The 60948-nt window shown below is 40.4% G+C and overlaps 3 protein-coding genes across 5 annotated transcripts in view; 1 reads left to right on the plus strand and 2 right to left on the minus strand.

Annotated features, from left to right (window-relative positions):
* Positions 1-3403, minus strand: part of gdap1l1 (ganglioside induced differentiation associated protein 1-like 1) — a 19396-nt gene extending 15993 nt beyond the window's left edge. The window contains exon 1 of the mRNA XM_017707956.2: positions 2896-3403. Within this exon, the coding sequence (XP_017563445.1) occupies positions 2896-3078 (183 nt within the window). The 5' untranslated portion in view covers positions 3079-3403. The remainder of the gene's footprint in view (positions 1-2895) is intronic.
* A 4641-nt stretch (positions 3404-8044) lies between these two features.
* Positions 8045-46814, plus strand: jph2 (junctophilin 2). The gene is made up of 6 exons (XM_017707957.2): positions 8045-9025; positions 14548-15361; positions 33849-33967; positions 37988-39114; positions 43868-43963; positions 44977-46814. Exons 1-5 carry the CDS (start codon positions 8647-8649, stop codon positions 43946-43948), a joined length of 2520 nt encoding a protein of 839 aa, XP_017563446.1. The 5' UTR covers positions 8045-8646; the 3' UTR covers positions 43949-43963; positions 44977-46814.
* Positions 46815-48124: 1310 nt separating this feature from the next.
* Positions 48125-57525, minus strand: LOC108433416 (tubulin alpha-1A chain). Of its 3 annotated transcripts, XM_037540891.1 has the most exons (5): positions 57379-57525; positions 55604-55826; positions 55116-55264; positions 54095-55021; positions 48125-48263 (listed from the first exon to the last, which is right to left on the minus strand). In XM_037540891.1, exons 1-5 carry the CDS (start codon positions 57379-57381, stop codon positions 48216-48218), a joined length of 1350 nt encoding a protein of 449 aa, XP_037396788.1. In that variant the 5' UTR covers positions 57382-57525; the 3' UTR covers positions 48125-48215. The 3 variants fall into 3 exon arrangements, with proteins under 3 accessions (XP_037396788.1, XP_017563447.2, XP_037396787.1); XM_017707958.2 differs by lacking the exons at positions 54095-55021; positions 55116-55264; positions 55604-55826; positions 57379-57525 and adding exons at positions 49268-49416; positions 49497-49719; positions 51958-52083 and having other exon boundaries at positions 48125-49190; XM_037540890.1 differs by lacking the exon at positions 48125-48263 and having other exon boundaries at positions 53934-55021.
* Between the last annotated feature and the right edge of the window lie 3423 nt (positions 57526-60948).

Raw genomic sequence — 60948 nt, forward strand, 5'->3', positions numbered from 1 at the left:
GCTGTAAAAGAGCTCTGATTAGCTGTGCTGCATTGTGCATAAACACTTTTTATAAGCATAGACACTTTTTATAACTTCAACGTGAACGGGCGGGCAAACCTGCTGCAGCTTGAATAGGCGGATCCATGGTGGATATTCAGGCCACCATTAAAAAAAACTTGATTTAAAATGCAGCTTACGCTTCTATATATGCACTGGAGAGTGAACAGTATGGTTTGAAACGTTTAACAATGTTTACATACTCTTTTATTTAGAAGAGTAAGGGGAAATTATTTAAGTGCCCCCTTTCTCATCTTTGAGCCCCTGTATGACCCTGACTGGCCATTCACTTTATGTTCATGTGTGGATTCTGAGAGGCACGCCAAGTCCAATCAAATACATATGTACAGTATAAGCATTACTAACAGCCGACATGAATTCAAAATCAATAAAACAAATGTCAATTTAAATGAATTGCATTGCATATACAGTACTGCATGCTGCTGTTTTAAAGAGGACAGACAGGTGTTCTGAATTAACTACATCAACAAAGTGCACTGGTAAGTAAATCAGGAGCAGCAGAATGTGAGCTGACAGTCTGCCTGGATCTAGTCATCACACTATTGAATGTACTTCCTACAGAAAATCAGACATGTCATTAAATGTGGGCTGAGGAAGCCAAGTCTCAGTTCAGTTTCTTTCATCTACTAAACATATAAGCTGGCAGATCCTGTAATACAGAGAACTGTGTCTCTGAGTTCCACTAAAGTAGGGGTCTTCAACCCCGGCCCTAGAAGGTCGGTGTCCAGCAGAGGTTGAGAAGGGCAGTTACCAAGCTGTGCTGCACACCAGGTGGGCCCCCAAAACCCGAGTCGAACACCACTGTAAACTGCCTACCAACTCTAAACCATCTGAAGGCCATTTACTGTAGATAAACTTCATTTACTTACACTCCAATCAAGAGAAAGATTAATGTTTCCACACACACAGTTCATACAGTACTGTTCAAAGGTGCGGAAACACTTGTTACTTGTTGTATTGTTATTTTCATGATAATATATGTAAAAAAAAGATTTAAATATTATAAAATAGACACCAAACGGTATTTTAAGATGTCTTACTCAATATTTCAAAAAATTTGAGACAATATACTGTAATTATGTATTTGCAGTTGATCCTACGCAGCCTTTTCTGTTCTATCTGCAGCCCTGTTCATCGTTTTGGACCCATCTACAGTTTTTACTGCTTTAGGTTCCTATTCATTATTTGAAACCTGTAAAATTGCACAGGACTTGCAAATTCAATCCATTGTATGCATTCATATGAACACAAATTGTTTTTTACGTTGTTAAAAACAATGTTTCATTTCAATTACACCCACGATAAATTATTCTCCTCTATAATTACAGCCTTCTCTGCATCAATTTCAACAAGTTGCTTGAGGAGACTAAAGAAAAGACTTACAGACTCTATAACCTAAAGCATAGTACAGCTTATCAGCTACTGCCTGACAACATTTTGTTGTCTTTGCAAGGAAATCTCTTCCTGCTTTAAGTATAGTAAGGTAACAATCCTGCTCACTTCCACAGAAACAGATTCACTGAGCTGCAATTAAGATAACAAGTGAACAAGCGCTCACCATAGAATAATAAACAATAATCAGCAGACTTTCTTGTCCTTGTCAGGCTGTGCTTAACAATTTAGCACCGTGATCCCTGCCATTGTATATATTGTATTAAAGTACTTCATATTGTTTACAAGACAGTTTTGCTTAGATTAATGCCCGAGGCACAGAGAACGAGGCTAAAATGTTCATGAAATTCCGCAGAGACTAGAAAACAGTGCCTGCTTGAACGCATTTTTGCGTACAAAGTTTAATCTGTTTTAACCACCATTAATGCAATCAAATTTCTGTTTGTCCATTTTAAGAGCAGAGCACCGAGTCGGCACCAGATGGTCCTGTACAGAACACTGATTATTTGATTGCAGAGATGGCTTGATGGGTCGACACGGCTGCTGATACTCACACTGATGCGACGAAGAACTACGAAGCATTGACATGAGCCATTTTCAAGATCTAAAATTTGGCTATCAAGCTCAAACTGCTCAGGGAGAAATACACAGCTTCTCCTTTCTCCTCCACTGTCTGCTGATATCGGCCCGGTGCCGAGAGCCGGTATCTCTGATGGTTATCCCTAGCAACAGTTCATTTCGCATGTCTACACATCCTTCATTTGTCTAAACAGGGTTCAGTGCTGACATATCACACTACAGCCAGAACCCACTGGTGACTTGCTCACTGACTTGCTCTCTGCAAAGGACAAAGATGGCATGACACCAACTGAAAGTTGAGCCTCACTAATGCACAGTGCAGCCCCCTGTTTTGGTGGCTGAGCTATGTCGTGACACCCTTTAAAACGGCTGCCTTTTGCAGGCCACTGTCCAAAAAGAGGATGCCCTTTCAAGACAGGCAGAGAGCAGTAGGCTTCACTGAGCTGCAATGCCACTGACTGACGGTCCGTTTGTTTTCCCAGCGCTGGGCTGCCTCGTTTTAATGAATTATTCAGAGTGTCGTCCTCAAGCCCAGAACGAGGTGGAAGTCGCGAGGCCTGAGCTCAAATCTGACCATGTATTTTCCAGAATAAACCCCAATAACGAACCCCATACACACATCCCTGAGCTGCGGTATCGAGCCACGGCTTGTTTTCAGCCACTCGGGATCATTCTCCTCCCATCATCTGCAGCTCTTTTGTCATCGTTTCCCACAATAAACCACGCAGCTAAGCAGTCACTGCCTCAACGCGAGCACCAGGAGCAGGTGAACCAAACGTCTGCAGTGTTTACGAGAGGCTCTGACTGCAGAGCATGCAGCTACGAGCTCCTCCATCCCCTCCATTTTCCAGCTATGTTTGGTACCTTCTGAGAGCTGAAGGACTGCGTCCAGTGGTACAGCACCAGCCTGTCTTTGGAGAACGGCTTGTGCTCTACGGCCGCCGGCTCGTGGCCGTCCTCCCCGTCCGGGGTCCTGCCGTCTTCCTCCATGGCTGAGATGGGCCACCAGCTACAGTTGGTGGGGGTAACATTGTTGGAAGACGCCATGACAGAGGATGGTGTGCGTGTGAGAGAGAGAGAGAGAGAGAGAGAGAGAGAGGGGGACCGGTGGAGGGAGAGTGAGGGGGGGAGGGAGGAGGGAAGAAGAGGAGGGATGGAGAGAAAAGAGAGGAGATGCGCGAGAAGGAGATTTCAGCACCACGTGCGGGGCATCGTCGGCTTAGCGTGCTCGGTCCGGCTCGGTCCGGCGGCGCTCAGCGTGAAAGGCGAAGGAAATGGAAACTGAGGAAACTGACGCACTACATCCATGCGGCGCGCGCACCGAAGCACGAGCGAGATTTAGCGCGTGTCGCGCGTTACATCACGGCGCGCGAACATGCGCAGTGAGGTGTCTCGCGGTGATGCTGGACTGCGCTGTGGCCCGTGGAGTGAAGGTCAGAGGAGACCTCTCTGGTCTCTGGACAGCAGCGGTTTGCTTCTCTCGGCTAAGGACCTACGGTGACATGGCGATGATTTAACCAGGCGTGACTGATTTCGTGGCCTTAATATCCCAGATAGCGAAACGATAGTGGTCCACCACTGGCCGCTGTCCCACCAGTAGTTGAGCACAGTATTAGAGAAAATGACACGTTTTCCCTCGTTTCTTTCTTTCTTTCTTTCTCGTGTGTAAATTATTTTTAGTAAAAATAGTAAACAGTTATTTCATAAATAAAGCCACGATATTTTCATAAATATTTATCAAAAACAACCAATCCAGGACAGCAGCGTCAGCAAATCTTTTTATATTAGGTCCTAATTTTTTTTAATTTTATATATAAAATATTTAAGGTTTACTTTCCAAAATAAAGGTCTGTGTGACTTTAAAATCCGTTTCATCTAGAGATTAAAAACTAGTGAGGGTATGTATGCAGAGCCGTAGTCTGGGAGAGGATGGACCAGCAGGGGGTCAGACATATCAAGCCAGCAGACCGATATATGCTTGCTAGCTGGGTGTGGTAATTCGTGGCCACGCCTTGTTAAAAATAATCACCATGTCACCTGAGGGCCTCTGTACTTTTAAAGGCTTACCAGAAACAAGTAAAATGAAGGTTTTTATTCATTTTGTATCCAAACAAAACTTCTCACCCACTTTTCATTCTCGTCCATAGCTGTTCTTCGTCGATATATTGAGGCCACGAATTAACGAGAAACTAAAAGCTGTCACTGTCACTTCAAGGCCTCCGTGTAAAGGAAACCAAAAGAATGTTGTGTTTCTTCAGAGCCGGTTTGCCCACTGTTGCTATACTTAACCTCAGCCAGCAGAGGGCGGAGACCTCTCCTCTCACATCTCTCCATGGTGCTGAAAGGGTGTAGTCGGAGGAGATGTTGACAGTGATTCTATTTTGAGGGGAAGATCTGAGGAAGAAATGTCTGCCAGATCCTACAAACCATCCTACAAACCACTTTCTGCCCCCCACTAGAAGCAGACATAAAACACACTGCAAAACCATCACAACTGGAGCCTTTTTGTGTTGCAGCCTTTATTTTAAGCTCTATGACTCACTGAACCTCCATTCAAGGTGGCGCCTTATTAGCATCCTTTCTAAACCCATTTAGGAAAAGCAGAAGGTCCTGAACCAAAGATCATTTACTCCTCTCTCTGTAACACTAATGAAGTTACAGTCTAGCGCTGCTAAACAGTCAGTGACCACAAGAGGTCGCGCTGGGCTCCTCATTAATCAACGGTGGATGGCACTTACTGTAAATGTCCCACTTTAAAGTTGAGGTCAAAGATGTCTACAGCACTACGTTCAACACTTTTACTCTGTTTACAAAGTTTGTGAGGAGTCTTTTGTTCGCTAAAACATGATACCGTGGAAGAGAAAAGGCCTAGTCAGAAAGAAACATTTGCTGAGTGTCATTTAGTCCACAGTTCTGAAGTTTGATTGATCTGATTGATCTTACTTTCGTCGTCATGAAAATGTTTCACGTATACACCATTAGCAAAAAAACATACCTTACAGGCACTTATTTCATTCATCAAAGTATAGACAATGTAATTGTCCTATTAAATGTATAACAGTGGTTTTAAGGCCTAACTGTGTACTTCAAATACGGTTTTCCCAGGAAAGTGATATGTAGTTGTACCTTCTCCTAACCTAATAATAAAATAAAATGCCTGGAGATGAGACGGGGTGTGTGAAGTCAATAATACTCAAAGAAATAACTGCAACATATTGTGGTACAACTATGTTCCCTAACTACAGGTATTGAAGACGTACCCTTGAGAGGACCAGCCAGGTGACAAGAGGGCTACTACCAGTGACAGTTCATTTTTTCTGAGAGTGTGAGATGCTGAACTCCGGAAATTATGATCGACTAAATATTGTCATTAGTCTAAGGTGGAATAATCCTCTACAAAACACTGCAGTTTTTAACCCTCTATTGCACAATGTTGCCTCAAGGCAACAAACAAATTTTCCTCACTTTACAATAATGTTATGCATATTTAAAGACAATAAATAGGGTTAACAATAAAGGTAGAGTTTGAGTAAGTCAATGAAAAGCATGTGCTTGGTCATACTGTCTCTTAATGGGCACTTTTAAACCTCTTTTTTAACATTCAGTATACATTTTTTTGCTATGAGAATTTGCAGAAATAGGTTTGTTGCCTAGAAGCAACACTTTGTGACAATGGACTGGATTTAGCCAGTCACAAGTCAGGTCTCTATATCATTTCTTCCCATTGTCACACAAAGTTGGCTCAAGGCAACATACTCTAAAAAGACCCCTGCCCACATTACTATTTTTTATGTTTTTGAATGTAATAATCAGGACAGTTTATAATCATAATATATCATGAAATCAAATATAATTTAATAATCAAGGACCATTTTATGCAAGAAAGTGGAGTTTTTAAATGGCCCTAATAATGCATGCAGAGAGAAATCAAAGAATCTTTTATAAAGTGATGTTTGGGGAAATGTCCAGACTAGAACAACAGTAGTAAGCAAAAGCAAAAAGAGTAAATAGTAGAATTTGAAACAGACATAAATGTTAAATAGACACAAAGTACAATGCCAACTCTAATAGCCTGTCTCAACTAAAGCCAGTCTGTTCACTACTTGGCAGGCCTGAACCATAAACTATATCTGAAACTATTATGAGTGTCCCTGTTTCGTCATTAAGGGGCTATTCTTTTACACTGTACACAGGGCATGAGGATAATGAGACATTAATGAAATATGTGATTTTGTTTCCCCATGCTGTAAAAAGATCTGTTGTTTTAGCCAAACGAGGAAGCCTAATATGTTGAATAGTAATATGTTAATAAAAATAAGTCTTATATTCAGTTAACGTATTATTTAAAGCTCAATACAATCATATATTTAAGTCAGCAAGGACATTTTGGGGTGAGCTTTAAGTTATCCCCTTAAATGGCTAGGGCCCAATGGAGGGCCAAAGTGTTATTACACACTTCTATAATCTACAAGAATAGCTCCACCAATTTGCATTGAGTGGGTAACACCTCTGCCTTCTATGCTGGAGACTGGAGTTCAATCCCACCTGGGTAAGCACACTATACCAATAAGAGTCCTTGGGCAAGACTCCTAACACTGCCTTTGCTTACCAATATATATAGAACAAAAAGAGAGGGGGGGTCAGACATAACAGAAACCAATACAAACAACAATACAAGCACCAAAGACCAGCCAACAAGGGGCAAACACCAGACTGAAATACAACAGGGCTGATGAGGGACAGGTGGAATCAATCAGGGGCGGAGTCACTAAACAAGGTCGCTGAACTATAAAACCAAAACACCAACACATGGGCAGGACAGGGAGGGGCCAATCATGACAATCATGATCTCATCACTGAGCACAAGCTGACCTACGCCACTATAGTAAAAGCAGCCCCAGACCTGGACGTTTCCACTTCTGTGCTTTACAGCAGTCCAAGTGGAGTCGGGTTGGTGTTCTCCACACAAAAATAAACAAAAGTGTTTTCTCTGAAACTTCCCTGCCGAACATTAGGATCACAACCTGATTGCCTTTCTAATGGGGATTGGCTTAATGGTTGCCATTAGAGACCACCAGTTTCCTGTAGGACAGCTTTAGATCCCATTAAGAAACCATCAAATGAGTCTGGACTGTCCCAGAGCACCTGATAAGCCAGTCAAGTCCTTTACCCTGCGATATGAACCCATCAGGAAAACACGGAATACCATTACTGACTATTGGAGACCACCAGGAACAGAAACATTTAATGGTTTCTTTGATTTTTCTACGATCAGCAGGATTTAAAACGTAGTTTACGGAGCCCTGCTGGTGACATCCTGTGTTCAAAAAAATGCAAGGCGACGACTTAGTAAGGTGTGGGAACAAGATAATAAATGTGCGACCATGGCTTAGTAAGGCATGATCTCGTTCCCACGCCTTACTAAGTCGTAGCCACAACTTAATTATCTCAATCACGCGCCTCGCTAAGTCGTGGCCACGCTTTAGGATCTCGTTCCCACGCGTTATATGAGATGTCACCAGCAGGGCTCCGTAGTGAAAAAAGAACTTATTTGAAGTTTACTAATGGGTAAATGATTAAAGTGTCCAAATACTTTCTGCGGTCTTTGTGTCTCGAACTGTGTCAGTAAATCTGAATATAAAGTAAGGGGAACCTGCAGCCTGTAAAACCGAGAACCTGTTGCAGACTGCAGAGCGCACGCGCGCTCCTGAACGCGCACTGGTCCCTTCTCTTTCTCACTGTCCTCGTCTAGGTTTTGTAATTCCCTAATCCGGGAATATCCATCAAAACAGGAGTGTCGCACTGTTCACTCTCGTGATCTCACTCCAATGTTCATGTCACTAACCTAAAACCCAGCTTTGTGTGGGTCCTGGCTCAGTCAAACTTGGCTCCGCTGAAGCTGAACCTGATACGGACACATGCTCGCCCACCCCCTCAGCCGCCAGTCATCTGGCACGGCTTTCCGAGCGGGCCGTGTGGCAGGATAAGGATTGGGCCGTATTTTTGGAACAGTGTCGGGATCTGGTAGCCTTGTTGGGACTCTGCTGAAACGCGCCCCCCCACTCCCTTCCTCCTCCCCCTCCTCCCCCAGGCGGAGCCGCGGAGACAGCAGCGCTCTCAGAGAGGGGGAGGCAGGGGAGAGCGGAGAGAGAGAGACAGGGCTGTTCGTCCAGCCACCTTAAAAAGCCATGAAAGATCACCCGGCTCGACAATTCGATTAAAAACAGTTCTCATCTGAAAAAAGCATGTAACTGAAGAAAAACACCCTCCCTCTCCCTCATGTCCCTTCATCCACTCTGACGAAGAGGGGAAAAGCTTCTGAAGGAAGTTCTCAAACCTGAACCTCTCAGATCTTGACGGATTATAAAGCAGACGAACAAGGAGAAGAAGAAAAAGTTGGGACTTGGAGTCCGAGGATATTAAAGCTAGTCGACAAATGATGCTGGAGCTCAGCCATGACAGAAGTTCAGGAGAGGGTTTTTTCCCACACTGAGGATTTTCTCACACGTGTTTTAGCCGTTTAACCGAAGCAGGTTTCAGTTCACCCGGTTAGCTTTCCCAGTCAGCCCAGTCAGTGTAGCGGTCTCCGGTGACTCTGCTCGGGTCTCAGGCAGCATGAGCGGAGGGCGCTTCGAGTTCGACGATGGAGGGGCGTACTGCGGCGGCTGGGAGGGCGGGAAAGCCCACGGCCACGGCATCTGCACTGGACCTAAAGGCCAGGGGGAGTTCTCCGGCTCCTGGAATTACGGCTTCGAGGTGGTGGGGGTCTACACCTGGCCGAGCGGAAACACCTACGAAGGCTACTGGTCCCAAGGAAAGCGCCACGGTCTGGGCGTGGAGACCAAGGGCCACTGGGTCTACAAGGGCGAGTGGACTCACGGCTTCAAGGGGAGATACGGCACTCGCGTTAGCTTAGCGAGTGGAGCCAAATATGAGGGGACCTGGAACAACGGCCTACAAGACGGGTACGGAACAGAGACCTACGCTGACGGGGGTGAGTAGGTAAAGTTGGCTGGTAAACCTGAGAAGAGCCGCTCCCTGTAGCTTCTTCATTAAGGGATAGCGTAGCCCACACTCCCTCACTCTCACCTGACATTTAAAGACACGGCGGCCCCAGACTGGCTAAGATGCAGCTCACATTATGCTGAGCACTAGGCTTTTTAAAGGTGACTGCTAGCCGGAAAGTGGACTCGAAAGGGACAGTGTGAAAGAATACTTATTCTGACAGAAACCCTGGTTGTGTCTCGAATCTAACCCTAGTTCCCCTAATCACCTAGTGGCCTGTCCCAGGGCTTGGTCCTAAACCCTAATGAGGGAGTGGAGATGGCACTTTTCTGTCCTGATTGAAACCCTCAGTATGAGTCGAGCTGATCTTTAAAACATGCTTTTTCATTGAAGCACTTCACCTCCATTGGCTCTCTTCCAGCTTTTTTTCTAAATTCCTTCCTAATTAAACAGTTAATATGTCAACAAAGTCATTCAGAGGGGTTTGGTGTTGTCCAGACTGCTTCAGAGTGGTGGTGATAGGAACCAGACGTCTGAGGAGTTTAATGGTCCTAAAAGCTTCCTCACAGAACGTTACTACATGAAATGCTTAGGGATGATCTCTGAGACGTTGTTTTGCAGTAGCTTTGTGATAAAGTTTTAAAATCCTTTTATTGTTATCCACTCACAATGGAGGGATATATGAAGGATGTTCTAAGGCAAATTAGTCCCAAAAGAAACCGTTGTTTTTTTTTTCCAAATTGTTCTCTACTTTACTGTCAACATTACATATAAAAACGTCTAGGTTCACTGGTGTTCACCCTGCTTCCCATCACCGCCACTGTAAAGAAATCTGAGTGTGATTCTTTACACTGAAAAATTGCACATTAAACTCTGAATTACTCTGAATGGCTTTGTTTACATCTGAACCACTGAATTATGCAGAGATGTAAAAAGAATTGGTGGAATTCCCCTGCAAGAGCATTTAAAGTACACATTGCACAAAGTAAGTCTGTGCTATTCACACTAGATTTGTTACAGTTTTGGATCAGATGCGTTCATTTTTCACCCCTCCGATATCCAGTCTTGCATTTTGTGCTGATATCAGCTCAGTACCCTACCAGTACTCCATTTCTAAGGGCACAGTGTAGACTAGGTGAGCTCCAGATGATTTGAGGATGTCGGTGCTTTTCTTGCTATGACACTGTTGCCCACACTTTGCCCATCTGATAAAACTGAATGTTATTTCAGCCTCCACTAACGTTACACTGAAAGAATGACTGTGGATTAGCTGAATGCTAATCTGAATGCATGCAATGCAAAAAGCCTAATATGAAGTTGTCAGCTACGCTTTCTGTTTGCTGCTAATTGTAGTAAAGTATTACTTCCCTCAGTGACGACGGGCAAAACTAGCCAGTGAATTAAAATCGTTGACAGCTAAATGTCCATTAGCTAGAGCTAGCACACTAGTTTTCAAGAAAAGCTCCAGATTTGTGGACTGTTGTATTACAAACACCTTTACAGTTACAAAATCGCAAAACTTCAGGGTGTATAAAAAAAAAAAAAAAAAAAAAAAAAAAACCTGCCAATGACCTCTATCTAGTGAAGTTACGGTGGTCTGACTGGGGCACCCTCAGCCCTCAGCACACCCTGGCAAAAACCTGCCCATCAAGGTTATAAGACAGCATGGGAGATAATTGGGACAGGGCCAGTGATGTACTGTCTGTGAATCAACGTGACAGACTTGGGCAGCTCATAAAGGGGACTAGATTTGTTAAACGCTGGGACAGTACGCCATTAGGGAAAATGGGTGACATTACACAGAAACAAATTTGCTCAACTGCTACACATTTCAATTTTAAAATCAGCAAATTGTGTAGACAGATAGATAGATAGATAGATAGATAGATAGATAGATAGATAGATAGATAGATAGATAGAAACATACATAGATATGTGTGGTTAAATTATATATATTAAACTTCCCTACTTCCCTTTCATTTATCCCCTCACATTTTAAGGTGCACTGGGTCGTTCATTAAGAGACAGCTTTGTAGTGCACTAGGAATACTTCTTCATTTGGGCACTGCTAAAATGCCTATATCCCTTGTTTAGTTTACGACATACAGAACAAGAGGTTGATTTGAGACACAGCCCCAGTTGCTTAAATGCACAGCTTACAACCGGGGAACCCCAGTGTTGCTACAGATGGCCTGTTGGTAAAAAGCCCATTGCTAAGGAACATTTGCCAGAGGAAAGGGGCAGAGGCTTACAAATTAAAGGTGTCACATCTTCTGTTCTCTGTACGTTCAGGAGGGACTGGTGTGAATATAAAATCTCAGCTTTCTCTTTTAGTGTAAGTTTAGGGTAAGTTAAAAAGACATCCCCATGAAAATCAGATAGGCAAAGAGAAAATGAATATGTCTGTATATTACACATTAAAGATGCTGTAAAATCCTAATAGGAGATTTTTATGCAGCATGAAGACTTGTGGTTGGCCAGCTATGTGGATCTCAGTGAGTCAGTGATGTGGCATGTGGTACAAGATGTGTAAAGCTTTGGCACATTTCAGGTAAACAGTAGTGCTGAATCACACTGTTATGCTAGTAGAGACATATGTGAATCGGTGTTTTTCTCAGTGGTCTGTCTAACTTTTGCTTGCTATGCCAGGCCGATAATCCATGTAAACATCTATATTACACTGAATACAGTGATTATTATTCAGACAATCAACCAGTTAATTAATCAGTTAATCAGCCTTTATTTTCACTTTATTGAAGGGACTGAAAAATCAGGTTGATCTAAAATGAACAAAACTACATAAACAAATGGGAGAAAAAACAGACAAGAGAAATGCAAAAGAAGGAGAAATATAAAAATATAAATATAAAAGAATATATAGAGAATTATAGAAGTCATTATAATAAACCAAATAAAAAGGTTTCAACATAAGAGGGTAAATAGGCAAAGTAAAATTTGGAAAAGTCAAATAAAAGGGTTATAAAAGGTTATAATAAAGGTTATAAAACACATCGCTGCTGTCGGATGAAAAGCTCGTTTTTCAGGTTTTGACATAATTCGAAAGTCCTTATTACCCTTTACATTGAATTTTGTGATGAATGAACCAAAAGAAACGGCCCATTGACTTACATTAAAAGTAATGTATGTTTTTTACATTCTATAAAGTTTTTTTTTTTTTCTTTACATAATTTGAAAATGCCTGTGGCCTTTTACATTGTGTGTACACTGTGGACCAAAAGAAATAGCCCAAAGTTACTCGGAAATAAGTCTGGTTCCACTGATATACAAGCTTAGAATTCCATATCCTAGCAGGGGATTTTTACTTAGAAAGTCAACAAAACATGTAAAATAGTGTTTGACTGTATATAAGAAACTGATCAACAGGATATTTTAAACTGGAAGTCGCGTTATGCCAGAACATGATATATAATCAATTTATATTTAGTTAAGAATATAAATGAAATACCTCTGACTGTACATGTCTGCATCTAACTTTTATTAATATACCTCTTTTATTGTTGTATAACCTCTGAATATACTGTGTGTACATCTATAGTTCCTGGCAGCTGAGTCATCACATTCAGCAGTGTCTAATCCAGCACGGTGTATGTGGACACACTAATAGCCCAGGCTTTGCCCTTCTGGACTGTCCATACGACTGATGAACCCAGACATGTGTTGCTTGGCCATGAGGCTTGGGGACATAAATAACTGCACATGGTTTATTACTCTTGAGGTGGACATGAAAGCATGGCTGGCTATCGTGGTTGTGGCTGAGGGCAGGAAACGGTGGGTATGGATCAACAGCTCATCTCATGCCAGCTGATAGCATGTTCCTCTCTAGTCGTTTTTATCTGAGGTTATAATGGACATAATTTTAAAATCATTTGACGGCATTACATGGGAAAATAGTTGGAGAGGTTTTGTCTTTGGGCCAACAGTAGAGAAATACATCCCAAGGGTGGCTCAACGGTTTAGAGAGGAGACAGTCTGCATTATTTTGAGGGGGAAAGCTTTTAAACTCTGTTAATGAACTTTCTATAAGCAGCCGCAAAGATAACGAGTCTAATTGCTTAAGATTATTAATAGCTAGCGCTTATGGATGCGCAGACCACAAACCTGCTTATTGGCAACAGCAGTTGGCCAAAGTGATGAGTTCTAATTGAGTTATATTATATAAGTTTTCTAAAAAGTGATTATCTAATAGCATCATTGTGAGATCTAAGATTTAACTTGGACTTAAATATAAATTTAACTGAAGGAACTGTATGTACATATATACTATATATTGTTGTTGTTATCGTCAGAACAAAACCTTGTATCTCCACAATGGTGACTTTACAGGAGAAGGAAAAAAACTGCTTTACTTTTAATGTAAATCAATGGAGCCAGACTTTTTTCCACATCATTTTGAGCTGTTTCTTTTGTTCCGTTCATCATGAAATTTACACACAACGTAAAGGACAACACGCATTTTCCAATTATGTCAAAAACTGTAAAACGACAAAAATGGAGATATGATATCTCTGCATACTCTATTAGCCCTGCTGTTCCCTGTTCTTCAATGATCAGGACCTCCACAGGACCACCATAGCGCAGGTATTTTTTTGATGGTGGGTTATTTTCAGCACAGCACTGGTGTGTTGCACTGGTATGAGTGGATCAGACACAGCAGTGCTGCTGGAGTTTTTAAACACTGTATCCACTCACTGGCCACTCTATTAGACCCTCCTACCTCGTTGGTCCACCTTGAAGATATAAAGTCAGAGACGATAGCTCATCTGTTGCTGCACAGTTTGTGTTGGTCTTCCTTCATCAGTGGTCACGGGACACTGTTGCCTGGATACTTTTGGTTGGTGGACTCTTCTCAGTCCAGTAGTGAACCTGCACTGCTGTACTTGCTCCACAGCACAAAACACACCACCACCATGTTATTTTTTTATTATTTCTTTTTAATTTAGCATTTATTTTACTTTATGATACAACAGCACATTTTTCTTTTGTGTGAAATATTTTTAAAGACATTTTAAAGTTTTTAAGAATTGCTTACTGAATTTGAACAATAGCCAGTTGAACAATAGCCAGTTGCCATACCATTTTAATATACTTATTAGATCATAAATGTGTGTTTAAAATAAATACATATAAATACATATATTTATTTTAATACACCTGCACTAAACATTCTACTCTTCTGGAGTACAAAAGAAATGTCATCAAAAATTGGTTTAAAATATCGGTCAAATCTAAAAAAAACGATGCTGATCTTTTTTTTCCTGCTGATTCCAGCATGTTTATTTTTTTAAGAGGTGCTATATTTCTGTAATCTGTAGAATTAAAATGAATTTAGTGGATTTTTATGTTTGAAAATAGCCCAGAAATTTAGAGTTTTGGCTAATTGACAACAGTCTTGAATAATATTATAATTGATTTTAATTGCTTCTAGCAATCAGTGTAGTTGAATCATCATCTAATCACAATGCATGTATTTTATTGCTGTCCACTCACTAGGCACCTTCCAGGGCCAGTTCACTGGCGGGATGCGGCATGGCTATGGCGTGCGCCAGAGTGTCCCGTATGGCATGGCGGCTGTGGTGCGCTCGCCCCTGCGCAACTCCCTCACCTCCCTGCGCAGCGAGCACAGCAACGGAACGCTGCTGCAGCAGGACGTCCCAGTCATCACAACCACCAATGCCACAGGACAGGAGACGCCCTCCCCCACACCCATAGGGCCAGCCCGGGGTGGCTTTGCCCTCACCTTGAACGTGGACCCAGACCTGGTCAAGCCAAAGAAGAAGGGCCTCTTCCGGCGTGGCTCGCTGTTGGGCAAGTTGACCAAGTCAGAGTCACGAACATCCCTGTCCAGTCAGAAGAGTAAGATCAGCTTCCTGCGCAGCGATTCGGCCCTCAGCTCGGCGGCCAGCGATGCCAACTCCACGGTCAGCCTGGGCGAGAGCGAGGGCGAAGCAGAGGGCGGCGAGTTCCCACCAGTGGAGTCCGACATTGATGCAACCACCACCGAGGTGTACATGGGTGAGTGGAAGAACGACAAGCGCTCAGGTTACGGCATCAGCGAGCGCTCCAGCGGCCTGAAGTACGAGGGCGAGTGGCTGGACAACCAACGCCATGGCTACGGCTGCACCACCTTTGCTGAGGGCGGCAAGGAGGAAGGCAAGTACATGCATAACATGCTAGTGAAGGCCGTGAAGAAGAAGGTGATCCAGCTAAAAGGCACCAAGATCAAGCAGAAGGTGGAGAGGAGTGTGGAGGGAGCACAGAGGGCCGCCGCAATCGCCAAGCAGAAAGCAGAAATAGCCAACTCGAGGTCAGTAGAGTCTTTAGTTGAATTACATGGGCAATGTTGGTAGAAATTAGGCCTGCTTCTTGAGGCATGATAAGGGAGTTTTCAGTGAACTGTGAAGGCAGGTTATAAGCTAAAATGCTGCTCCATTACTTCAAAGGTAGTCAATCCATTGAAGCTTTAAAGCCAATGTAGCGGAAGTATACACCACACCAATTAGCATCCTGCAAACTGAATCCCTTAGTCATTACACACTTGTCAGATCCATAATTTTTGGTAAATATAGGTAGAAAAGGCCATGAAAAAATGCCTTTATGGTTAATTACCTCTAAAGTCTAATCTTTAATAGAGGTATAATTAGTCTAAGAAAACAAAAACCATAATCAAACATACATGTCAGCCTGTCATGATCATGAAATTTTAGTTTAAGTTTATTACAAAGTAGCAAAAAGGTACGTCTTTCACTCCTTATAAGAACACTTTACTGATGTTTAGCATTAAAACTGTCACGATATTTCGGCCTCAGAACTTGTGTCTGATGAAGGCTGCGCAGGCCAGAACGCCATGATGGGTTTAATATTAAAAATCAATAGAGGCTTTTTTTAAGAAGCGAAAGTTGTGTCTTTTTGCTACTTTGCAGTCCACTTTGAGCTATTTGAGCCCAAACAGAGTGTTTTCTGTAACTAAAGATTAATTGTCACTTAAATTATTGTGAATTTAATTGTCATTTTTGTTCATTGTATGCAATTATTACAGTACAAGTCTAAAGTGGCCAAACTGGCCAGTTAGCCTCTTTTAACTTTAACTGTCCATAGAGTTAAAGTTAACTCTTTGAGCTTAATTAAACAAATCTTGACCGACTAAGCTATAAAGGTGTTACTAACAAAAATGAGATAAACAAACATTACTCAGTACTGCCCTCTACAGGTGTTCTGCAACAGTCAGAGTTTAGACCCTTTTAGTTTAGACCACCTACTTGTTGATGTGGTTTCTGACACCGAATGACATACTGTTATCTATAAAAGTAGACAAAGGTTGGCTAAAAACAGTAGTAGCAGCCCTCTTGAGGCCTGAATTTTGTCCATTTATAGATCACAGTATGTCCAAAAAATAGTTTGCGCAATGCTAATGAGTAGCTATAAGCTTCCATTACATGTGAGCTACAATTGTATTTTGGTTACAGAGAAAATGAGATTGTCCTGAGAAGTGTAGTAGTATATAGTCTCGTCATTTCACTCATTCAACTTGTCAGCTAATTATCGAGCCCTGAATGAGGTGAATCGGATGTGTTATGAAGTGTTTCCAGTCGCTCTGCAGGGTGGCTTTGAAAATCCCAGGAATCTGTTGAACTGCTGTCCACTTTAAAGAGGTGCCCAGCTGTGTGTATGTTTGATCGTTTTAAGACATCAAAGTTACTGTAATTCACACATTCAATGAAAGACCGGGTTCATAAAGACAGCCTTGTATTAAGCCCTGTCTAGCAGATGCATGTGTGGAGCTGCTGTCACAGTAGGAGCTGTGTGCCCAGCGAAAGGTCACTACTTGAAGTTATAGCAGCGCTGTGTAGATAGAGTTACTGTGCTCTCAGCGAGTGTCTCTGTTCCGTAGCGGCCTGTTAAGTAACCCTACATTCTTGGTGGACAACACCTTTACAACACGTCTCACATGATATCACTGAAAACAGGCACATTCTAGCATGAACACACTGCCCGAATCCTGTCTAGGAGCATAGACTGACCATTCATGCACTCATTAGCATTAAGAGAGAGAAAGAACTGAACTTTCCCATCACAATCTGCTCAAGCATGGGCTCTTCTGGTGAATATCACTGTTGTATGAGTATCGCTCTCTCCTTTGACCTGATCAATGAGCTTCAAGTCAAAAGGTTGAGTGTAGTCAGTTATGCTACAGAGTCAGAGGAAATTTCTCACAATACAAAATGTCAGAGTCAGAGAAAATTTCTCACAATAGAAAATGTGTCACGCTCATGACAGAGTATTAAGTTAACACACACACAAAGTTTGGACCAAAACACAGGTTCCTGACCGCCACTCCCCAGTACTGAACTCTGACATTCTCAGGGACTGTTACGCACCCATCACTTTCTGCTACGCACTCATCACTTTAACTGCTCATTCTAATTGCACTACTGTTTACATTTGCACTATTTATACCCGCAGACCTGCTCTGTATGTGCCTTATGTCACTTTAGTGTTCATTTTAGGACGTCTTATATTTATGTTAAATGTTTTATTATTCTGTTCTTCTACAATTAATGTTTATTGTTACGATCAGTGTTTAGTGTTTTTTTTTGTGTCTATTTAAATTCACACTTTTCCTGTTTACCGTCTATCTGATGTTATTGCTACACCATGTAGCAATAACAGTACATTTCAAAGTCAAAGTAAAAGTGATTTCAGAGCCACTCGGTTCTCCCTGATGGAAACTGTTTGCCTTCAGTGTTTTGTGCTTATGATAATTTTAATAGATGTCAGCATCACTAATTAATGCCGTTCTATTAGAAGACTGGTTTACCAAGAGAGACGCTGGAGGATTTTCACCTAAAATGAGTTCATGAAGCGAGTCTTGTTATAAAAATTATAACAGGACATCAGAGCCATAATTAATCTTTTAGTACTTTTACTTTCAATACTTAAGTACATTTGAAGCCAAATACTTTTGTACTTTTACTCAAGTTGAGGTCTAGAGTAAGCACTTCTACTTTTACTGGAGTAATATTTTACCTTGGGTATCTCTACTTCAACTCAAGTACATGAATTGTGTACTTTGTCCATCTCTGCATAATGCACCAGTAATCCATTCAGTCACTGCCTATTTTAGTGATTGTTGTTGTTTAGTGTTCTTGAAGTGCTGGTGTTACCAATGATATACTCAGTAAAAGTATTTTGTGTTGGAATTTATCACAATAATGATAACATATCTTATTACCCAACCCTAGCTTCAGTTTACAGTGTACTCTCTGACCTTGATCTGATAGAATGAACAGCCTGTTTATCCTCCAAGTACTTATTATTTATTATTATTTATTGTAAGCCAAGGGGGTAAGGGGTATTCAGCTCTGGACCTGGAGCGCTGGTGTCCAGCACAATTTGGCCATTCCTCTCTTATATTGGCTGATACCGATACTATTTAAACATATTGGCACAATTACTTCATTAATTCCATAGTTAATTAATAGTTAGTTAGTTAGTTGTGTAATAAATTACCAGGGCCCATTTCCCAAAAGCATCTTGATGTATATACAGCACCAAAAAAGGGTTCTTCTGAGGTTACAAGGTTGACTTTAAAACAATAGAAGAACCCTTTTTGGTTCACTATAGAACTGTTTTCAAAAAGGTTCTATATAGAACCAAATATAACATGTTCTCCATCATTCTGAAGAACATTTCATCATGCATAGAACCATTTAAGCATAACATGGTTCTATATAGAGCTTATGGTTCTGAGTAGAACCATTGCATTTAGTAAAGAACACTTGAAGAACCATCTTTTGTATGTGTGATGTCAGAAGCGTGGCAAAATGTAAAAAATGCTTTTTGTCTTTATATTTTTATACAACTTTTCTTTAAATTCAAGGCACAACAAGTGACGTCGTATCACAAGCGTGATGCCAGTGTAAAACTTGGAATTCACACTTTCAGAAGAATTTGATGAACTTGGCTGAATCTGCTACAAGTGAGCAATAATTTATATAAAATTACAACGTGTTTGTTATCGTCTTGGACAGCAGAGAATACCAAGAGTTAACACATGTAAATTCATTCATTTTGCTATGAAGTGGAGCCTGACTCCTATGGAATTCCCTGCGAAAGATGAAAGTTGAATAGTGTTTGGAAAGTGATCTTCAGAGCATCTTTTGGAGCAGTTTCCTTCACAGTCTGTTATTTCATCGGTTGCCAGCAGTTTCTCTAATAAACAACGTACATATTCCCTTCTTGTGTACGTGCACCACATAGTTTCTTGGCAGTGCAAGAGTAGTGTAGGTTGAGCCTCAGCGAGCGCACAGCTGTTTTGCTTTGGTTTCAGCATCTCCTTACAAGGAAGGAAGATTTTATCAAAGCCACAGCAGCACCTGAAATTAGCCCACTGTTTACAACAGTTCACATCTCATTGATGAACTGCAGAGCCTGTCGGTGGCGCAGCGAAATCTAAATATTTTACCTGGGAGACAAGCAGATTTATGAACGTCGGTGGCATTATGCTCTTGCTCTCGTTGCGGTAAGGCCCAGCCATTGAGGCTCCACTGTGATCCTGCAGGAGCCTGTTTATGCGGAGATGTGGAGAGCCAGTCAGGAGTCGGGTGTTTCGCGCTGTGGTGGTCTAAGATTCACCTGAGGAGTTTTTTTTCTCACGTGTCTGATCGCGCTGTGCGAATATACACTATCGTATGTCAGCACATGCCACAGTATAACACTGCGGTGTCAGCTGCTAATGTGATACTGTATGTTTAAGTCTGTTTGCTTTGTTTACTTTCATTTTACTCCAGCTACAATGCTAGCATTGTGACTGCATTGCTACTAAAGCTGCACCTTTTGAACGTTTGAGTTTTTGAGTTTTCTGTATGATGTCATTTTGAATATTCTAGAAAAATAAAAGCTCAATGCATATTTCACTTTAACAACTTTATTTCCTTTTGTTCTTTTTTATTGCTACTATTATTGTTATTAGTATTATAAAAATTATTGCTGTGATTATTTACACTATTGCATAAATTCTATTTGTTTACTTTAATTAAACTTTATTTATTTATTTTTTAAATATAATTAAAATGTAATGTTTACACTACTAAGTCATTAAAAAAACATAATTTTCATAGTAAGTTGCATAAAAATTCTAAACTGGGGACCCTGTCCAATCTGGCAACCCTTGCCTGGCTCTGCTGCCTCTGTTTTAAGTAATGCAGACAAAAACAGCATCTTAAAAATGACAATGTTTTGTCAGCTCTTAATGGTAAAGAAGGTGCTGCTGCTAAAAATGCAGCCATGTCAATTTGATTGCCTGCTGCAGTTTGAATAAGTTTGATTCTCAGCAATATATGCAACTGGGAGTGTGCTAGCTAGTACTAGCTGGTAATCTGGCACAGTGGAAAACCTGTTTGGACTGTATCTGGTCTCCTCAGTTTGGGAGAGTCTCACAAGCTGTGCCAAATCGCGATGTCCAGTGAGTCCAGTGTGCAGTGTTACTAGCATTTGGCTTGATAAACATGTTTGTTTCCTGTTAATGAAACTTTTTCCATGTCACAGGAGAGAGTGAGCAGACAGAATGCAGAGATGAGGTTTTTATTGGAGGGTGGCCTGTCCGTCAGTCGGCCCACAGTAGCCCACTCTGACAGCGGTTCTAGCATACAGACTGTTATACTGTGTATTTCACCAGCAGCTGTTGGTACATGTGCTAAGCTTTATGTCAGGTCAATAGACGTCCTGTTATAAACAAATACAAGTTTGGGTGTTCATAAAACTAGTAAACATACTGTATCATATGGCGTTACCATTTTAAAATATTTCGATTAGTTTTTTTTTAATATTAGTGAATAGTTATTGCAATAGTTATTGCCCTTATTGCAACATATTGGTTGCATACAGACAAATCTGATCATAAAATGAGTGCTTTGCAAATTTCACCCTCAGTTTTGTTGTTCAGCAGCTTCGTCTCTGGTGGATCTTTACGATCGAACTCACATCTGGTCAGAACATGTACGTTTGAGCATAGTAGGACCTGATTTGCAGTTAACTAATCAAATCAATATTGTCTATAAAACTAGTAATAAGAATAAAAGCAGAAAATAAAAGCAATGTTAATCATTTGTGCACATGCCGATCCAGCATAGAAGTGGATGTACTTATTTTACATGCACATTGATATAAACAAATGCTGCCACTATTGCTTGTTCCACTTAAAGACATATTACACCATCCCAGAAATAAAACATATGAAACACAGCTAGTGCAGAAAGCATCTCAATATATGTGTGAAAATAATCACACTACACCATCACATCATTGTACTGATGTTTTATTTATTTCATATTTTAATCTTTCTAGCCATTGTCATTTTAACATTATAAAGTTTGATCATGACTGGGAGCAGTCCACTCTTGCTTGATCACAGACTTTGCTTACAAGCACAGCCATTGGCTTGCAAGCTGCTATTATTGGTTCCCTGCTGAGACATCTGCATAACATAGGGCGTGCTACATGTAAATGAGATACAGGTGGGCCTTAAACTCGCTGTTGAATCAGTAATGTGACACTTGTTGGATTACATGAAAATCTTCATGAAACAAAACACCCGCAGAAACTGACATTTGCATTGTTATTTGCATATTGCAGCCTACGGCAACATCAGTACCGCAATGGCCAGTGTTGTGATAACATGTGACAAACAATATATTGTACAACCTGAAAAAAGTGCTCTCTCTCTCTCTCTTTCTCTCTCTCTCTCTCTCTCTCATTTCTAATCTTCTGAATGTCAAACAAGAGCAGTACAAACATTCGACCCAGGGTTTTCTTGTGAAGGCATCTGTTTCCTTGACACCTTTAACAAAGACACCAGCCTGAAATGGCCCAAAGTATTAGTCTTGAGCCAAAAGTGGCCTATGAGGATGTTTGACTTGGCCCACCAGAAAGTTAACCCCATCCCCTCACTCAACAAACATATTTGATACTATAGGTAACGTACAAAATGTTTATTTTCATTTTAAAATTGTGTTTTAGTTCTATATAAAATAGCATGAAGTTATAAAATACATTTGGGAAAGCTGGATTTGAAACCTGTCTGCCTTCTTTGTTTGCATGCTGTTTTGTCTTTTTGGCCCTCGCACTTTGTCAAAAGGCTTGAGGACCTCTGGTTTAGACTGAGGCTCTGAGAAACATGCAAAACAACGTGTTAGTAATTGGAAATAGGAAGTTTCTCTTGGTATGTAGTGGCATCAGACTTTTGCCACTTTCATCATTTTTAATAATAAAAAACGAATTGTAGTTTAATGCTTAGAAATCAGTGATAATGTTATTGGTCCAGTGTAAATGGTAATTGATTAATTCACCATGTAAATAAGTTTGTAACAATAATCTTACATTAAAATGTCTATAACAAAGGTACTACTACAAAAGTAATATGTTAGTTTTTTAGTTATGAGAGGAACGGAAGTATGGGCCCTGTACTGGACATTTACAGGTTAAGGGGTTATTAATAAAGGTTCCTCAGTCTCATTAGGCCAGATTCATACTACGTGTCCTACTCTTACTGTACACGTCAGTCATGTTTTTTTGTCTCTGGGGTGTGTTTAATGTATGACATCAACAAGAGCAGCTCTTATCTGTACCTTAGGACGCTTACTTCCTAACCACCGTTGTGGTGAGGTCACAGATAAAGTATCCAGCTTGGCTGATAGAGTTCGGGCCCTTGTTGGCCTGGGGCGGTGTATTTTGAGCTGGGCCTGGTGTGCTGTGGAAGGCGAGGCTCCTCAGAGGCCATGGCACTGGGTGTAAATGACGCACGCAGCCGCAGTGTCAGAAAGGAGGCCTGCCTAAATAAGGCCAGACCCCGTTGCTGTATCACAATTGCAAGGGAATGCAACAGCTGATAGCTCCCAGCTCCCAGACACTGACAATGAGCCGGGGTGCCCCATTCTTAACTTAGGAGCGCCTGGATAGTTACGCTGTGTTCTCAGTTAAGCAGCGTTGATTACGCTTCACTTTATGATACACTTATACAGATTTATAGAGGGGTCTATCAGTTGTTTTGTTGAGTTGTTATATCTTATCTAAGTGTGTTTATATATACTAGAGTGTATATCGTACTGTGGTCAAAGACCAGCCTTTCATTTCCAGTCAAAATAGACGTTAAACTATTCTTTTTTGTTGTATTTGTTGCATTCGTGTGTCGTAGGTCTTTGTTATGGTGCTCCTGAAGAAAGCGGTATGCATGGACAGCTATGTGAAGCCTTGCGTCAGCAGTGGTGTCAGATCTTTCGGTAGATATAAATATTACACAGCCTTTAAATACAACATAAATAAATACAACACCTAGCCTTTATGTAGAGTTCAAGCACTCTCTCTCTCTCTCTCTCTCTCTCTCTCGCTCTCTCTCTGTCTTTCTCTGAGTCCAGTTCATCTTAACATTAATAACTGGTGTAAAGCACACCCTAAATGTACTCTAAAAGAGCCAAGCAGTATTTAAAGGGGCTCCCTTTCTCGTGTTTCTTTAACATGGCATTGACTAGGGATGTGCATGAGTACTCAAATAACCGTTCAAGCTATTCATAGTAAGTTACAGCATTCATAGTAATTTACTGAACCAAATGAACAGTAGATAACAGTAAAATAAGACCTGTGTATTGTGAATACACAGTCCCCCGAACCACATAATCACTGCTGTATACTTAAAGTAATAATCTGTCATTAAAATACTGAAATGTCCTGTATACAGATATAATAAAACAAATGCAACTCAGTAGCTGGTAATTTACTGTAAATTTACATATGCACAAAATTAACTTTTAATTTTAGCAGGCCAATAAATAGAGCCAGTTGCTGTATCTCATCCAACATGAAAACTACTGATTTCCCTTAGCCATGTTTCAGTAATAAAACATTATTTCTTATGTATTCTCTACTTGCTGCTAAATATTTGTGTTATTGATTTTTTTTAACTTCTTAACATCAGCAGTGTCATCTAGCTCCAGCTCCTGCTCCAGGCCTACTTTAATATGGACCAAAGTACTTTCTTGGCCATTTGTCATGTTTCCTATTCATTAACTCCTGCATATCATACAGTATAATATGTATATACAGTCATATGCAAAGGTTTTAACGCTCTTGATCAGATCTTCTGCAGGAATTTTTCTACTAATTTTAGTACACAATTTTATTGTATTTGCTGCAAAATATTAGAACATTTAAGGGGAAAAAAAATAACGCATTAAAGGTTCCCTAACAATTGCACAGGCCACATCTTATGTTTTGATTTAATATGTTTAATTCAGTAAATCAGCTGTTATTGTACATTAACGTGCAGAAGTGTGTTCTCTAGATGAGGCGTTAATGTACTTCAACTTAGAAAATCAACACAAATCATTCAACCAGGGGCAGCAAAGCATAGCCTGAAGTTAAGAAGCAACTGTAAAGAACCAAAGCATAAGTTTGTTAAATGTGATGGCTTTACAAATGCCAGACATTCATTGCTCTGGGCACCTTTCATAAAGTAAGTGACTCCCTCCCACCTCTTCTTCTCCATGCAGACAGATGGCATGACAAACACCAACCTGATAAAAATGTGATAGAAAATGAGGTCTTCAATCAGTTTGTAGAGAGAGCCTTAAAAGCATCACTGACTGAAGTATTTCCTCAAATTCACACATAATGCATAACTCAAATGAACAACTGAGACTGTCTTTTTGAAACCTTGATGTATATCTCACCATCAAAACTAAACTTTGTATCTCTAAAGCAGGAGAACATTCTTAACTTGTGATGGAAATTAACATATAACAATTTTTAATGTGTAACTTTGGACTAGTTCTGCTAGTCTGTCCATCATGGAATTTGAAATTTGAACACAATGGAAAGAGTTTTCAAATTATGCAAAAAAAAGTTTAAAAAACTGACAAAAATGGAGATATTTGCGACACAGCAAGTACACATAGCTCACAAAACACATAACTTACTCTATCTATCTATCTATCTATCTATATATATATATATATATATATATATACAGTGGGGTAAAAAAGTATTTAGTCAGCCACTGATTGTGCAAGTTCTCCTACTTAGAAAGATGAGAGAGGTCTGTAATTTTCATCATAGGTTCACTTCAACTATGAGAGACAATATGAGAAAAACAAATCCAGGAAATCACATTGTAGGATTTTTAAGGAATTTATTTGTAAATTATGGTGGAAAATAATTATTTGGTCACCCACAAACAAACAAGATTTCTGGCTCTCACAGACCTGTAACTTCTTCTTTAAGAAGCTCTTCTGTCCTCCACTCGTTACCTGTATTAATGGCACCTGTTTGACCTCGTTGTCTGTATAAAAGACACCTGTCCACAGCCTCAAACAGTCAGACTCCAAACTCAACCATGGCCAAGACCAAAGAGCTGTCGAAGGACACCAGGAAGAAAATTGTAGACCTGCACCAGGCTGGGAAGAGTGAATCTACAACAGGCAAGCAGGTTGGTGGGAATAAATCAACTGTGGGAGCAATTGTACGAAAATGGAAGACATACAAGACCACTGATAATCTCCCTCGATCTGGGGCCCCACGCAAGATCTCATCCTGTGGGGTCAAAATGATCATGAGAACGGCGAGCAAAAATCCCAGAACTACACAGAGGGACCTGATGAATGACCTGCAGAGAGCTGGGACCAAAGTAACAAAGGCTACCCTCAGTAACACACTACGTCAAGAGGGACTCAAAGCCTGCAGTGCCAGGCGTGTCCCCCTGCTTAAGCCAGTACATGTCCAGGCCCGTCTGAAGTTTGTCAGAGAGCATATGAATGATTCAGAAGAGGATTGGGAGAATATCATGTGGTCAGATAAAATCAAAATAGAACTTTTTGGTAAAAACTCAACTCATCGTTTTTGGAGGAAGAAGAATGCTGAGCTGCATCCCAAGATCACCAAACCTACTGTGAAGCATGGAGGTGGAAACATCAGGCTTTGGGGCTGTTTTTTTGCAAAGGGGACAGGACGACTGATCCGCGTTAAGGGAAGAATGAACGGGGCCATGTATCATGAGATTTTAAGCCAAAACCTCCTTCCATCAGTGAGAGCATTGAAGATGGAACGTGGCTGGGTCTTCCAGCATGACAATGATCCCAAACACACTGCTCAGCAACGAAGGAGTGGCTCCGTAAAAAGCATTTCAAGGTTCTGGAGTGGCCTAGCCAGTCTCCAGACCTCAACCCCATAGAAAATTTGAGGAGGGAGTTGAAAGTCCATGTTGCCCAGCAACAGCCCCAAAACATCACTGCTCTTGATGAGATCTGCACGGAAGATTGGGCCAAAATACGAGCTACAGTGTGTGCAAACCTGGTGAAGACTTTTGAAACGTTTGACCTCTGTCATTGCCAACAAAGGTTATGTTACAGAGTATTGAGTTGAACTTTTGTCATTGACCAAATACTTATTTTCCACCATAATTTACAAATAAATTCTTTAAAAATCCTACAATGTGATTTCCTGGATTTTTTTTTCTCATATTGTCTCTCATAGTTGAAGTGAACCTATGATGAAAATTACAGACCTCTCTCATCTTTCTAAGTAGGAGAACTTGCACAATCAGTGGCTGACTAAATACTTTTTTGCCCCACTGTATATATATATATATAGTCTGTGGGAGTGCTATGTAAAGCAGTATATCCGGGCAGTAAGTTCATTTAAAAAACACTAGAATTAATACAAATACATTGTGTGTTGTGCTTTTCTGTGTGTGAGGTAGCATTTCTATTTTCAAAGCTGTCCTCAAGCCTTATTTACAATATTTATAGTTGCCATCCAATACATTTACAGAGGCCCAACATTTACAGTTACCATCCAATACATTTACAGAGGCCCAACATTTACAATTGCCATCCAATTCATTTACAGAGGCCCAACATTTACAGTTGCCATCCAATACATTTACAGAGGCCTAACATTTACAATTGCCATCCAATACATTTACAGAGGCCCAACATTTACAATTGCCATCCAATACATTTACAGAGGCCCAACATTTACAATTGCCATCCAATTCATTTACAGAGGCCCAACATTTACAGTTGCCATCCAATACATTTACAGAGGCCCAACATTTACAGTTGCCATCCAATACATTTACAGAGGCCCAACATTTACAATTGCCATCCAATACATTTACAGAGGCCCAACATTTACAATTGCCATCCAATACATTTACAGAGGCCCAACATTTACAATTGCCATCCAATACATTTACAGAGGCCCAACATTTACAATTGCCATCCAATACATTTACAGAGGCCTAACATTTACAGTTGCCATCCAATACATTTACAGAGGCCCAACATTTACAATTGCCATCCAATACATTTACAGAGGCCCAACATTTACAATTGCCATCCAATACATTTACAGAGGCCCAACATTTACAATTGCCATCCAATACATTTACAGAGGCCTAACATTTACAATTGCCATCCAATACATTTACAGAGGCCTAACATTTACAGTTGCCATCCAATACATTTACAGAGGCCTAACATTTACAATTGCCATCCAATACATTTACAGAGGCCCAACATTTACAATTGCCATCCAATACATTTACAGAGGCCCAACATTTACAATTGCCATCCAATACATTTACAGAGGCCTAACATTTACAGTTGCCATCCAATACATTTACAGAGGCCCAACATTTACAATTGCCATCCAATACATTTACAGAGGCCCAACATTTACAATTGCCATCCAATACATTTACAGAGGCCCAACATTTACAGTTGCCATCCAATACATTTACAGAGGCCCAACATTTACAATTGCCATCCAATACATTTACAGAGGCCCAACATTTACAATTGCCATCCAATACATTTACAGAGGCCCAACATTTACAGTTGCCATCCAATACATTTACAGAGGCCCAACATTTACAGTTGCCATCCAATACATTTACAGAGGCCCAACATTTACAGTTGCCATCCAATACATTTACAGAGGCCCAACATTTACAGTTGCCATCCAAAACATATTATGCACATAAATATAATCCAATTAAAGTGTATGAGGTAGATGAAATTGAACAAACCAATACAATGACTGGAGTTCAATACAATGACCAGGATTCTTCTGACTGTATTCATCTAACCAACGTATATTAATAACCTTCCCAAAACACGTTTTCAGGTGTGTCCAGTCACTGGATTTTTGCACAACATTGTAAGACTTCTGAACACAGTTGGAGGATGTCTGTCCAGTTTCTTAATGCAGTTGACTAACACTACCCTGAACTGACAGAGAGAAGATCACTGTTCTTCCAAGATCCCTGATGTTCCATTACAAAGAGTAGCAGTTTCCTTATTGGGAGTTAGGTAGTATTCTGGCTCCAGGGCTTGGAGTGATTTTACTGTGAGCCTTCATTTGTGCTACACGCTGAAACTCTGAAACTGTGCGTCAGTGTGCTGAGCTCGTCTACAGGAAGTGCCATCTGTCAAAGGTCTCTACACCCACTGCTTGGCAGTATTATAATACAGCCATGGACAATACACCCCCACACAATTTGTTGCCTAATTGCTTATTATTTTGCTCCTTTCATTACCTTCCCACTATCCATGATTGCTCAGTAAGTTTGCTTTGTTATTGTTTGATACAATACCAGTGGTGAAGCTTAATGGAGAATTCCTCTGATTTTTCATTCCACTTTATTTTTAATTTGTTTATTCATATAGTCATTCTGGCATTTGATGTATTTGTAAAATGGTTCATTAGTAGAGGCTCCGGTTTCTTTTACAGCTGTACTGATAGGAGCCAGAGGTCACATTGTCTACAACACAAATATAGCTGTTTTATTTACTATCCAAAACCACAGTTGAACCTACAGGCATTTTCTGAGGTTTACATCACTGTTGTCAGAAGAAAACCTTGTATCTCCATTTTGTTTTTAGGTTTATCACATAATTTAAAAGTACCTCTTGCTTTTTACATTGTATATAAATGTCATGATAAGTGGTCCAAAAGAAAACAGAATTGCTTTGAAAAAAGTCTGGTTCCATTGACTTACATTCAAATTAAAAATTTTTTTTTCCTTCTCCTGTAAAATAACCGTTTTGGAGATAAGAGATTTTCTTCTGACAACAGCGATATGTAATGTTGATGATAGTAAAATATGGTAAATCTAAAAAAGAAGGTTTCTACTGTGACTGTGCCTATGGCACCCCTCGCTCAGCCAGCTGTTTAAGGCTACACAGCGGTCTCGGCCTAAAAGCCAAGAGGCTCACCAGCTTCTCAGCTGATCATGTGAACGGCTGTAATATTTACTAAATGATAGTGTTTTCTGACGATCATAGATTAAAGCTCTAGAGTAAGAGACGCACGTATGAGACAAATGATTTTTGGACATAAAACAAGATTCAGCACCTTTTTTGTCGTGCTCAGAGAATCCTCTGAATGTACTAATTCGGCCAATAAAAATATTTTAGATTTGCTTCAGTTGTTAAATATGGCTCTTATTGAATGTGAAGAATAATTGTTACTCTGCAAAAAAAGGTTTACTTAAAAAAATATACATAAATACACTATACTGTGATGTATACCAAATTCATTAGTAATCTTGATTATGCAGTGATATACATTTTTTTGGCCACAATGCCCACTACTACATCTTTGTCTATGTTTTTATAAAATGCTGTTTTGTGTTAGTTTAACTGAATTCTGTTGTGGTTTAAATAATAGCCTGAAGGTTCCTGTAGTCAGCTCCACCTCTGCATTGTTTCTCATGCTGAGTGACTCACACCATTCATATGGCTTTAGTCCTAAAGATGATTTGAGATGGCTAGAAATACAACTGGATTAGGGCTTAGAGAAACCCTTTGTGCTGTCTATGTCCACTTTATCACGGTGCCTTAGAGAAAATTGTTAGGCAGATGTTGTAACCAGACCTCTTAACCTTCTACCAGACACATTAGCAGTGCATACTTTCCCGTTATTCATTCTCATCTCAAAATAATGAGAACTTTTCTCAAAATATCATAGTATCTCAAAATAATGAGATTTCATTTCATTAAAATAATGTAATAGAAATTCACTTCAGAATGAAAAAATTAGTTGATGGGATTTTTTTTTAAGTGGCCAGAATGGGCTTTCGTAATATCACTTGTAGCGCAATTCATCTTTGAAGAGTTTATTAAAACTTCTTTCTAATGAAGTTAATCTTGTTCTTTCAGGCAAACAGTAAATATGTATTAGGTATACCTTTGGAATAATGACCAATATATTTGACCATATTTCTCTCAATGTAACCTGGCCAAACCTAATGTTGAGTAACGCTTCCATAACCATCCCCCTTACCAATCACAAGGATGGCCTCTCCTGCCCCACAGAGAAACAGTGAGCTACAGCTAACCCAGCATAACCAAAAGCTAACCATCTGTAGCTGCCAGACACCCATTCATTTTGCGTGTTGCTTCCTCTGTCCATTTGTTCGTCCGTCCGTCTATCTGTCTGTTCCTCCGTAACATTTTCGTCCAGTTACCATCATAAAAGCTGGATAGTGATTTTAGTTCTGCTTGAGCGTGCTAGGAGTGTTGGACAGACAGCTGTCAATCAAACTGCTTGTTAGCCACACCCACACAGTTCTCAGACAGGTTTTATTAAGACGTGTTTTATCGTGTTTATATCATTCATTCAAGCTTTGCTGGATGTTTGATATATCTCTCAATTTAGTATCATACTAACATGTTTAATTTTTTAATATCATTTAACACATTTAATATTTTACCTTTTGTTCCCTGCAATTTTAAAGGTTGATATAGAATCTGTACATGTAGCTCCTGTTAGAGCCTACAGCTACAAACTGAAGAAGACTGAAATGACTTTAAATGAAACTTTCAAGTAAAATGATCACATATACGCCCCTCAAAATACAGTCAGACGTGTGCTTCTTTAGATAGAGGCTGATGTAATTAACAGTTGAAGCTTACAGCATAAGTTAGCACCATGCAAATTGCATGCCACTTTTTAGCTACTCAATAAATGTCTGTCCATGTTCCTAGATAACAGCATGTCCTACAGTGTCAAAAAACACATTAGCAAGTCTATTTGAGAAGATTTAATGACTAAACACAGAGGAATGAGCGTGAAGATTTAGGCATGTAGTTTGCACTATGCAAATTAATGTGGTTCCATTACTTGTTAGCACCATTAGCCTCGAATCTCTTCCAAGCGAACTTCAGACAATGGCTGTTCACCTACAGTCATACGCAAATGTTTTGGCACAGTCATAAAATGTGAGGCCCAGTGACGGTTTTCCTATGGCAGGGTCCAGCTGTATCACTTTATCAATCACCCTCAAGCTCAGTAGCCCTGGAAGAAGCCTGAAACTAGCCTGACTGCTTGTGGACAGGTGTAGATCTAAGATCCACTACAGGGAGCTGTGAGCCCGTCTAATGGTTCCGCTGGGAAGTGGCTTCTAAACTGCGTCTTAAAGTGGACAAGGCTATTTTGAGCTCAGGCTAACGTTACAGCATGTCAAGTATTCCCAGAGTAATCACAATCTGAAATGCTCCAACTGTCCAATTCAAACACAGCAACACAGAGCTTCAGGGAATTGAACCTCGGAATTCACACGTTCTTGTAAAAAAGAACTTTATTTCTGAGCATAATTATATATAGTTTTATTCCAAATAGAGGAGATAATAATAGATACATATAAGATTTTATTACAGCCACGCTTTTAAAAAGGGTCACTGAGGAGGTCAAGTATATATCATCATATATTTTATGGCTGTGGTTTGTCCATGGTTTTAAAGCATTATTATAATGAACCCCTTTGGTAGGAATGAACTGTTCCTCACTCCGCAGCCAAGGATATAGAGTGGTACAGCCTTGGTCATATCTCATTGTCTGAGACTAGGTGTTAAAATAATTTATTTCTGCTCCAGCTCAGTGCCTGAAGAGTACACCCTCTCCTGCTAATAATAATCCTGCGATGCACGACCCTGACCACACACCTGACCTCTGCGTTCAACCCTCACACAGTTTAAGCACTCTCCAATGGAGTGAGGTTGGAATCAAGAGACCTCTAGCTCTGTTTTATTGTCTGTTTGGGGATTTTTTTTACAGATTTCCATTACCTGAACGGGGAATGATGAGGGATTCTTTTATGTTGAGTGATTGTGCTTTTTATAAATATAGCAGACAACTGCCGTCCCATCTTCCAAATAAAGACGACATGGAATGTCTTGGAGGGCCAGAGCTGTGCACTGCTATCACGAGAGCACCATCAAGATAAAACCAAAGGGCTTTCAAGGAAGATACTAGCTGCCAGGACAGGTTTTGCAGATTAAACTGAATTTCAGAATTGCTAAAATGTGGGAATTCTAAAGGCCTGGTTCTCATGTTTTGGGTACTAACCTTGTGAACTGATACTGCAGAAAATTATAAAAGGCTCAGTCATCGAATAAGTATGAGGAATAAACAACAGTGTGTCACCATAGTGGTACAAGGGTAGAATGTTTTTCACTAAACATTTATCATGCAGACTCAAGCCTCAGTCTTAATTAATCTTCTTCTTAATACTGAATGCAAATCGGATGCAAATGTAATTAATTACATAACTTGCTATGGTTTGACATTAAATTAAATTAAATAGTGTAGCAAAAAAAAGCAATAGAAACTAGACATTTACTGGATAATATGAGCAGGAAATATATATTTCTAATGTTCTTTCATAATGTCAATGGTTGGGATATAAACAGTCATTTAGAGTTTGTTTTAAAATTTTAAAACAAAACCTTTCCAATTTCAAAACTATTGTAAAACAATGTCTCAGGCTTCAGGCAGCATATTCCTATCCTTTTAATGTAATATCTGTCTCTTAGGCAGCTTTAGATGCCAAAGCTTTAGACACTTCTGACGTCTGGTTCCTATCACCTCCAGTATGAACAATTCTGAGTCAGTAAATTTCCCTAAACCGGAGCATTTCACATCAGACCAATCTGAATGACTTGGTTTACATCTAAACCATTTAATTCTACAGACATTTTGAGATGTTCAACTGGAACCATAGGCCTAGTTTAAGTAAAAGTCAGTAGCAGATTAACTAATCACACAAGAGTGATTTGCTGCTGTCAGCAAAATGTTTGCCAGACGCATGACGTGCTTGACCAGTTCTGTCAGCTGATGTTGTCCTAAGGAAATGTATGACAGGTGCAGACTAATTAACACGTGATTAATCTCTGCACCATTTACCGTTGGCTTTGGTGTTTGTGTCATTTGATATATGACTTGCTATTCTGCATTGTTTCCAGACTGTTATCTGTTTCTTTGTATCAAATTAGAGGATAAACAGGCAGGCCGATAATATGGCAGTGTAAACAGAGCTTTCCTTTTGTGGAGCGCTCCTGAAACTCTGCCATCTCAGATTACTTTTAGAGGTCTGATGTTCCCCTGAGCTTATGTTTGGAGTATTGCTATTTCTGCTCTGCCTTTATTTGTGTCCCATAAATGTTGGGACATTTGTTACAATGTTGTACGCAAAACAAGTGAATGAAGTAGTACTACTGCTAAGTGAGTTAAGCATTTGTTTTGCTTACACTGCCTTGCCTTTCCAGCGAAAAAACATTTTCCACCTGACTCATATTACATCTGCATAAAGCAGTGCACAGATATGTGCTGACCTTGTCCTTCTGATAAACGGCTGCACTCTTTGACTGTGAACTTATCTCATTTATTACAGTGGAAATGCAAGCATACGTTTGTGCCTTGTGAATGGATGGATAAATAACTGGAAACTGTTTCCTCTGCAGAACCGCCCATGCTAAGACCAAAGGAGAGTCTGCTGATCAGGCCGCTCAGGCTGCTAACAATGAGTCCAGTATTGCGCGAGTGGTGGCCAGAGAACTCTCACCTTCATTCTATCAACCAGGTAAATATAGGAATGAAAAAAACTGGAAAAACTAACACATAACAATAACTAACGAGCTTAAAATGATGACATTTTTACACAGTTTTCCCCAGTTTTGGCACAATCACGTGAATGAAGATGAAAGATAGCATTCAGTTTGCATGGTACTTACCTGTTACATTCCATTAACATCTTTAACTCAGAATTTCCAACCTCTGACTAGGAAAAACCAGAGAAACTGCCCTACTGAGAACTACTGTGAAAGTTAGGAAGGAAGTTTATTATCAGATGTCATATCGACATGGTTCATCAGATTGTCAATAGCAGTGAAGTACCGCTTCTCTGCTTTAAAATAAGATTGTTATAGTAATGTTATAATGTAGATCAGCAGCTCTCAAAGGCTTCATTTGTGGATCGTGCCACTGCCCTCCCCGCCCTAACGGCCCAGGTCATTACTTTCACTTCACGATCGTGAACCATGTCTTACCAGAGCTTCCTCCATCTTGCTAGCTATCATTGACCTGCACATAGACATGCGGCCTTGTTCTGTGACATACCAGATCTCCTGTTTAGTGTGACTGGATTGCCAAGGATTGTGATTGGTTTGTACATATTTAATATTAAAAGTGTTTAAGTACCACTTTTATAGATATGGCCAAAGCAGATTTAATAAACGAGTGAAATTGAACCTTACTAGGTAGAAATACATCGTAAGAGGTTTTTCTGTGGCCCCCTTAATGCTTGAGAGAACAACAGCTTGATAAGTCAACATACAGAGATGGCAATTGGTTAAATCTGTGATGCTTGTTATAAACTTCTCTATTTTGAAAGGTGGCTAGCTTCTTGCTAAGAGTGCTAACTTTCATGGAGCTTCCCTGCTTTTTCCCACTTTGTATGTACAAAAATCCCGAACTTCCCTCTTCAGGGTCGAACACGGCTTAACAGAACGTTCAAAACAAAATCTTGTATCTCCAGAACTTTAAAGGAGGAGAAAATATCATTATTGACATTTAATGGAGGAGAAAAGGCGTGTTCATTATTTAGCAGAACCACCACTTTAAATGTGGACTTCATAGTTTAGCTAGTTTTGTAGTTTTAATGTCTCAGATTTAAAGTTCTCCTCAGTTTATGTAATTACATGACAACAAGTAGAGACACAAAAGAGAAAGTGCTTAGATATAGTTAGACTGCTGTGTTTAATAAGGTTGCACACATAGAACAGCAGTCCTGAGTTATATATAAAAAGGCGGGATGAGTTCTAACTTGTGTTCCAGCTGCTCACAGACTCTAAAGGTTCTAAAAGAAAAGCTTGTATACCTTTTCAAGACTAGGAAGCACCAATATAGACACTCTTCGTTAGTAAAATTAGATGTGTACTAGAATTGTGCTTTTAAAAGGAAAAGGTCACAGGTCTTTCAGCATATGTAGTAAATGTTTACAGAGCAAATCCAGGCCTTAGACTCATCCCTAGGGTCCCTGTCACCTTTGAGAGTCTAAAAAAAAGTTCTGACTTACAGGGGTGAAGGATCACACTGCTGCTGCTCTAGAGGCCCCCGAATAGGGTTCCTCTAGCATAGCGTAGCTTTTACAGCTTCATGTTGAGACAAATGGCATTGTGGATGTTTTATGTTTTTTACATAAACAACAGACATTACATCTACAACAGACATAATTCATTTCTACCACAGTACATTTTCTTTTGAATTAAATGGTTTTTTGGAAAGGGAGTTCCACAGATTGTTGTACATTTCTGCATAACTAAATGTCGAAATGTAATTTAAAGACTTTATTTAAGTGATTTGATGTGAAATAGTGCGTTGTTGAGAAACTAAGTCAGTAACTGGCTCAGATCTTTTTACAGGGGTGCTGATAGGAACCAGGGGTCATGATGTCTACAACACAAATATAGACATTTTATTTGTTATCCAAAACCACCAGTAGATCTACATGTATGTTCTGAATTTTATATGGAATGTTGATGATGGTAAAAAAAGTTTCTGTACGGTGAAGCATTTCAAACCATCATCAAACCACTCTGAGTGACTTTGTTTGAATTCTAACAATTTAATTCTGCAAAAATGGAGAAAATTCCCTTTTAAGACTGATATATGTAAAAAACCTCTGTTCTGATTGGCTTACCTCATTCACAAAACAATCTGAGCATTCTGAGTTTGGAATTAAAGTTATATTGGAACTTTATGTTGGAAGTGCGGATCATTTGGAAGCCTGCAGTGATCCATAACACATCCTCTAACTTAAATGTGGCAAATTATGTGTATTTTATTTAGTTTAATAAACTGGAAACATAAAACATAAAGGGATAAAATGTGCCATAACTTTTGCTTATGTCATAGTTTATGTTTTCTTATTTTTCCAATATATTAAAATCAGCAAATAAATAAATAAATAGTAGTAGTGCATTGAATAAATTAATTAAATAAATAAATAAATAGTAGTTGTGCATTCAAATGTACAAAAGTGCGTTCTCTGTAGAGAACTTGCCCAAACTTTGCATACAACTGTATGAACATCTGGTAGAAATATTGAAAAGTATATGACATTAGTAACATTTTACTTACATTACTAACATTGTGGTTTTTGGTATTGAGACATGTAATTAATATTCTAGTTATAACCTCCTTTGATATTGTGTCACATAATATAAAAGGGTCATTTTTCATGTTTATTTCAGGCAATATTCCTATAAAGTATCTTACTTGGTATGTCAAGTGTAATCCTGATAAATGTCAACACTGTCAATGTCAATTACTGTAGTACTTTCAAAACTGCGTTCAGGCCTCTTGTGAGTTATCAATCAGCTCCTAACCAATCAGTTCCAAGTGTCTGCTGTTCAGTTGCCATGGATTGTATTTCAACATTAAACATGGTGTTTAGAGATCGCTCTAAATATGTAACTGCTTTCTGCCTGTGACTGATGAAGCACAGCCCATGAATACTCAACTTCATTTGGTTCCCATCTGTGTGATTCTGTCAGTTGTCTATATTTGTTTGCATAGCCTAATGGTTTCTGTCAAGGAGTCTGAAGGGACATATGAGAGACTCTGAAAAGTACATCAAGTCATTTTCAAATTCAGCTCTCTGCTCTCAAAATTTTCTCAGACATCCTTTTTATTGTTAAAATTGCAAGTAATAATTTCAAAGTCAGAAGTTTCTGGACCACATCATGCCTCTTTAAGTATTAACGTAATGTGCACAGGCTCAAAAGAAAGGTTTGTCTCAATGTTTAGGTCTGAAATGCAAAATCAGCCTTATACTAATGATTTTCCACACAAGGTAGCATGTCTCTTTATGTATGATGTTTTTGAGAGCATTGAGGCTGAGACTTTAAAATAGCTAGAAAAGCCTAGTTATAGGGGCCTTAACATATAGTTGACAGTGCTAAGTGTAACCAGTCGTTTTATTGTGCACTGTAATTTTTTCTTGTTGTCAGATAAAAATACCAAACATTCCAATACTACAGTGGTGCTTGAAAGCAAACCCTTTTAGAATTTTATATTTCTGCATAAATTTTATCGAGTTGATTGTGCAGGACTAATCCACAGTTACCAGAAATGTTCAGCTGCAGGTATTGCTGCACAAGGGGATCTGTAATACTGGATCATTTTCCTCAATAAATAAATGACCAAGTCTAATATGTTTGTCTTGTATGTTTCATTTGATTTTATTTTTGTCTACTGTCAGGACGTGAAAATGTGATGCTGTTTTAGGTCAAATTTATGCAGAAATGTAGAAAATTCTAATGGGTTCACAAACTTTCAAGCACCACTATACACATTAGCAGTATAAGCTTTTAAACAATGTAGATTCAATAAATGTTCAGCAATATCTGAAAAAACATGACAACACTCATGGCAGAACTGTACAAAATGCAAGGTAAGGTAAATGTAATAGATCACAGGTTACTAAAGATTACTAATCAATGATCAAAGCTATTTGCTGAACAAAAAGAAGATGAGGTTCAGGTAGTTCCTGTTGTGAAAATTTGCAGACCACTGATCTGTCTTCTGTCGCACCCCTCAGGCCCAGAATACCTGAAGAAGCGAGCACTGCAGGAGATTGCCAAGAGCAACGAGAACGCCGAGACAGGCATTCATGAGCCGCTGCTGGCGGAGGAGAGCATGCCCACACCTCCAGAGAGCCCCTTCATGCATGAGATGGAGACCCTGAAGCCAAACATTAGTCCAGCACGCACACCATCACCTGGCCCTACCCCTACTGCTGCCCCAGACCCCAACTTCCTCAGCCCCGGTAGCTGGAACGGGGACAGGACCAGCAGAGGCAGCAGCAGCAGGGGCGGGAGCCGGCCAGGTAGCAAACCAAGCAGTCGGCCTACGACTCCATCTTGTGCTGCTCCAGTTCCGGCTGCAGCTCCAGCTCCAGCCCAAGAGGAGCCTCCAGCGCCCAGCAGTAAGGTCCCATCCCGTTCCCCCAGCCGCCAGAGTGCCAAAGCTGAGCAGGGCTCTGACATGGAGATCAAGCCCTTGCAGAAGATAGACATGGAGCCGAAAGCAACAGAACCTGCCCCAGCAACTGCCACAGCTCCAGTAAGGACCAGCCTCGTCTCTTCCACTGACGACGAAGAACCTAATTCTTGCCCTGCCCCCAAAGTGTCCTCCAAAGCCCAAGAAACCCCAGAGCCCAGAGACTCTGAGGACAACGAGCCAACACCTGAACCTCCTGCCCCAAAGATGGAGAGCAAGTTGGAGGCCAGGGAGGAGAGGAAAGCACCTAGCAAAGCAGAAACCAAACCTTTATCAAAACAAGAACCTAGCCCAGCTCCAAGACTAGAACCCAGCCCGGCTCCAAGACAAGAACCCAGCCCGGCTCCAAGACGAGAACCCACCCCAGCTCTGAGACTAGATCCTAGCCCAGCTCCGAGACGAGATCCTAGCCCAGCTCCAAGACGAGAAGCTACACCATCTCTGAGGCGAGAAGCTAGCCCTAGCCCCGCTCAGAGAAGAGAACCTAGCCCAGCTCCCAAAGCTGTGACTAAGCCTGAACCTAAGCCTGTGCCTAAACCAGAGCCCAAAGTCATCGCCAAGCCAGTCGCTAAGCCAGCTCCCAAGGTGGAGCCTAAAGCTGAAGTGAGGCAGAGGTCTGTGGTGAAAGCCCCGAGTGAAGTGGCAGAAGCCACAGAACAAGATGAGGTAAGACAAGCCTAGTCAAACACTCACACACTGTCCTTTTCTAATTATTGTTATAAGAAAACTTTGTATTTCCATTCTCAGCTTAACATCTTCATTCCATGTAATTTTGGACCATTTCTGTTGCTTGGTTTATCATCAAATGTTCACATAAAGCCAGCCAGTAAAACTTAATATAAAATAAGCTTTTTTCAGTTTATAATGTGTCCGCCCTTGGCTTTTACCGCAGCTTCCATTCTTTTAGGAGACTTGCTTTCGACTTTTCAGTGAAATCTGCAGGATATTCTGCAGGATCAAAGGTAAATGCCTGAAAAAACAGGAGTTTCCAAAACTACAATTCAAGCAATGTTTAAAAGATACAGAGAAAATGGAAATAAAAAGACACACATGACCTATTAGACCACCAAAACTGTCCCCACCAGACCAACAGCACTTTCAGCTCTCATCTTTAAGCGAGAGGAGAAAATCTCCCTGTAAGCTCCACTCTTACCTCAGGTCTGAAAAAATCCACAGGTGTTTCTGTCCATCCTTCCACTGTGAGAACTCAAGGCTATGGCTCTGAAAGTATGTGTAGCTGCTAAGAAGCTGTTACTGAGGAAAGGACAAAAAAAAGACAAACATTTGCAAATCAAACAAAGAAGCTGCTCATGTTCTCAGAACAATGGACTGACCACCCCAGACTTCAGACCTCATAACCATTGAATGTGTTTGGGATTACTTGCACTGTGAAAAGCAGAAAATGCAACCAGCTTCTTAAACTGAACTTTGGAGGTGTGGAAAAAATATCCCTGCAGATTTCTTTGGAAAACTAAGAAAGAAGAACGGAAGCTTTAATAACAGTAAAGAAAGGAAACACTAAAGTCTTGATTACCCTTCTAGCTTCTTGTGCTTAAATTTCCAAGGAAGCATTTCTGTACTTAGGGTAATCACATTCTCACAGTCATTCCTCACTTTTAGTGCAGCAGAACATTTCTGTTTGGTAGATCAAAATCTAAATGACAGATTCTCTTCAGAAAGATGCCTGTGCACCTTATAATAAACTGCAGTCTTCGGTACTTAAAGGTACAGTTCAGTGAAAAAAGCAAATCAATTTTCCCATTACCCCAAATGTAGTGGATCAGCCAAGAAATGTTTGGCCTCTGAAGGTGTTTTTAGGGTCACACTGGAGCTACAAGCTTAGCAAGTAATGGAAGGATATACTCCACCAATTAGCACTGTGCAAACTGTGTACCTACATCATCACACACTTGCCTTAAAACACATTGAGTTGAGACTTCGACTTTGATTTACACAAATTTCTATTTCACCCAGATGTAATCAATAAGCCAAGACATGCTTGGTGTCCGGAATTAGCTTTTTCAGTTTAGCGCTGGAACTATGAGGCTAACATTGCTAAAATATTATGTCAATAGTTGCACATTTTTTACATTTTCTTAATTTTAACCTCAGATTAAGTCTCACTGTGTTGTGAACTACACTGATAAGTCTGTGCAACCTTAATGAAGATGTGGATATGGTTTCAGTAGGTTGAGGAAAGTTTTGAGAATGTATTTATGGAAAAGATTTGGGTCACTATTGACTTCTGGTGTTAGCAACATAAGGCTCATAGCCCCAGTTTAAAACATTTCCAAACATGTCTGAGTTGTAGGGTAAGTAGAAAATGTAGTTAATTTGACATTATGATTCAGCCAGTTGGTTCAGAGTTGAAAACACATTTTGGACTTAGACTTCAGACTAAAATCTTTATTTATCTTTATTTTATCTGTCTTTATTTTATCAAAACAAATGACTGAACATTCCATTGTGACACTACCAAAATAATCATAACACCACTGAAACTTTACCATGTGTTTCTGTATTTACTGTTTCGGTAGTGACATTTTTAGCAAATTTTGACCATAATTTAAAAGCACTAGCCAGCACAGGACTGAACATACATGATGTACATACATGAAATTATAATATTTTTCATTAAAACACATAAACCTTTATTTAATTGCAGAAAATGTGTTTGTGACCATCCTTAATGTTGCACTGTGATTTTCATACTTTGGGACGCCTCTACTTCAAAACAATGCAGGGATGCAGCAATGAGGGACAGGGATGCAGTCTCACTTCCTGCTCTAAAATGCAGGGGTGTGGCTAAAATAAGACCCCACCTTTAGACTAAAACTCTGTTTCAGTAGTGACATTAAAACATGAGACATGATTTTTGAATAAAGTATTGTTTATTTAAAACATTATAAATCTAAATCTTTCACCTTTAAAGGAAAATGAAAGGGTCTATGGCTAAAAAGTGAGAGAAACATTTATTTTCCCAAGATTAGAGATGTAAAGTTTGGGTCTGGGGCAAACACTTTACACTGAAAAGTCTACTATAAATGATGGTTTTGTGCATATTTAGCGATTTACTATCTCAGTTAATGCATTGATTTAAGTCTAAAGTCTGAATATGTAACTGTTTTTATAGGTTTTACTTGTCACAGTTAGAACTCATTTGGTAGAATAGTCCCTATATTAGTGCTCCTGTGCTCCTGTTTTGTACAGAGTAGTCCTGAATGTGTTAACGCTGTTAGTAAGAGACTAAAAGACTGTTTACACATCACCTGAGAGAATAAGAGGGTAGTGTTATTCACACTCTTTCTATCCCACCATTACCCACAACCACTATCATACCATAAACATGCTGCAACACGGCCATTTTACCGGTCTGAGAATATGCATCTGCTCAGTTACCAGAATCCTCCATGTATTTTCATGAATTACTGACTCCGCGGAGACTAGGACAGGGCTACAGCACCACCTTCATCTTCACAGTGGGGCAGTGCGTGAGAGATTCATTCCTCTGTAGAGTGGCTGTTCCTGCACTGATTAAACCACATCCTACTGCCCAGAAAACCACAACTGATGTGGCCAGATCGTGTTGTTTGATACGTGGCCCTGGCTCCGGCCCTCCTGACCACATTTTTCATGATCAGGCATGTCCATGCAAAGCTGATCCACAAAATGACAGATTGTAACCTTCAGAAAGCTGCTTGTGTTCCTCCAGACACCTTATAATAAACTGCCTCACAGCCTGTACTTCCCCACTGATGAGGCATTCAGACGACTAGCTGCTGTTAGGAATTCCACCCGTTTTTCAAAATTTTCTGCAGTGGTCATGGATTAACATTTTGCTTTACGCTTGGGATGTAAACAGTCAATCAGAGTTTGATGTGGTTTTGCTGTGGTTTGATGTGAAACGCTTCATTCTAGAGAAACTTAGCAGCTTCTTTACAGTGGTGTTGATAGGAGCCATTCAAAACCACCAGTAAGCCCACATGTTTTTACTGAGGGGGTTTTTAAGTAAGGTTGGTGGTGGTAAAATAGGGCTAAATCTAAAAAAGGTTTCTTTGGGGGCCGTTTTGTCTCACCACACCACACACGTATCTCTCCACTGTTAATGAATTTTTTAAAATATTTTAGTCCATAACCTTCTTAAAACTATAGTAAAACAATGTATTGGGTATCAGATAATATGTAAATACATAACCATATACTATAAGGATATACTATATACTACATATACTATAAGGATAATATAGCTAACTAAGCAAGCTTATGCCCATTTGACTTGGCTTTATGGTGGGAAGCCGGAGCTCGGAATTGCATCATTTTTGACTTCTGCATGTTCAAGCTACAAAGTGGAAAACACAGATGCTTCAATGAAAAGAAAGAGAAAAGCTGGTTAGCTAACGATAGTGATACAAGTCATAGCTTTAACATTTACAGTAGAGTCAGCATTTTTCAAAACTGAATTTTATAGTCGTTGTTATAATTCAACTACTGTGTCTGTATGTTGACTGATCTAAAGCAAATCTCATTTAGCCATGTTGATTTCAGTTGAGAACACCATCCCAACTTTCCAAGTAGGAATTCCCAGTTGAAGGGGTGTTTTCTATGATTTTTCCTAGTCGGAGGTGGGGAATTCCGAGCTTCAGTTAAACGCAGTGTTAGTAACATGCAAACTGCATGACTAAATCAGCACATGTTTACCTCAAAGTGGATTAGGTTTTAATGCTGCATTTATGAGAACTAGGAACTTTTTTCCTTGTGGGTAAAATCCATTTGAAAAGGCCTCCACATCCTAATTCACACTTGGAAAATCAGAGTCTCTTAAGAGCTTGTCCAAATTGCTATTCCATGGTTTAATTCCACTGTGGTGCCACCCATCAGTAGCATGTTTTGACTATGTTTAAACAGACTTTTGAGTTTAATTTTGTTTATCAGACGCTGCCATGGCCTAGACCCAATTTTAAAACAAAACAGCAGAAGCTCCACAAATGCTTTTAGGTGAAAAGTAGGAAATTCCAGTTTGGAGAATTGGAAACACTGGTCTCTGAGACTGGATGACACACTGTAATCTAAAAAAATACAACTCATTTATTAAAGAAACTGAAGTGGCTGTACAATAGAAAGAATAAGAACATGTTTGGGAATTTTGCTTGATGATGGGCAGGAGTGGTGGGGGAGGAGATGAAACATGATGTTACTGGTCAGTATTATTTTGCCCTGCTTTCTGGTACACAGTGATATAACTAATATAATATAAAAAGCTGTTTTAAAGACACGTCAAAGTCTTTACATTTTGATGGAAGATTGCAGAGAACTGAGAATTTAGTTTTTTAAGTGGTATGGAATGATGAGATCCTGCTTAATGTGATCAGGGATGTGAACTTTAATGTTTTTTTCTGTGTTTCGTTTCCTTTCTTCTCAGGGGCCAAATACGATTATGATCTGCATGGTCATTCTGCTAAACATCGGCCTGGCGATTGTCTTTGTTCACGTCCTTTCCTGATAGAAGATGTCCAAGGTAAACAACTGAATATCTCTTTGCTGCAACTGTGTACAGCTTGTACTTCACATACTTCCAGTGCATATATCCACTTCAAATATCCATAAGCATATAAAAAACATTGTTTAAAAAACAAAATTGATTGAGAAAGTATTCAGACATCATAAATTAATAACATTAGTAGTTAGTTGCAAAGCTCTGAGGGAGGGAGTAATTAATGTTTTGCAGCATTGTGGTTCAATTTTGGCCCATTCGTCTTTGTAAACTGTCTTCAGTTCCCCAAGGTTAGGAGAGTCCCTCTGATGAACTCAAAACCCTCCCTTTCTTGGCTGATGATATTAATTTCCCTTCTAATGCCCCGATACGAAGCAGAAGAGCTTTTAAAACTGATAACTGCAGTACTTTCTGTGTAACTGTTGGTCTGGCTGCTTTTAGGTCAGCTGCCTTCTCTCTTACCTTCCCAATCAGTCTGGGAGAAATCATGCATGGCACACCTGCCTGGGGACCATTAGTTGTGGTTCTGTGAAGTTTCCGCTTGACTATCATCAAACAGTTGCACATTAAACAAGGATGTTTAAGTTCAAAGTTAAGGCTTTTTGTGTTTGAGTGTTGTTTAATAATAATATGCTTTACAAAGCTCTTTCACCTTCAACATGACTTCTACTAATCTTTCCAACCAATGTCAACATCTTTAATAAGGACACCAGGTCCACTTTGCATGAGAACATGTTTACTTTAGTTTTTGCACTGATTTACAGAACCTGATTTTGTTTTTATTTTTAACGTTTAGTTTAATATAATATCTGAATATTTCTTCATTGATGTGCATGAATACAAAAGACATCATGTATGTTAATTTGAAGTGGTTATATATACTGAATGTATATTTAATTATCAAGAAAAAAGAAACATTTTTGAAAAAATCTCTATTTAATATCCTGTGGCGTCCAGGTCTAGGCTTCCCTGTCTAGGCAACTGGCCCCATGTTGTGCCAAAGGAAATAATAATGCTTCATTTTGATTTGTTGGCAGATTTTTATTCAAACCGAGACCATCTAGAGGAAAGAAGGAAGAGAGAGGAGCTGTAATGGATGCTAAGCGCTCCGTCTGAGGCTCCGCAAAGTCTCAACAGAGGCCCTCTCGAGCCACTTGAAAGACTATACCTATAGAGTATGTATTTGGACTGAAGGGTGCCATATGATGAAAGTGTTTCTGTGCTTGAATGCTGGATTAGCTCAATGAGGTCAATGAGTTCGCTGCTGTTGAGAAAGATACGTCCGCATTTAACAGTGCCAAGTACATCCCTGTTGATTCACTGACACAAACAGAATCTAAAGACTTTTCTTCAAAGGGCTGCAAACGTATCGTATACACGTCATGCTCAGGATTGTCACTGCTTGTCCAGCTGTGGAGGATAAATGGATCCACAACGCCATGAAAACGAGTTCAACCTGCTCTCTCTCTCATTCAGATCGTGTGAATTAACAAAAGAAAAGCAGAGTCTGATCTAACCTGTTGTATGTACAGGTGTTATTAGTGTGTGTTAATGCGCACATAATGTCTTAAAATCCTCGTGCTGCCCATAACGCCATCACTCTAGTCAGCAAACACTGAGACCAGGTTAGTTTGGCCTGAAGTTTACCTGCAGTCTTCGAATAAAAAAATATAAGACATGCTCATTCAGTCCCATTGATTGGGCTCAATATAATGGACTCTACTTTATTTATTTACCGACTGAAATCTAAAGCGTTCAAAGAAGGGCCTGCTGATATGTACGGCAACAGATGTGAGTATGATGGGATGTCTATAAGTGTCAGATGGTTTGCGTCATTGAGAAATGAGAAGGCTTTTCTTTCTTTCAACAGCATCCCACTTCAGATGGAGTTTCTATTTCAGTGTCTGAACGATATCGATCAAAACATTGTGATAAATCTTTGAACGGATGAGGATTGTTTGGCTGAAGAATTGTACTGTGAAGACATGACAGTTGTGTAGTTTGTGCGCTTTTTTTTTTTGCCTGCCATAGACGTACCTTTAGTGTGTAATTACTACAGTGACAACCTTTGAGCGTGTTCAAATCAGGGGCTGTTTTTTATGCATGGATTCCATTGTTTTGTACATTTTTAAATAATTACATCAACCGCATGTGTCTTCTCAAACGTTGCCAATACACACCGCCTTTTTTTTTTGTTTTGTTTTGCCCTCTTAGGATAAGAACTGTTACCTCAGCTGTGCAATGGAGCTCCAGGTCTTATAGTAGAAGGTAGCTAAATGCTTTGTTTATACACACTGCCCAAGTACATGTTCAATAGTGAAAGAAAGGATTTGATCTTTTTCTGTTTTCAAGATTTTTTGCTGGACTTGAATAGTAGTTATGGATCCTGAAGCATTATCTAGCCATTTGTTGCGAGTCCCGTTAACCGAAGGTATAAAAGCTCATCAGTAATAGTTATGGAACAACAGCATTAGTCTGTCTTGGCTTTTGACCTGTTTTCACTGGAGTGGTTTGCAATGGATGACCTTGTCTCATTTGAGTCCCACCCACTGTTCCCACGTTATGAATGGAAGTCATGAAGAGCTAAATATTTATTCGTTGGTTTGTTTTTGTTTTTTTGTTAGTATTTGGACACATTCATTCATGCTTTCACCAGCTGAAGGTTGCACAGTTAAAGTATTCAGATTGGTAGCGTATGTCTTTTTCACTTCCCTTCACTTTCCCAGCCTGATGGTTTAATTAGTGCATAGTCATGTTTGTACTTTGGACGGAAAAATGAAATCATGGCATTCAAAAGACTGAATTTCGTTCGTGTTGCGCTGAACAGTCCAGCTCATACCCACTGAATGCAAATAAATCCATTTTTCAACTGTTACACGTCTCGTGCTTCATCTTTGATTGGTAAACAACCTAAACTGTTCACTGTAGCTAAAACGGAAATTCCACTGCTGACATATAAAATCATCCAGTGTTTTAGTGTCAGTGGTGCATTCTGGAGAAACTGATGTCTTTGGTGAATTAAAAAAATAAATTTGTTTAAATGTCTGAGTAAAACACCCTTGTACAATCATGCAAAAGTTTTGGCACTCAGTCAAATCATATGCTTTTGTTGATTTTCTACATGAAAATAAGCACACATCCTCTACAGCAAACGCACTGCTGCTCCTTTTTAATAAAGATTTAACATGCTGGTGAAAGAAAACATGCAATATGACCTGAGCAAAAGTGATGGCACCCGTTTTCCTTGTTACAATCAACAAATAAATGCAAACTGTGCTCTGAAAAATGACTATTTCCAGTAAAGTATCTGTATTTGTCGTTTTCACTAAGAAAATCAACAAAACCGGGAGTGGGTTTCTATCACTACCACCGTGAACAATTCAGTTTCTTCTATAACCTACTATATATTTAGGGAATTTGACAAAGTAAAACAAAACCCTTTACATAGTTGCTTCTTCTATGGTGGAGCCAAAAGGGAAAAACAGCACTTTAAATGCACCTGTTACCATGATAAAGCATCCAAAGACAGGATTTGAACATAAAGCCATTTCAGATTTTGTCTGAAGGACCCTTTTATTCTATATACCAAACGAGAGATTTTACACATCCTTTTGTATCTCTCCAGCTTGCTCAGCAGCTTCATCGCAAAACTAACTCCATCATTATTAGCCAGTTCAATGGCTGGTGGTTTATCCCACTTCATCGCTTGGCTGGATCCTGGATGTCTGTGCTTTGATCAGTGTAGAGAATGTACGATTCAGCACATGTTCACAGTGAAAGGCAAGACATTCACAGCTCAATACTGCCCTCTACTGTCAACAGCTGCTCAACAGATTTCAGTGAAACTGCATCTGCCAGTATAGAAACTTCAAAGACGGCATCAAGTTCAATAGCAGTGTGCAAGTGAACATCAGTGGTCCTTTATTCACTCACTAAATTGCCTACAGCTTCTTTTTGGCCCTACAGTAGAACAGCACTAGCAAATATTTACCAAGATCAGAGGTTCACTTCACATCATGGCATGTGGGGAAATTAGAATGCACTGCAACTTGAAGCTCTGACCCTTTCCAAACAAAGGCTATTAAAACAACCAACACAACCATAGGCCATGAAATTTGCAATTATTGCAAATCATGATCATTTCATAGGTAAGTGACATTACAACTGACAAATGAATCAAACAGGTTAAGATTTTTCCATCTTTATTTCACTTGTGATAAAAGAACAAAGAACAGGAAAAAACACATACAAGAACAAAGACAAGAAAGCCAGCCACCTAATACTCCTCTCCTTCTTCCTCTCCCTCAACACTGTCGGCTCCAACCTCCTCATAATCCTTCTCCAGAGCAGCCATGTCCTCTCTGGCCTCAGAGAACTCTCCCTCCTCCATACCCTCACCAACATACCAGTGCACGAAGGCACGCTTGGCGTACATCAGATCAAACTTGTGATCCAGACGAGCCCAGGCCTCAGCAATAGCTGTGGTGTTGCTCAGCATGCACACGGCCCTCTGCACCTTGGCCAGGTCTCCACCTGGAACCACAGTGGGGGGCTGGTAGTTGATGCCCACCTTGAAACCAGTAGGACACCAGTCCACAAACTGGATGGTGCGCTTGGTCTTGATGGTGGCAATAGCAGCATTCACGTCTTTGGGCACCACATCACCGCGGTACAGCAGACAGCAGGCCATGTACTTGCCGTGACGTGGATCACATTTCACCATCTGATTGGCTGGTTCAAAGCAAGCATTGGTGATTTCAGACACAGAGAGCTGCTCATGATAAGCCTTCTCTGCTGAGATCACTGGGGCGTAGGTAGCTAGTGGGAAATGGATACGGGGGTAGGGCACCAAGTTGGTCTGGAACTCAGTAAGATCAACATTGAGGGCACCATCGAATCGGAGGGAGGCAGTAATGGAGGACACAATCTGACTAATGAGCCTGTTCAGGTTGGTGTAGGTAGGACGCTCAATGTCGAGGTTCCTACGGCAAATGTCGTAGATAGCCTCATTGTCCACCATGAAGGCACAGTCAGAGTGCTCAAGGGTGGTGTGGGTGGTCAGGATGGCGTTGTAGGGCTCCACCACAGCAGTGGACACCTGGGGAGCTGGGTAGATGGAGAACTCCAGCTTGGACTTCTTGCCGTAGTCAACAGACAGGCGCTCCATCAGCAGGGAGGTGAAACCAGAACCGGTACCACCACCAAAGCTGTGGAAGACCAGGAAACCCTGGAGGCCTGTGCACTGGTCAGCCTAGGGAGAATTTTGCATAGATGTTAGCCTGGAAATCATCAAATTGGTGTCAGTTTTCTTTAACTAATGCTGCTTACCAGTTTGCGGATCCTGTCCAGTACCAGGTCAATCAACTCTTTGCCAATGGTGTAGTGACCACGAGCATAGTTGTTGGCAGCATCCTCCTTTCCTGTGATGAGCTGTTCAGGGTGGAACAGCTGGCGATACGTTCCAGAGCGGACCTCATCTGGAGAAGGAAACCAAATGAGTTAGATGAATGTATAGATCATTATAGCTAAAATTATGACCAGTTGGACCCAATCCTACCTATGACTGTGGGCTCAAGATCCACAAACACAGCCCTGGGGACATGTTTTCCAGCACCAGTCTCACTGAAGAAGGTGTTGAATGAATCATCCCCCCCTCCGATGGTCTTGTCGCTGGGCATCTGCCCATCAGGCTGGATGCCATGTTCAAGACAATAGAGCTCCCAGCAGGCATTGCCAATCTGGACACCAGCCTGACCAACGTGGATGGAGATGCACTCACGCTGTGGAGAGACAGAATGTTACTATAACTTTTATACACTGTACATATGATGCTTCTTATCACTACCTATCACACCTACCAATTTCAACTCTTGTTCATGTCTGGGCAAATGTCAGAATGGTCATATCTTTCATTAAGAAATTTACAGTACAAAACATTTAAGGCTGAAGCTTTGGAAATGGCCTGTGAGGCCTTAAAACAAGGTGGTGAACCTTTATTAAATGAGGAGTCTCCATAAAAGTGAAAGCATGTTCACTGTAGGGTACAACCCACTGCCTTAACACCTGACCAAGTCAGCACCTGATTAAAAAAAAAAAAGCAGCCTGTATCTAGATCAGAGCGATGAACAAAGAATGGGAGGAATGAGGTCTATGTACTGGTCCATCACCACAGCTGCTCTACTTTGGCTTGGGCGTAGTCTTGAAAAGACTGCTTTGGCTTGGGCGTAGTCTTGAAAAGAACCTCATCTCCATTCAACGTGAACGCGGAAATCACAATGCATTTTTCCTCTGTACCATGAGACTTCAAAAGAAAAACTTTCAGGGAGGGTCTGAGCTAGCAGAGCTTTTTCACTTGATGGGTGGAGCTGATTGGGAGGTGGAGAGCACTTCTGATAGATTACAATTAAAATAAGAATTTTCTTATAAATGACGAACTGAGCTTATAAGCGATGCACAACAAAAATCAGTATAGGCAGATATTTGCTAAAAAAAGTACTAATGTTTAGATCTGGCTAACTAATTTAAAAGTAACATTTGATGTATTTATGTTACCAGGTAGGGTAGTGTGCTGTCTGCATGTTAATGAGCTTGCTACATTAAAAAAAGTTAATGCATCAGCAGATATGTATATGAACAATGCTGCATTTTGTCAAGACCAGAGACGGGAACCAACAAGCTGGAAAGGAAAAGTTCATACATATGAAACACTGGACATTTGTGCTTAATAACTGGAGCATATGACTGATAGTATATATATCTGGAGCCATCTGTTTGCTTTCAAATATTTATTCATTCAAATGTCTCACTGAACAATATTTTATTTCATGTTCTAGCAACTTTCACCTCATTAGGAAGTACACAGGTAAAGCAAAGGTGCATGTGTAGATAGTACCTTTTTAAAAAAGTCACAAGTTAAATGTACTTCATATCTGTTGAGCTATTTAGATTAATATTCATATGTAAACACTTATGAAAGTCTGGACAACCAAAAACCTTATACTGTCCAACATACGATTCATTTAGGTCACGCATAGGTCTGAAAAACTTAACACGGGTAACTAGTCAAATAGATTACGCATCCAATATTTAAAACTGGCCCATTTCAAATAAGTCGCCATGTCACATACATTTATGTGACAAAAGGGCATTTGGAAATGTGGGAAGCCATAAAGCTGAGTCAAGCTGACTCATTCCGACGGGATTTGGGAGTGTTCAGCTCAGTCATGAGAAACTTCTTAAGTTCCTGAAGCTGATTTAAGCCGCCTGGAATTCACCAGCCCCTCGCCGACCACGTGATACTGACTCACTTCCGCACTCGGTCCCTAAAGCGTCGTTCTCCTTCCAAATATTTAAAAGGGCAGCTTATCATTTTAACGTGACGACTAACGGAGTTGTTTTATCCGTCAGTGCGACAAACGCCTGATGAAAACGCTCTTACTGCCGTTAGCTTTCTTTATGGGGGGACTCTTAATTTGCCTTCACTGAACAATGACCCTCATGGTCATTCAGTTGAAGCGGCACATTTCTGGTGGTTTTTTTCCAATAAAAAAAATCGAAGGATTTTCTCGTCTGCACAGCTTATAAATATTTCAATATTTTATACAGACTGGCTTTACTCCTATTCCCGACTGATGTAGTGGGTAAAGCCAACTTTTATGAATCATCGCGCTGGGCGTATAAACGCAGTTACACTCCCACAGGAGGCCGAATTCAGCTTCCTCTCCGCCGGCGTCGTGCTGATGGTTTCCCGTTCCACCTTAAATGGAACGGCAGTTCTAGAACGGATCTGCTTCACCATTTTAGGTGGAACGGAAAATTTCGAAGGCGTCGGCGAACAATAAGCCGAATTCAGAGGTTACAGATATTTTACCTCAGAAAAGCCAACTTCACAATAGAGGAAAAAATATCCAAGCCGTTAATCCGGAGAACGGCTAGCTGAGGGGACCGTTATTAAAATGATGTTGGATTATGAAAATGATCTGGTGCTGTTACCCTCGCATAGCAAGTGTCATACTCACCATTTTAAGATGAAGTCTGTAAGGTGGCAAGAAGAAGCTTAGACGAAGGCCGTCCTTGAGGTACAACTCTCACCGATCGACTGTAATGAGTCTGCGGTAAGAACAGAAAATGGCCAGAAACTTTGGGGTGGGCCTATTTATAGCTTTTCGGGTCCGTCGTCACAGAGGCGGGGCTACCGCAGAGGAGGCGTCGCTTCCCGCCACTTCCCCATTGGTTTATGAACGGGACGCGACGCGCCATTGGCGTGTTTTAACTTTTGAATAATAACGGACTTTCCCTCTAAAACGGCGTGCTGCAGTAACGGACTCCCTCCGGCAGAGCCGCAGCGGCGGAGAGGCTGCGGCTCGCTTATCTGTCAACGGACTCATCAGCCTGACGAGGAAAGAATATCTTACCTAAGATTAAAGGGGAGCTCCACCGGTTTTTAAAATTTTGACGTAAGTAAATGGTTAGCATGTAAACAAAGCCATTCAGAGTGGTTCAGAGCCAGTAGTGTTGGTGTATTGGTCTGTAGGCCTGTCACTTCACCTCTTGAGTCATCATCTCCACGGACAATCTAAACCTCATCCACACCAACAGACTCACTCTGATCTTACTGCACCTTCAATCTAGCAAATCTGTACTTACACATATAGATTGACATTTTGTACATCTTCTATCCATATCTTGTACAATCTGGAAGATTTCTATATCAGTATCCTATCCCTGAGTACCTGCATCTCATTTATTATCTCCCTCAGACTAACTGCACATACGGAACGTGTACAGCAGCACGTTTCAGTTTTATTTCATAATTTATTTATTACTGTTATTAGCCTGTGAGTTTACCAGGCCTAAAGTGCTACCGTAAAGGCTAGAAAAGCTACGGTGATCAAAATAGGAGCAGCCTGTCAAAACTAAATAATTCTCCATAGTTTATAGGTCCAGGTCCACATAGGACAGCATCTGTGTACGGACTTGGACCTCTGCCCTATAAGGTAGCTTATAGGGGAAATGTGAACAACTCTGGCTGTATGCTTCTCCAAAATGAGACACAGTAAACCACTCTGACTTTGTTTACAACTTTACAAATAAATTATGAAGCAACTTTGAAGAACTGGTGGAATTCCCCATTTAACGTTAAGCGCTGCGTTCCTACTTTTACATTTTTTTTACTGTTTATTGTGTCAAAACGGTGTTAAACCCCCAAAAGATCTTTATACTCTTTTACCCTACCCTGCACAATTAAGACCGTGCTTGAGGCCGAAACCCGATCTTAGAACTGCTGCAAACGATGTCTCAGGCATGATGCAGCACATTCATAACCGTTTCATGTCATCATGCAGCTTTAAGAGGCATTAAACACTTCAAACATCTGGTTCCTGTCATCACCACTGTGAACAGTTCTAGATCAGTGGGTCTCTCTAGAATGGAGCATCAAACCAAATGCAGAAATTTAAAAAAATGTTATTTCCCTTTAAGCCATATTCAGAATGTTTTAGAGCTGCATTACACATTAACTCAAAGTTGCTCGGTTCAGTTCACAGAGACAATAAGTGAACCATGAGAAAATCAAGATGAACTTTTGATTAGTTTGCAGATCTGCTTTAAGAAATAATTAAGTTCAACAGCCTGAATAGCCCAGGACGAGTCATGACATCAGAGCCATGTTAAACAGAATTATGATTAGTAACATGATATTTTGCCCTGCGATGGACTGGTGACCTGTCCAGGGTGTATCCTGCCTTCCGCCCGAAGACTGCTGGGATAGGCTCCGGCGCCCCCCCCGCGGCCCTGACGGAGAAGCGGCTTAGAAAATGGATGGATGGATGGATGGAACATGATATTTTAATAAGAAAATCTTTATTTAATTTTTCCTTAATTCTGAAAACATATTAATGTGTGATGTTAATACAGTAATGTCTTTCTTTTGGTGCTGAATCACAGAATATCTTCCCAAAAGCTTAAGAAAATTAAAGACAATAAAAAGGACGAGTTTGTCTGAAAGGGAGCTTTATTTTAGATGTTCACCAAATTCTTGCAAACAATGTTATTTTGTTGTTTGTATGACTTTTCAAAGGACATCTGCTTGCTTCCTGAATTTTAGTACTCTTCTCCCTCTTCCTCTCCCTCACCCTCGATGGAGTCAACTCCAACCTCCTCATAATCCTTCTCCAGAGCAGCCATGTCCTCTCTGGCCTCAGAGAACTCTCCCTCCTCCATACCCTCACCAACATACCAGTGCACGAAGGCACGCTTGGCGTACATCAGATCAAACTTGTGATCCAGACGAGCCCAGGCCTCAGCAATAGCTGTGGTGTTGCTCAGCATGCACACGGCCCTCTGCACCTTGGCCAGGTCTCCACCTGGAACCACAGTGGGGGGCTGGTAGTTGATGCCCACCTTGAAACCAGTAGGACACCAGTCCACAAACTGGATGGTGCGCTTGGTCTTGATGGTGGCAATAGCAGCATTCACGTCTTTGGGCACCACATCACCGCGGTACAGCAGACAGCAGGCCATGTACTTGCCGTGACGTGGATCACATTTCACCATCTGATTGGCTGGTTCAAAGCAAGCATTGGTGATTTCAGCCACAGAGAGCTGCTCATGATAAGCCTTCTCTGCTGAGATCACTGGGGCGTAGGTAGCTAGTGGGAAATGGATACGGGGGTAGGGCACCAAGTTGGTCTGGAACTCAGTAAGATCAACATTGAGGGCACCATCGAATCGGAGGGAGGCAGTGATGGACGACACAATTTGACCAATCAATCTATTCAGGTTGGTGTAGGTAGGACGCTCAATGTCGAGGTTCCTACGGCAAATGTCGTAGATAGCCTCATTGTCTACCATGAAGGCACAGTCAGAGTGCTCAAGGGTGGTGTGAGTGGTCAAGATGGAGTTGTAAGGCTCCACCACAGCAGTGGACACCTGGGGAGCTGGGTAGATGGAGAACTCCAGCTTGGACTTCTTGCCGTAGTCAACAGACAGGCGCTCCATCAGCAGGGAGGTGAAACCAGAACCGGTACCACCACCAAAGCTGTGGAAAACCAGGAAACCCTGGAGGCCTGTGCACTGGTCAGCCTACAAAGAACAGTATCAAGTTTGTTAGTACAAGAAAGACTAATAAATTATTCTATCATTTCTCAACTACGGTTCGATGATTACAGACACCCACCAGTTTGCGGATCCTGTCCAACACCAGATCAATAATTTCCTTGCCAATGGTGTAGTGACCACGAGCATAGTTGTTGGCAGCGTCCTCCTTTCCTGTGATGAGCTGTTCAGGGTGGAACAGCTGGCGGTAAGTTCCAGTGCGGACCTCATCTGGAAACAAAGACTTTATAAATTAGATGACGGAGGAGACCACAACCAAGTAGCTTAATCACATTAGCAGCACAGGAATAATTTCCAATGGGGACGAAAGAGACCTCTTTACTTTTTAAATACCAGTTTTTGTCACTCCTATGTTTTAAAAGTGAGTTAAAGATAGCAGGCAAAATTGCTAAACAGGATAAGCGTAATACAGCTGAACCTTGAACATCGATTGATTCATAAAAAAACATTGATTTGATGTAGACTAAACCTCTTTTACGCCACGTTCATATTGTGCCCTCTACAGCTAAAACTGAATCTCTGCCAGAAAAATAATGATCCCAATCCTACCTATGACTGTGGGCTCCAGGTCCACAAACACAGCCCTGGGGACGTGCTTTCCAGCTCCAGTCTCACTGAAGAAGGTGTTGAATGAATCATCTCCTCCTCCGATGGTCTTGTCGCTGGGCATCTGTCCGTCCGGCTGGATGCCGTGCTCAAGACAATAGAGCTCCCAGCAGGCATTGCCAATCTGGACACCAGCCTGACCCACGTGGATGGAGATGCACTCACGCTGTGGAGAAAGGGGACAAATGAGGAATATATATATATAGATATTTTTAATATAGTCGTATTAAAAATAATATAGCTCTGAACTGGCCACTGGAGAAGGGTGCCTTGGGGAGGGGGGGTGGGAGTTCGCGGGAGGTGTACTGTATGTTATTGCTTATAGGTGGAAAATAATGGAAATAAATAAATAATTGATCAATAAATAAATAAATAAATAATATAGCTCTAATAATTCTAGTATGTGTAAATCCCATCCTCAACAATGTATATTAAGCCAAAAAAAGAAAATTAATATAATGTGTTTTGGAACTAGACCCTTCACTGTATATGGAAAAAACAGAAAAATTATTTCAGTATGATACAGTTATTAACTACTTAATTAAGTCTGCAACTGAGGTCTGAGGTATAGATACACTCTTCAAAAAGATGGTTCTTCAAGGTTTTTTAGTAAAGGCACAGGTTCTATTTTGAACCACGAGTTCTATACAGAAACACTAGATAGTTCTTTGTGTGCTGATATGTTTTTTTTCCAAATTGATGGAAAATGTGTTGTCTATGGTTCTATATAGCCCTATATAGTCCTTCTATTGACATTCTAACAATACCAGAACCCTATTTGACGTTATCTAGAACTGTTTTCAAAAAGATCCTACATAGAAGCATATACAACACATTCTCCATCAATCTAAAAAATTCCGTTTAATTCTATACAGAATTCATGGTTCTAAACAGAACCAATGGCTTTACTACAGACCCACTGAAAAACTTTTTCAAGTGTGACGAGAGCTTATCCAGATGTAAGCCACAAACAAAAGCTTTGTCATCACTGAGAATTTGTGTCACAGCCTATCTGACACCAGGACATGGTGATGGTGTATCTCCCACTGGTGACCCACATAGCCTTTGGGGACAGAGACGCCCCATCCGTTAATGGGATGCTGCAGCCTTCACCAGCATGAATACTGCATGGCATCTGTCCACCAACAGAGCCTTTGTTGAAACTGGATATCCGTTCTGAGGATAGCATTTCGTTGAACGTTTGAATCTGACTACTTTTCCTACGTTAAACACGCTTCACAAAGTAGAGCAAATATAACGGGTCGCTGAGAGTCCGATACGTCCTTGGGGAGGCGCTGGACTTCGTGTTTTTTCCAGTGATACCATGACAGGCGAGCGGACAGTGTGGAGCCGGTTACACCCAGATTATTTATTCCCCTCACACCGCACTCTTGCTTTTCTTTGTCGTCTGCTCCCGCTCTTTCTATCATTTCTCGAGCTAGCATCTCATTACAAACTATTTACACGCGCAGGCGTTTACAAAAAATTTATGACCACATTAGATTTTCCTCACAAGCTTAAGTGAACTACTTTGAACGAGAGGCTTTAGCCACATTTTGCTCACTCCTTACGAAATATAACTAGCGCTGGGCTATTTCTTTGAGGCCTAACGTTGCGTAAAAACACAAACACAACATAGGCTAATTGAAATATAGTTTTAGAATGTAATTTTAGATATAACCAGCCATTAAGCAACATGAACCAGAAAACACGCTCACCATTGTTCCTAATGGTCTTTCTCGTCGAGATGTAAAGGCTCTCTTGGCGGAGATATCTTACAGTTCGACAGCTAAGGGGTCGATGTAAGAAGAATATTGTTTAATGCTCGAGCCTCCCAATATATATGCGTGTTGCCCTAGCGACTGCGTGTGCCTCGTTTTCATTGGACGGGCTTCGGAAAATCTGCCCGGTAACGGAGAAGAGGCCAATTACTATTGGACGAAAGAAAAAGATGAGGGATGTGAAGCCTCCTCCCAGAGCCTCACCCAGTTACCATCTCAAACACTAGCAACGTTTTACTGGATGTATATATTTATATGCCTTGATTTGCGTTTAATGAAAATTCTTCTGAACAAATAAGACTCAATAAAAGTGCTTGTTGATCCACTGGGAGGAAAGAAAAACGGGGAAAGTTGTGTCTATAAGGGTCAGTCCATTGTTCTGCCTAGGAGTCTCTTCAGACAACAGTTTCACTTCAGTTAAAATATCCAGTTAAAATGCTCTTCCACAGGCTCCGTTTTTAAACAAAAGCGGCTAAATATCGTATTTTAAGTATTGAATGTGATCGCTCTGTGCATCTTGCACTGTAACTTGATTGTCTCATCTTCCATCTGGTGTCTAACACTAAAGATCATCTAGCCTACAGACTAATACAGTGATGTAATGCTCTGTAGTGTGCAGTGTGCCAAAAGTAGGCCTCAGTGCATCTATGTTAATTTAATTTACTTTTATTGGTGGTTATATTTCAAATGTATTTAATATCAGGTTCCCTGATATTCACAAAACTCCTAAAGATATGTCCCAGAACAGGAATCTCACAACTTTAGTGTGTAGTTATTGTCCTAGGTTCTAGCTAAATGCAAGAGCTAAAGCAAACAGCCCACATTTTTGAGCCACAGAAAATTCTTCAAGGCATGGGTAACTGAGGTCAAAAGAGCCAGTACGGATGGAAAGACATATAGGCCAGGGAGTAACGGACACCCAACCCCCCCAGGCCCTTGTCCCAGGCTCTGCCGTTGCTAGGCAATGAAGAACGAGGTTGCTAAGCTACCCTCCAGTATCCTGGAGCTTATACACAAGCCCACATTAACTGCCATTATTTGTGGGTCACATGGTCAGTCCTGAAGGCCGATCCCCGTGGCAGGATGCAGCTGCCTCAGTGGGGGACATATGGACACCCCTCCTTCTCTGCTTTCCTGTCTTCCTAGGTTGTTGCTTAGTCACTCCAATACATTTTACCAGTGCCTCATATTATGAAGGTTAGCAGGTTGTCTTAAAGGGGCATCATCCCAACACAATGGCATTTCTAGCTATGTAATTCTAGTAATAGTAATATATGGTACCACATGTGTCAGAAATTTGAAGTAATAAAGTATGAATGAAACTACCAAAACCTCCTTGAGGTAAACAATAGACAAACAGTTGGTTTGGGCTAGGTCTGAAAGTTGACTCTGTACCCAAGGGAATCTCACCCTGCCATCTGCCATGGTTACAGGCTTTATTTGATGCTCCCTGAAGTCTTTGTTGAAGCTACCTTAAGACTTTACAAGTTTGCCAACAGCAACAATTGCCTGTTTCCATGTAAGATCAATTTAATGATAGTCAGGTGTGTTATTTGAGGTCAAGTCCCATGACTTACGGCCTTTCTTTTTGTCAGGGTAGCCAGAGCCCAAGTGTTTACAGTAATGTTTATAGGCTAGTTACTAACAACAGATAGTTTTGTCGGTTTTAATGAGTATCCATGAAACACTGCACATGACGTGGCTTCTAATTCAATATAAAACATCATTATTTTTGGATTACATATCAAACATCTTGCAAAGTTTAGGACATCTGCACTTTTGTAACACACATTCTTGTGTATCATGGCCTCCGAGCAAAAAGACTGTGTTGTTCTTGTGCTGTGCAGACAAACTGTTTTACTGCCAACGCATGATGTCATATCCATCCATTACCATGAGAAAGACTGCGTCTCTCAAGCTTCCTCAAGCACTCCCCTGATTTCTGTTCTCTGCAGAGCACAACTACTTAAGAACGGGCTCCAAAGCACTTAGTGCAAATGGGATACGGCACCCATGTTAGCACTGAGGAGGAAGTGAAAGAAACAAAGTTAAATTTAATTCAGAACATGGCAGTTACTGCATAACTTACAGGTACTAATGAGTTTCTCAGCTATGACAGAGGAATGTGGTTTTTTGAACAACATGTAACTAAAAAACTAATATTCAGTAAAGATTTAATTGTAACATTTTTTATGCCTTCATAAAATTCCAGCTGCCATTTACATTGTGTGAACATTTCACAATTTCACAATGACTGGACCAATGGAAACGACTCAAAATTACTTCATAAAGAAATAAAATATTTTCATAATAGAGTGCATTAAAGTTGGGTTGGTTAATATGACAATAATTTTAAGTACTGTGACAAATTATGTAACATTTCTGAGCATATCATGGACATCGTCAATATACTGACCAGTTCCATGTTTCTTTACAAAGAGAACGTAATTAGTAATGTTTAGTAGAATTTAGTGCAGTGTAAAAATCATCATATTAATATTTTTAAAAAGGTGACACTGCTGGCTCCTATTTGTTTGTTCCAGTTTCTCGACCACAGAAGAAACACATATTCTGATGCATATGGAAGATTGTGAAAAGTGCTGTGATGTTAACTCCTATTTCAGATGCGAGTTTTCTCACAATCAGACGTTCCCTCTGTTTAGTGATCCTTTGTCCTTTTTCCATTTGTCATATATTCTAGACAGTTTGATCTTTTTTTATTTACATGTAATGGTGCAATTTAGAGAAATTAACCAGCTCAAATGGTCTTATAATTCTTGTGATGTGAACCTGGGATTGTGATTTCTGCAACACAAATCTAACCATTTTTACAATCCAAAATAAGCACATGTGCTTTCTGAGCTTACGTATGTATTAATGTAGTAATAAAGGTAAAACTGTGGTGAATCTGGAAAAATTATAACTTTCTCTTTATAACACCCTATATGTACATTTCTACTCTGAATGCATTGTAAACAATGCCTTTTAGACCAAATGTCTCAAAACTGTAAACTAGGCATTTTAGGCATCAGGCGATGTTCTGTAACCATTCCACATGATAGCATTTCATGAGGTAGCTTTCAGAGACATAACATTTTTCTGATGTCTGGTTTCTATCACAACTATTGCAAAGAAATCTGAGTTGGTAGATTTTTCTAGAATGGGACGTTTCAAATTTGACCACACTTGATGACAATGTCAACATTTTCAAGGAATGATTTGGCCAAAAATTGAATTGACAAAATTTTCCACTTACCCCAGATGTAGTTTGGCTGTGACATGTTTGGAGTCCAAATGTTGTTTCTTTAGAAGTGGCAAGGCTAACATTGCTAACAAACACTAGAACTTAATAGTCATCCAAGCAGCCTAAACTGCTTCTGTAAAAATACATCTTCAAATGTTTATTCAACCTGCTTAAACTTCATCTGGGTCTTCAATAAGGTTGTGCAGATGTGTCATTGTAGTTTAGGACACAGTATGACTATACTGTAAACAATAAAAATGAAC

This window comes from Pygocentrus nattereri, chromosome 9, assembly GCF_015220715.1.
Source record: "Pygocentrus nattereri isolate fPygNat1 chromosome 9, fPygNat1.pri, whole genome shotgun sequence".
NCBI classification, from domain to species: domain Eukaryota; kingdom Metazoa; phylum Chordata; class Actinopteri; order Characiformes; family Serrasalmidae; genus Pygocentrus; species Pygocentrus nattereri.

Coding starts and splice junctions, on each gene's coding strand:
- jph2 (XM_017707957.2), top strand. CDS start 8,647: ATGAGCGGAGGGCGCTTCGAGTTCGACGATGGAGGGGCGTACTGCGGC. Junction 9,026..14,547: donor AGAGACCTACGCTGACGGGG/GTGAGTAGGTAA, acceptor TCCACTCACTAG/GCACCTTCCAGGGCCAGTTC. Junction 15,362..33,848: donor GCAGAAATAGCCAACTCGAG/GTCAGTAGAGTC, acceptor TTTCCTCTGCAG/AACCGCCCATGCTAAGACCA.
- LOC108433416 (XM_037540890.1), bottom strand. Junction 55,265..55,603: donor CCTGGAGCCCACAGTCATAG/GTAGGATTGGGA, acceptor CTTTGTTTCCAG/ATGAGGTCCGCACTGGAACT. Junction 55,022..55,115: donor TGGACAGGATCCGCAAACTG/GTGGGTGTCTGT, acceptor TGTTCTTTGTAG/GCTGACCAGTGCACAGGCCT.